The sequence below is a fragment of the Homo sapiens genome, chromosome X (assembly GCF_000001405.40).
Source record: "Homo sapiens chromosome X, GRCh38.p14 Primary Assembly".
Classification (NCBI taxonomy): domain Eukaryota; kingdom Metazoa; phylum Chordata; class Mammalia; order Primates; family Hominidae; genus Homo; species Homo sapiens.
In genome coordinates, this window is record NC_000023.11 from 28,471,051 (window position 1) to 28,543,139 (window position 72,089).

A 72,089-nucleotide genomic window follows, 5' to 3' on the forward strand; every position below is an offset into this window, starting at 1 on the left:
CTCTAGTTAGCATCCTCTCTTGACTTACCTGACCAGTATCCTGCGCCTTGTTAGAGGGCCTCATGACTTCTTTCATTTTAAGGTTTTGCTTGGTTTCTCTTTATTCACTGTGAATGGAAACACTGTCCCCACCCCCAAAATAAGGTCTCAGTACATCTAAAACCAAGATAAGGCAATAGGAGTTAAAACACCTTCTGCAAAAGAAATGGTCAAACTTAAAAACACAAGATTCCCTGACCTGGTTTCCTGTCTTAGTCTGTCTGTGCTGATATAATAAAATACCTTAGACAAGGTAATTTATAAAGAACACAAATTTATTTCTCACTGTTCTGGAGGCTGGGAAGTCTAAGATCAAGGCGCTGGCAGGTTCAGTGTCTGGTGAAAGGCTCTATCTCTCCTTTCACGACAGCATCTTGTTGCTGCATCCTCCAGAGAGGATGAGCACTGAATCCTCACATGGAAGAAGAATGGAAGAGCAAAAGGGACTTAAGCTAATTCCCTCCAGTCCTTCCAGAAGGCACTAATCCATTCATGAAGGTGGAGCCATCATGACTTAATCACTTCTCCAAAAGGTTTCACCTCTTAATACCACCACAATGCACAACAGGGATTAAGCTTCAAGAATGTTGGAGGGGACACCTTCATTCAAAGCATAGCATTTGATATGTACCTGAATCATGCTATGCTAATAGTTTTGTATGTATTAGCTCATTTATTCCTAACCAAAATAGTGTAAGGTTTCAGTTATCCTATTTTGTTGGTGAGAAAACTGAAATTCAGGTAGGTTTAGTAACAGGACAAAATCACATGGCTCTAAAGGGATAAAACCTGTATTTCTATTTGATTTCAGAGTCTGATTTTTTTTAACCTGTATCTTAGAATGTCTTTCTAATACTTAAGTAAATATTTATTTGGTAGTTGTAAGTAGAGATGGACATATTTTACATCCTACATGAAAACTATGCAAACTTCACTGATAGAATACCATGTTGATTCATAGGAATCTGAGATAATTTCCCAGATTCTATGTAGGAAGTTATTTAAGATATTGATTTTTGTTAAATGATGTGTTATTCCGTTTTCACACTGCTGATAAAGACATACCCGAGACTGGGCCTGAGGTTTATTGGACTCACAGTTCCACATGGCCAGGGACACCTCACAATTACGGCAGAAGGCAAAGAGGAGCAAGTCACTTAAGTGGATGGCAGCAGGCAAAGAGAGAGCTTGTGCAGAGAAACTCCCATTTTTAAAACCATCAGATCTCATGAGACCCATTCATTATCACGAGAACAGCATGGGAAAGACCCGCCCCCATGATTCAATCATCTCCCACCAGGTCACTCCCACAATATGTGGGAATTATGGGAGCTACAAGATGAGATTTGGGTGGAGACACAGAGCCAAACTATATCAAGCGAGGTTCAAACATTGGGTAAAAGGTTCAAGCTGTGGGGAGAATGTAAAGAGAATGATTTGCATTTGTTATACCTTGAGTTTGAGGTTCTGACTTGTCATATGCAGTTGAAGAAATCTACCAGTCAATAGCACACTTAGAGCCAGATCTCAGAGGTGAACTGTATGGGAGCTGTTGGCTTATATATCATGGTTGAAAATAAAATATGGATGAATATACTATGAGAATCTACCTGGCCTGAAAGACAAGGTGGTCCTCAGATAGATTACAAACAAGATCTTCCAAACTTAAAGGCTGGCCAGAGAAAAAGAAATCAGAAAAATGACGGCATTTTCTTTATTACAGCATAAAACAGAACCAGGATGTGGTGACATGGGAACAGAGAGAGCACATGTGTTCAAAAATGTACCGAGCTACTGTGCTAATCCTGCAGCATGTCCAAGTAAGGGATGGAGAGAGTTTATCTTTTGAGAAGTAGGTTGCAATGGAAATGTGGGATATTCAAATATTATAAGCACCCAAGAAAGTTATATCTGGGCTCCTTGCAATGTGTCTCCCCAGATTTGAGTTAAACTTCAAAATAATAGGAGCCATCTGTGAAAAACACAGAGCCAACATCACACTGAATAGACAAAAGCTGAAAGAATTCCTTTTGAACACTGGAACAAGACAAGGATGCCCTCTGTCACCATTCCTATTCAATACAGTACTGGAAGTCCTAGCCAGAGCAATTAGAGAAGTGAAAGAAAAGAAAGGCATCCAAATAGGAACAGAGGGAGTCAAACCATCTCTGTTTGCAGATGATATGATTCTATACCTATAAAATCCCATAGTTTCTGTCCTAAATCTCCTAGATCTGATAACAACTTCAGCAATGTTTCAGGATGCAAAATCAATGTACAAAAATCAGTAGCATTCCTATACACCAACAACATCTAAGCCAAGAGTCAAATCAAGAATGCAACACCATTCACAATAGCCACAAAAAGAATAAAATAGCTAGGAGTACAGCTAACCAGGGAGGTGAAAGATCTCTATAATGAGAATTACAAAACACTGCTCAAAGAAATCAGAGATGATAGAAACAAATGGAAATTCATTCTGTGCTCATGGATAGGAAGAATCAATATTGTTAAAATGACCATACTGCCTAAAGCAAATTACAGATTCAGTGCTATTCCTATGAAGGTACTAATGACATTCTTCACAGAATTAGGGGAAAAAACTATTTTAAAAATTATGTGGAACCTAAAAAGAGCCCAAATAGCCAAGGCAATCCTAAGCAAAAGAAGAATAAGAAGAAGAAGAAGAAGAAGAAGAAGCTGAGGACATCACATTACCCACCTTTAAACTACACTACAAGGCTACAGTAACCAAAACAGCATGGTAGTAGTACAAAAACAGACACATTGACCAATGGAACACAATAGAGAGCCCAGTAATAACGCTGCACACCTACACCCATCCCCATCTGATCTTTTACAAAGTAGACAATAACAAGCAATGGGGAAAGGACTCCCTATTTAATAAATGGTGCTGGGTTACTTGGCTAGCCATATACAGAAGATTGAAACTGGATCACTTCCTTATACCATATACAAAAATCAACTCAAGATGGATTAAAGGCTTAAATGTAAAATCCAAAACTATAAAAACCCTGGAAGACAACCTAGGTAATATCATTCTGGACATAGGCCCTGGCAAAGACTTCGTGACAGACTCCAAAAGCAATTGCAACAAAAACAAAAATTGACAAGTGGGACCAGATTAAACTAAATAGCTCCTGTACAGCAAGAGAAACTATCAACAGAGTAAACAGACAACCTACAGAACATGAGAACATATTTGTGAACTATGCATCTGACAAAATACTAATATCCAGAACCTATAAGGAACTTACATTAAGAAGCAAAAACCAAACAACCTCATTTTAAAAGTGAGCAAAGGACATGAACAGACAATTTTCGAAAGAAGACATATACGCAGCCAACAAGCATATGAACAAAATGCTCAAATCACTAATCATTGAAGAAATGGAAGTCAAAGCCACGAGATATCATCTCTTCAGACAAATCAGAATGGCTACTATTAAAAAGTCAAAAAATAACAGATGCTGGTGAGGTTGTGGAGAAAAGAAGAACGCTTATACACTGCTGGTGAAAATATAAATTAGTTCAGCCACTGTGGAAAGCAGCGTGGCAATTTTTCAAAGAATTTAAAACAGAAGTATCATTTGATCCAGCATCCCATTATTGAGTATATACCAAAAACAATATAAATCATTCTACCATAAAGACACATGCACACGTATGCTCATCATAGCACTATTCACAATAGTAAACACATGGAATCAACCTAAATGTTCATCAGCGGTAGACTGGATAAAGAAAATGTGGTACATATACACCATGGAATACTATACAGCCATAAAAAATTATGATATCATGTCCTTTGCAGCAACGTGGATGGAGCTGAAGGCCATTATCCTAAGAGAATTAATGCAGGAACAGAAAGCCAAATACCACATGTTCTCACATATAAGCAGGAGTTAAATATTGAGGACACATGGACACAAGGAAGGGAACAACAGACACCAGGGCCTACTTGAGGATGAAGGATGGGAGGAGAGAAAGGATCAAAAACTGCCTATCTGGTACTGTGCTTATTACCTGGGTGACAAAATAATCTGTACAACAAACCCCCGTGATATACAACCTACCTGTATAACAAACCTGCACATGTACGCCTGAACTTAAAAGTTAATAAATAAAAGAAAAAAATTTAGCTTATTAATGGCCATATTAAAGATCAGGAAACACAGAGAAGTGGAGGACTCGACGCACATTCACACATCTGGGACACAGCAAAATGTGGATATGAACTCACATCTGTTGATTCTAAGACACTTGCTCTTCTTTTGTAGGCACTTTTCATTGAGATAAAGTTCATATAACCTAAAATTCACCATTTTAACTATTTTATTTCTTTATTACTTTTAGTTGACAGATAAAAATTGCATGTATTTATTGTGTACAACATGATGCTTTGAAGTATGTAAACACTGCAGAATGACCCAGTCTAGCTAATTAAAATATGCATTACCTCACACAGTTATTATTTTTGTGGTGTGAACCCTTTACAGCCACTCTATTAACATTTTTCAAGAATACATATGTGTTGAAAAATATAGTTAGAATATAGTCTTGTTAACTATAGTCATCATGTTGTACAATAGATCTCATGAACTTATTCCTCCTATCTAACTGAAATTTGTATCCTTTGACCAATGTCTCCTCAACTCCCACCCTCCAATCACCCCAGCCCTTGGTAACAACCATTCTACTCTCCACTTCTATGAGATCAACATTTTTACATTTCACATGAGTGAAATCATGTGGTATTTGTTTTTCTGTGTCTGGCTTATTTCACTTAATATAATGACCTCCAGGTTCATCCATGTTGTCACAAATGACAGAACTTCCTTCTTTTTTAAGGATAAATATTCCATTGTGTATACATTTATGTATTATATTTTTATTCATTCATCTGTTAATGGATACTCAGATTGATTTCATATCTTGGTTATTATGAATAATGTTGCAACAAGAATGAAGATACAGATACCTCTGAGATACTGATTTCATTTTCTGTGGATATATACCCAGTTGTAGGATTGCTGGATCATAGAGTAGTACTATCCAGTAGTGTGATCCAGTTTTTTGAGGAACAACCATACAGTGGTCTATAATGGCTGTACTAATTTACATTCCCATCAGCAGTGTTTAAGGGTTCTCATTTCTCCACATCATCTCCAACCCTTGTTATAGTTTGTCTTTTTGACAATAGCTATTATAATTGAGGTTTGATGATATCTCATTGTGGGTTTGGTTTGTATTTCTCTGATGATTAGAAATGTTGACCATGTTTTCATTTACCTGTTGACTATATGTATGTATTTTTTGAGAAATATCTATTCAAGTCTTTTGCCCTTTGTTTTACTTTTATTTTTATTTATTTATTTTTGAGATGGAGTTTTGCTGCCACACCCAGGCTGGAGTGCAATGGCATTGATCTCGGCTCACTGCAACCTCCACCTCCCAGGTTCAAGTGATTCTCCTGCCCCAGCCTCCCGCGTAGCTGGGCCTACAGGTGCATGCCACCATGCCCAGCTGATTTTTGTATTTTTAGCAAAGACAGCGGGTTGACGGGGGGGAGGTTTCACCATATTGGCCAGGCTGGTCTTGAACTCCTGACCTCAAGTGATCTGCCCACCTCAGCCTCCCAAAGTGCTGGGATTACAGGCGTGAGCCACCGCGCCCGGCCTCCTTTGCCCTTTTTAATTAGATTATTTGTTTTCTTGCTATTGAATCATTTGAATTTTTTATATATTTTTCATATTAAGCCTTTATCAGAGATAAAGTTTGCAAATATTTTCTTCCATTCTGTAGATTGTTACTTCACTCTGTTATTTCCTTTGCTGTGAAGAAGCTTTTAAGTTGATAAAGTGCCATTTGTCTATTTTGCTTTTGTTGCCTGTGCTTTTGGGGTTATATCCAAAAAGTCATTTCCCAGGCCAATGTCAGGGAGATTTTCGCTTATTTTTCCTTCTAGTTGTTTCACAGTTTGAGGTCTTACATTTTAAGTCTTTAATTCATTTTGAGTTAATTTTTGTATGTGATGCGAGGTAATTGTCTAATTTCATTCTTTTGTATGTGAATATCCAGTTTTCTCAATAACGTTTATTAAAGAGACTGTCCTTTCCCCATTGTGTGTTCTTGACATCTTTGTCAAAGATCATTTAAATGTAAATGTGTGGTTTCATTTCTTTGTTCTCTATTCTGTTTCATTGGTCTATTTGTCTGTTTTTATGCCAATACCATGCTGTTGTGTAGTACATTTTGCTTTGTAGTATATTTTGAAGTCAAGAAATGTGATGCCTTTAACTTTGTTCTTTTTTTCTCCAAATTACTTTGGCTATTCTGAGTCTTTTGTAGTTCTAAATGAATTTTAGAATTTTTTTCTATTTTTGTGAAGAATATCATTGGTATTTTGATACAATTGCGTTGAATCTCCATGAACATGAGATACCTTTCCAATTACACGTGTCTTCTTCAGTTTGATTCCATTGATGTTTTATAGTCTTTATGTAAAGATTTTTACCCCTTTGAACAGATTTATTCCTAAGTATTCTTTTATAGCTGTTGTAATGAGATTGCTTCCTTGATTTCTTATTCAGATAGTTTACTGTTAGTGTATAGAAATACTCCTGATTTTTGTGTGTTGATTTGTGTCCTGCAACTTTATTGAATTCATTTGTTAGTTATTACAGTTTTTTGGTGGAGTCTTTAGAATTTTCTGTATGAAAGATTATCATCTGCAAACACAGACAATTTAACATATTCCTTTCCGTTTTGGATCTATTTTATTTTATTTTATTTTTCTTACAGAGCCTCACTCTGTCACTCAGGCTAGAGTGCAGTGGTGCAATCATGGCTCACTGTAACCTTGACGTTCTGGGCTCAAGCAACCCACCCACCTCAATCTCCCAAATAGCTGAGACCACAGGTGCACGCCACCACACCCAGCTATTTTTTCTGTTTTGTAGAAACGGTCTTTGCCATGTTGCCCAGGCTGGTCTCAAATTCCTGGGCTCAAGCAATCTGCCCACCTTGGCCTCCCAAAGTGCTGGGATTACAGGCATGAGCCACCATACTCAGCCTTTGATGTATTTTATTTCTTTCTCTTGCCTAATTGCTGTAGCTGTGTCTTCCAGTACTATGTTGAATGGAAGTGGCAAAAGTGAGCATCTGTCTTGTTCTGGATCTTAAAAGTAAAGTTTTCAACTATTCCCCATTTAGTATAATGTTAGCTGTGTTTATATGTGGCATTTATTATGTTGCGGTACATTTCTTCTATACGTAATTTGTTGAGAGTTTTTATCATGAAAGGATGTTGAATTTTATCAAATGTTCTTTCTACATCTATTGAAATGATCATATGGTTTCTGTCCTTCATTCTGTTAAGCTGATGTATTACACTTATTGATTTGCATATGTGAATCATCCTTGCATCCCTGGGCTGAATCTCACTTGATCATGGCCAATAATCTTTTTCATGTGCTGTTAAATTCAGTTTGCTGATATTTTTTGAGGATTTTTACACCTATGTTTATCATGGATATTGGCCTGTAGTTTTATTGCAATGTTCTTGCCTTACTTTGGTATCAGATTAATGCTGGTCTCATAAAATGGGTTTGGAAGTGTTCCTCCTCTTCAAATCTTTGGAGGAATTTGGGAAGCATTAATTTTAGTTCTTTTTAAAATGTTTGCTGGAATTTAGCAGTGAAGCCATCAGGTCCTGGGCTTTTCTTTGATAGGAGACTTTTTATTACTGAGTAGTCTTCCTAACTCATTATTGGTCGGTTGAGATTTTCTATTCATAATTCAATTTTAGTAGGTTGTGTGTGGCAAGAAATTTAACCATTTCTTCTAAGTTATCCAATTTGTTGGCATATAATTGTAACTAATAGTCTCTTCTGATATTTTGTTTTTCTGTTGTATCCCTTGTAATGTCTCTCTTTTCATTTTTGATTTTATCTATTTCACTCTTCTCTTTTTTCTTGGTCTAGCTAATGGTTTGTCAATATTTCTATCTTTCCAAAATAATAATTCAATTTTTTGATCTTTTCTATTGTTTTTCTAGTCTTTATTTCATTTATTTCTACTCTGATCTTTATGATTTCCTTCTTTCTGCTAACGTTAGGCTACTTTATTCTTGTTTTCCCAGTTTGTCGAGGTGCACCATTAAGTGGTTTATTGAGATATTTCTTCTTTTTTAATGTAGGCAATTATTCCTATAAACTTCCCCCTTGGAACTGCTTTTGCTGTGTCCCATAGGTTTTGGTGTGTTGTATTTCCATGCTTGTCCAAAACAATTCTTTTAATTTTTCCTTTAACTTCTTCATTGACCCATTGATTGTTCAGGAACATATTGTTTAATTTCCATGTATTTATACATTTTCTGAAGTTCTTTCTGTTATTGATTGTTTTATACCATCATGGTCAGAAAATACTTTATATTATTTCAATCTTCTTAAGTTTTTTAAGATTTGTTTTGTGGTTTAACATATGCTCTTTCCTGGAGGATGTTCAATGCACAGTTGAGAAGAGTGTGCAATTTTTTTCTTTTTTTTTTTTTTTTGAGATGGTGTCTTGCTCTGTTGCCCAGGCTGGAGTGCGGTGGCACCATGTCGGCTCACTGCAACCTCCTCCTCCTGGGTTCAAGAGATTCTCTTGCCTCAGACTCCTGAGTAGCCGGGACTACAGGTGCATACCACCATGCCCGGCTAATTTTTTGTATTTTTAGTAGAGACGGGGTTTCACCGTGTTAGCCAGGATGGTCTCGATCTCCTGACCTTGTGATCCGCCTGCCTCTGCCTCCCAAAGTGCTGGGATTACAGGCATGAACCACCGCGCCTGGCCAAGAATGTGCATTTTATCTATTTTACATTGTACAAGTTAGTGAGTTTTAGTATATTCACAATGTTGAGCAACAATCACCACTACCTAACTACAGAGTATTTTCATCACCTTAGAAAGAAACTTCCTATTCATTAAATAGGAGAGGTCAGGAGTTCAAGACCAGCCTGGCCAACATGGTAAAAACCCTGTCTCTACCAATAATACAAAAATTAGCCAGGTGTGGTGGTGGGTGCCTGTAATCCCAGCTACTCAGGAGGCTGAGGCAGGAGAATAGCTTGAACCTGGGAGGTTTAGGCTGTAGTGAGCCGAGACCTCACTACTGCCCTCCAGCCTGGGCAACAGAGCGAGACTCTGTCTCAAACAAAACAAAACAAACAAAAAATTGTCACTCTTTATTAACCATTCACCCCATTCCCTGGCAAACACTAATCTATTTTTCATTTCTGTGGGTTTGCCTATTCAGGATATTTCCTATAAATAGATTCATACAATATGTGTCATTTTATGTTTGGCTTCTTTCACTAAGCATAATGTTTTCAAGGTGTATCCTGGTTGTACCATGTATCAATACTTATGGCTGAGTCATGTTACATTGTAAGGGTATCTCATAGTTTTGTTTATCTAATCGTCTGCTGATGAACATTTGGGTTGTTTCCTTTTCTGACTATTGTGAATAATGTTGCTATGAACATTCCTGTACACAGTTTTGTGTGCACATTTGTTTATAATTCTCTTGGTTATATGCCTCAGTTGAATTCTTGGGTCATATGGTAGCTCTTTGTTTAACTTTTTGGGGAACTACCAGAATGTTTTCCAAAGCAGCTGCACCATTTTATAATCCCACCAGCAATATACAACAATTTCAATTTCTACACATCCTTGCCAAAACGTTTTATTTTCTGTTGTTTAAATTGTAGCCATCCTAGTGTGTATGAAGTGGTATCTCATTATGTTTTTGGTTTGCATTTCCTTGATGATTAATAATGTTGAGCATCTTTTCAGGTCCTTATTGGCCATTTGTATATCTGCTTTGGAGAAATATATGTTCAAATTCTATGTTCCTTTTGAAATGTCCCAGTGCTTTTTAAATCACGTTCTTGCTTTCCAGCCCAATGAGCTGATTCAGTTTCACCTTATGCCTCACCTGCTCCAGACTGAGAGTCCAGAACTTCTCCATGGAGTCTCAGTTCCTCTTAGTGAGGAAAGTTATTTAGAAACAACAAAGCATGCTCAGCATTCTTAGAATATGACGTTGCTTCTAAACCTTTTCAATGAGCAGTGCTCGGATTTTTAAAAAATCATGGTTCAGACTGATAACTCTTTTTTCAATGTAATGTTGCAGTGTTTTTCTCACTCTTCTCTACTTCATAGTTGTATCATTCTTCCTTTTCCCACATTGATAGGCCTGGTTCCCCTAACATCTATATAATTACTCACTTTCTCTATCTTACAACAAACACAAAAAAGTTGCCGATTTACTACACCAAAACCACTATTAACAATAAACATAGTAAGTTCAAGATATTTTGCCATTCTTCTTGTTCTTAGAATATATAGCACTGAGTTTGTACAGAGGCTTTCATCAAAAAATACTTAAATAATTGGCTGAGTGTGGTGGCTCACACCTGTAATCCCAACACTTTGGGAGGGCGAGGCGGGCAGATCACCTGAGGTCAGGATTTCTAGACCAGCCTGGCCAACAGGCCGAGATGCCATCTCCACTAAAAAAAAGTACAAAAGTTAGCTGCGCTTGGTGGCACGTGCCTGTAATCCCAGCTACCTGGGAAACTGAGGCACAAGAATCACTTGAACCCAGGAGATGGAGGTTGCAGTGAGCTGAGATCCTGCCAATGCACTCCAGCCTGGGTGACAGAGTGAGACACTGTCTTAAAATAAATAATTGCTTTCTTTGGTTCCCAGGGTGGTTGTATTATCATTTTCACATAGGTAGATTTTTTTTTAAAGTTTGGATTCAAATTTAGTGTGTGCCTTTATTTAGCCTTTTTATTTAATGTCACTTTTTGTAGTTTTTTTTTATATTATTACACTTTAAGTTCTAGGGTACATGTGCACAACATGCAGGTTTGTTACATAGGTATACATGTGTCATGTTGGTTTGCTGCAACCATCACCTCGTCATTTACATTAGGTATTTCTCCTAATGCTATCCCTCCTCCAGCCCCCACCCCCACAACAGGCCCTGGTGTGTGATGTTCCCCGCCCTGTGTCCAAGTGTTCTCATTGTTCAGTTCCCACCTATGAGTGAGAACATGCGGTGTTTAGTTTTCTGTCCTTGTGATAGTTTGCTGAGAATGATGGTTTCCAGCTTCATCCATGTCCCTGCAAAGGACATGAACTCATCCTTTTTTATGGCTGCATAGTATTCCATGGTGTATATGTGCCACATTTTCTTAATCCAGTCTATCATTGATGGACATTTGGGTTGGTTCCAAGTCTTTGCTATTGTGAATAGTGCCGCAATAAACATATGTGTGCATGTGACTTTATAGTAGTATGATTTATAATCCTTTGGGTACATACCCAGTAATGTGATCACTGGGTCAAATGGTATTTCTAATTCTAGATCCTTGAGGAATCACCACACTGACTTCCACAATGGTTGAACTAATTTACAGTCCTACCAACAGTGTAAAAGTGTTCCTATTTCTCCACATCCTCTCCAGCATCTGTTGTTTCCTGACTTTATGTAGTGTTTTTAATTCAAAAATGGGCTTTCAAAAATGTTGACAATGGGCCGGGTGTGGTGGCTCACGCCTGTAATCCCAGCACTTTGGGAGGCCGAGGCGGGCGGATCACAAGTTCAAGAGATCGCAACCATCCTGGCCAACATGGTGAAATCCCGTCTCTGCTAAAAATACAAAAAATTAGCTGGGTGTGGTGGCGGGCGCCTGTAGTCCCAGCTACTCGGGAGGCTGAGGCAGGAGAATCACTTGAACCCTGGAGGCGGAGGTTGCAGTGAGACAAGATCACGCCACTGCATTCCAGCCTGAGGACAGAGTGAGACTCCGCCTCAAAAAAAAAAAAAAAGTTGACAATGACCAAAATAAGGTATCAAAAATGATGAAATCATCTATGCAGCTTAGATTGACTAACATAATAGCTGTCATGTACCATGTGGGAAACCTAAAATGCTATGTTCAGTTGGTGGGTTGGTACATCCTACTTGGAATTTCAGAAACCTTGAATGCAAACCTACCAGTAGGTAAATTTTAAGATTTAATTATTTTTTGCTCCAGATATAATGATGGGCAAATGGGAATAAAATAAAGTGATGATTCTCAACTTTGAGTTAACCATTAAACTCACCTGGGCTGTCCAAGTATGGTGGCTCATGCCTGTAATCCCAACATTTTGGGAGGCTAAGGTGGGAGGATCTCTTGAGCCCAGGAGTTTGAGACCAGCCTGGGCAATATAGGGAGGCCCCATGTTGACAAAAAAAAAAAAAAAAAAAAAAAAAAAAAATTAGCCAGGGCCGGGCGCAGTGGCTCACGCCTGTAATCCCAGCACTTTGGGAGGCTGAGGCAGGCAGATCACGAAGTCAGGAGATTGAGACCATCCTGGCTAACACGGTGAAACCCCGTCTCTACTAAAAATACAAAAAATTAGCCAGGCGTGGTGGCGGACGCCTGTAGTCCCAGCTACTCCAGAGGCTGAGGCAGGAGAATGGCGTGAACCCGGGAGGCGGAGCTTGCAGTGAGCCGTGATGGTGCCACTGCACTCCAGCCTGGGCAACAGAGCGAGACTCCGTCTCAAAAAAAAAAAAAAAAAAAAAAAGTAGCCAGGCATGGTGGTGCACACCTGTAGTCCCAGGTACTCTGGAGGCTGTGGTGGAGCAATCACTTGAGCCTGGGAGGTCAAGGCTGCAGTGTGCTATGATCATGCTACTGCACTCCAGCCTGGGTGACAAGGCAGAAGCCTGTTTCAAAAATTTTTTAATTAAAGAATTTTTGTTTTAATTTAAGTAGAACTACCTGAGATGATTCAATGCCAGGGGCCCACCCAGACTAATCAAATAAGAATATCTGGATGGTGGATAGTGCTACTCAAGTATCAGAAAGTTTTAAACCCTCCAAGGTTATTCCAGTGGTCAGCCCAGGTTGAGAACTCCTGGCTAGGAGAAATCCTTTCTTCCTCCATTGGTACTTGCCTTCTTTTATCTTCAACAATAGACCTTAATAGCTTATTAGACCCACAGCACGATCAACTCATTGTGGAGTGGGAGCAAGGCAGCATGGGGTAGGTTTTTGTCCTCAATACCATCTTAGAAACCATGGGAACTGGGAAAGGATCTGGATGTCTTCTTTTTGGAAAGAAAGTGAAGGAAACAAAATAAATAATCACATCAAAACAATTAGACTATTCATATTGTGACATATTTAATTATGAAAACTGGGTTCTTTTACTGGCTCTGCCACTGTTGCCTTGGCCTTAGCAGAGTCATTTAACCTCTCTGCACTTCAGTTTCCACATCTGTAATATGAGAGGTTTGGGCTTGTCTATCTACAGTTGGTTTTACAGATAAAACCTTTAACTGGCAGGGCGTGGTGGCTCACACCTGTAATCCCAGCACTTTGGAAGGCCGAGGCGGGCGGATCACGAGGTCAGGAGATCGAGACCGTCCTGGCTAACATGGTGAAACCCCGTCTCTACTAAAAATACAAAAAAATTAGCCGGGCATGGTGGCGGGCGCCTGTAGTCCCAGCTACTCGGGAGGCTGAGGCAGGAGAATGACGTGAACCCGGGAGGCGGAGCTTGCAGTGAGCCCAGATCGCTCCATTCCACTCCAGCCTGGGCGACAGAGCGAGACTCCGTCTTAAAAATAAATAGATAAATAAATAAATAAATAAATAAATAAATAAATAAATAAGTAAATAAAACCTTTAACTGATTTGGTGGAAACAGAAAGGAGACTAACATTTAAGGCCCTCCAGTGATGTGCTAAGTGACTCCTGATAGATGCTTTAAGCACACTACCTCATTTAGTCCTCCCAGAAACCATTAAGAGAAGCATAAACTTTTACAGATAAGGATTATGAAGCAGAGAACTGTTAAGGAATTTGTCTAAATTCTTCACGTAGCCAGGAAATAGCAGGGAAACCTTTCTCTCTCCTTTAAGTCTACAGGAGTGAATATACATTGTATAGATGATTGATCTTTAATAATGCTTTGGTTTGGAAATCACTACTTAAATCATTTCTGTAATACAGACATCAGTAGTTTGTGCAATGGTCTAGAGGAAGTTTATCAAGGGACTTTACATAAAACATACATAGCTTAGATTAATTAACAGGAGATGGGGGCTAAACTGGAGTTGGTACATGTCAGGCAAGTGCTTTAAGAACACCTTTTTTGGGCACTCACTTGGGTTTTCTCCATTCTCATTCCATCTACCAGTGGCAATGGGGCTCCTCCCATCAAATTAGCAGTTTCCTTTGAAAATTCAAATTCGACAAATTTCTCCCTTAGAAAATTGTGTCTCTCTCTTCTCTAATTCCTGCTCTTTGGAAATGGAAATGAAGAGGGAACTGAAACTACAGAGTAAAACCCATTAGCTCTGTTGCAATTTTTTGCCTCGGGAAGAAAATAACAGCATTAGTCAGCTCGACATACATAGTTTTCAAAAGTATGTATATATTTTTAACATTTTAAAATATTACTATTTTAAATGTTAATATTAAAATTTTAAAATATATTTAAAAATCTTTCTTAAATCTTTATAAAAATTCATTTTAATTAAATAAATTCACCTAATAAAAATGAAATATGGCAAAAAGACTCAAATCTCATTTGACTACTCTATTGTTATTACTTTAGTATGTGCACTTCTTGATATTTTGTACACATTCAAAAACATGCTGATGCAATATCAGAGGAAGATCCAGAGTCACAATCGTTTGAAAAAGGAAAGAAAAAGTTTATGTGCAACGAGTGCAAGGAAGTCATAGTTCAGAAAGGCTGTCATGGCAAACACAAGTATCTAAAGAAAAAATGACAGAATTGCCAAGGTTACCCAGTTTACATGAACCTGAGAATGATGGAATATACCAAAGTTTTCACAAGATGGTGATATTAACAAAGGTCACACAACATATCTTCAGATATCAGCATAGCAAAACATTAATTTTGTTAGGAATTCAAGTTTATAGAAAATATTCAAGATTTTGTTCCACTCTCCAGGATAATAGTATCTTGGGGGAAATTTTAGGTAAGGGTGACCCTCTTATTATCCTTATTATCATTTATTATGGTAATGAATTGCTTAGTGATGTTGGAAGCAAAGCAAAATGTCAATTTTTGCTTCTACAATATCCATAAAATATGTAAGTATTTTTACATTAATGTCATGTTCTAGATACAATTTTTTCATCTTTTCTTCACTGAACGATACAGTCCTTGTAGAGTTTTGCATGCCAGGCCATTAGGATCCACTTTCTTTTTTTAACTGTCTCATAGTATTCCATAACATGAATATGTCATTATTAGTCGTCCTCTGTTGGTAGGAACTTAAGTTGTTGCCATATTTTTACTTATAAATTGGTTGTCCTTTTAGACGCAGCCAGTTAGATGCAGCCATGTACTCATGTGCAAAGGTTTCTCTAGGGAAGACACCAAAAAATAGAATTGCACATGAAATTTTGTTCTTTCCTGACAAATCACCCTCCATAAAGGCTATATCATTTTATATTCCCACCCCTCTGCCTTGGGTTTCTATAATAAGTAATATGCCCAAGGTTGGCATCTTAAACTTTGAAGTAAATCCCCCTCTGGTATATTTGTGGAATAATGGACCTGTTAGTTCCACCCAGGAACCGTTCAGTTGCCATCTGCTGTTCCACACCTATGATCTTCCTTGCCATTGCCAGGTATATAAGTTTCTTATTGCTGCTGTAACAAACTAACACAAGCTTAATGTTTTAACACAACACAACTGTATTATCTTATAGATTTGGAGGTCGCAAGTGCAAAATGCATTTTATGAGGCTAGAAAGTGTCAGCAGCATGATATTCCTTATGAAAGTTCTACAGAGGATAGATACCCTTGCCTTTTCCAGCTTCTAGAAGTCACCTGCTTTCCTTGGTTCAGAGCCCCTTCATCCATCTTCAAAGCCAGCAGTATAGCATCTTCAAATCTCTCTCTGATTTTGGCTTTCTTGCCTCCCTCTTATAATAACCCTTGTGAATACATTTAGGGCCAACCTAGATAATCCAGGATAATCTCCCCACCTCAATATTCTTAATCACATCTGCAAAGTTCTTTTTGCCATATAACATAAAATAGTCACAGGTTTAGGTGATTAAGACATGGACATCTCTGAGGATCCATTATTCTGGCCTCACACACCAGGATGCTACATAGAAATTCAGCATGATTGTCTTCCTCAATTCTATACTGCTGTTTTCACCCTGGTCTCACCAAAGAATAGTGTGGTGATGGTGACACTCTTTTTGATGCCTGCTATATTGTTAAGTCTAGGGGGTAACATCAGAGTAAAACAAGTCAAAACTCTTCTTGAACTATGCCATTCACACAGCAAGGGAAAAGAAAAATGACAAAATGTAATTATTTAAGGAAATGCCCCATTAGAACAGACCTTATTTTGCAAACTAACTGCCCTGTGTCCCGTGCCACCTATCCCTCCATTCCTTCAAGAGAGGCTCCCCCATGCTATTCCTCACCCTTTTAAGACAACACACTCCTTGAATAAGCGTTAGTCTTTCCCAAACTGAGCAATCCAAGATAAGTTCAGCTTCAAATTCTCAGTATGAAATAAAACCATGCCTTCTCATTCTCCCCAGGTACCCAGTCAGCAACCACACACACACACACCCCACAAAGACAGTTTCCAGAATTAATGCAGTCCAAAAACACACTGAGGCAGAGAAACATTTTTCTAAATTTGATAATATCAGACTCATTATGATGCATCAAGTCAGATCCCCAGTTGTTCATTATCTTGCTCCTAGGCCTCCTCAACTCTGGTAAACAACCTCGTCATGCACATTTGATCACCACTTTCTGTATATGAAAATACATGACCAAACTTTCAAAATGACTGTATCCTTTACACCGATCACATGTAAAGGATACAATCACTTACATTAGGCCAGATATCACTCATGTTCATCTGCATAAGCAAAAGGGAAACAAGATGAAGCTTTGGTAACTTTTATTGTAAGGCCAGGGATTTTGAGAGGTTCTCTGTCAGCCGCATACTTAAGTGACATTAGGCAGACAGGCTAATAGCATTGTAAAATTTAGGAATACGGAAAATAGAAAAAATTCTCATACTTGGAACAATTCTTATTAGCAAAAACTACATGGAACGCTTTCTGATTCAAGTGGAAATAGAAGACATGTAACAGGAATAAATTAGGTGGATAGCAATTTTTATGTTAATAACAATATGACTTAAAAAGAGTGTTCCCTGGATGCAGATAATTATTCTTAAATAATGAGCCTATTATAACAACCTGCATTAGGAACATATATTTTAGCTATAGAATTTTTTTTGCTTTCACAAATTTTTCTGTTTTAATGAATTTACTCTATTACTTCTGACCTATTTTATATTATGAAACTGAGAGCTCTATTGAGAATATAATTGCAAATGGCTTTGTATGTCTCCATTTCATTCAAAATTTTTATCTATGTACATAGAGCACTCGAATGGAATTTAAAAAGCTACTAAATTAACTCAAAAGCAAAGGAGACTTTCAGCATCTACAAAATATAATATGACATTTGATGTCAACTTTAATTTTATAAATAATTCCATGATATTTTTATATTCCATAGGCCAATGCTTCATTAATGAGCAAACAAACAAATGATAGTGCTAAGAAAAACTTTATTCATATAGGCATGTAGCTCTGTGGTAAATCAAAAATGGCTACAAAATCTCTGGTCGTCTCCCATTGAGAGGTGGGGTCTATATCACCTTTCCTTGAATCTGGGTAAGCTCTTAACTGCTTTGAACAATAGAAAATTGCAAAAGTGGCCGGGCGCGGTGGCTCACACCTATAATCCCAGCACTTTGGGAGGCTGAGGCAGTCGGATCACGAGGTCAGGAGATCGAGACCATCCTGGCTAACACAGTGAAACCCCGTCTCTACTAAAAATACAAAAAATTAGCCGGGCGTGGTGGTGGGCGCCTGTAGTCCCAGCTACTCGAGAGGCTGAGGCAGGAGAATGGTGTGAACCTGGGAGGCGCAGTTTGCAGTGAGCCGAGATGGTGCCACTGCACTCCAGCCTGGGTGACAGATCAAGACTCTGTCTCAAAAAAAAAAAAAAAAAAAAATTGCAAAAGTGACACTGTGTCAGGGTCTGGGCCCATGCTTAAAAGACTGACAATATCTACTTCCTGCCTCTTGGAACCTCACTCTGGGGCAAGCCAGCTCCCTTGTAAGGAGTCCAACTACCTTGAGACCACCAAGCCATCAGGAACCACAAACCAACCTGGAAAGGCTATGGAAAATGAGATTCATGTGAAGAGAGGGACAGGCAAGGAGTCTCAAGGCGCTAAGTATGTGAATGACTAACCTATCCTGTGACAAACCTTCCTAGCTGAAACCATGTGATCAGAGAAATTCCACTAGTCAAGCCCTTTCTGAATTCCTGACCCACAAAAGAGTGAGCAAAGAAATGGTTGTTTTAAGACACTAAATTTGAGAGCAGTTTGTTAAAGAGAAATAAACATAACAAGCTCATCTGCTTTCTGATTGTCTAATAGAGATGTAATTAAGAGCATAGTTAAATTGGGGTTAACAAGGAAATGTTACCATTTCCACCTTAAGAGGCAGTGGAACACCTTACCTTTCAGACTCAGTACCTTTGCAGGTATCTGTGAGACTGAAATGTAAATAGATTATTGTGAGTGGGATTAGCTTTTTGGCCTCTACAATTCTTTGGGTGATCTCTTCTGTTTGCCTTGATCCCAGATGCCTTTAAAAATCCAGTTTCCAATATTGTGTCTGTGGCCCACATTCATCCTTATGGTGATAGTATATCCCAACTATTTGTCCAAGTTCCATTCTTTGATAGAAATAATGGTTAATACCAATAATGATGCATATTTATGGAGTGCTTCTAAGTGCCAGGCAGTATGCTAAACACTTTGTATGTATCATCTTATTCAAAAATCCCAAATATCCCCCATGAAATGTTCTATTTTTATTCCCATTACGTGGATGAGAAAACTAAAACTCAATGAAAGATAGAGGCTTGACAAAGTTAATAAGCTATTAAGTGGTAGAAGTGGGATTTAAACCCAGATAGGCCAACTCTAGGGCAGACAGCACATTATGCTACTACCAAATGTGTTCAGATAGCTGCTATTCATTTATTAGTTAGTTCGATGTTCTGTAAGAAAGGGAAATTCCTAACACATGCCCTCCCAATATTAGGTTTAGATGAGTGAGAGTGAAAAGATATAGGTAAATGTACAATGCTAGACCTTTACCTAAGATATAACAATTTTCTTTTCTTCTACTTCAGATTAAATAACGTTTAGTCCTAACTTTGTGATTTATCAAGAGATCATTAACTGCGTTTGATTGCACAATACTCCCCTCTCAACATGGACATTAGTAGCTTGCTGTGTGATTGTTAATTCCAATCAGTTTACATTAGGTCAAGCTGCCAAGTTCACTAGTAAAAAGTAATGTATCTCCAAAATAAATGCTGCTTTAGGGAAGCTTTTCTGTCAATCACTATATTCTTCACAGAATTTTTAATGAGCCGACACAACCCACAGAAAATTGCCCAGTCAGATACATCAAGTAGATCTTTCCACATTGATAAGCTAGTCAATTAATTCCAAACATTATTAGCCTAGTCAAGAATTACAGTTAGAAATAGTGATCATTCCAAGTTAATATGGAAGAGCCAAGCAGGTTGAGTTCACAAACAATTGTCCAAAAGCGAGTCTTTAAGTATTAGTAATAAGAATATGATTGGAACAAGAAGAATGATAGTTGACTTGAACTAAGATGTATTTTAAAAAGCCTAGCACCAGGCTTCAGATTTCCTATTTCTTATAAATGCTACTGGAGGCTCAACAAGAAGAAAATATGGTTTACCTACGTAAGGTTCCTAAAGACGATTTTGTTATTAACTTCTGTATTTTCATGTATTGGTGCTACATCTGAATAAATGAAACATATTATGCGAAAAAGACCATCTTAGATTACAAATACTTATATATGTCTCTTCCTCCACTGAGTGTAAGTTCTCAAAGGTAAAGAATTGCTTTTTTAATTCATTTCTGTATCTGCCAAAGCACACCCAACACAGTGCCTGGCACAGTTGTTCAAGAAGATATGGCTTGAGTGGAATTCAATTTAAATGTCTCTTTTTGTTCTAAATAACTATTTTTATATTTGCACAAAAGGCATTCAGGTATTCAAATTCATCTAACCTAGTCTATTACATTAATATCATATTCACTTTTATGTTAGCAGCTTTACTGAGACAAGATTTACATGCCATAAAGTTTACCCATTAAAGTGTACATTTCAATGGCTTTTAGTATATTTACAGTGTTGTGCAACCATACTGTAATCAATTTCAGGGCATTTTTATTACCCCATAAAAAAACCCTGTACCCATTAGCAGTCACTCTCCCCACCTCCAGCCCCTGGAAACCATGAATCAGCTTTCTGTCTCTATAAATTTGCTTATTCTGGACATTTTATATAAATGGAATTATACAATGTGTGGCTTTTTGTGTTCAGCTTCTATAATTTATCATAATGTTATTGAGATTCATTGTAGCATATATTAGTACTCAGTCCTTTTTATGGCTAAATAGTATTCTGTTATAGGAATATACACATTTCGTTTATTCATTGATCTATTGATGGACATTTGGGTTGTTTCCACTTTTTGGCCACTACAAATAATGCTGCTATGAACATTTATGTACAAGTATTTGTGTGAACATAAGTTGTCATATCTCTTGGGCATATACCTAGGAGTGTAATTGCAGACTCATATAGTAACCCTATGCTCAACTTTTTGGATAATTGGCAGGCTGTTTTCTAAAGCAGCTGCACCACTTTACATTCCCACCAGCAACGTAAGGGGAGTCCAGTTTTTCCACATCGTCACTAACACTTGTAATTTTTCTTTCTTTTTTTATTTCAGCCGTCTTAATGGGTGTGAAATGGTATGTCATCGTGGGTTTGATTTGCATTTTCCTAATGACTAATGATATTGAGAAACTTTTCTTGTGCTTAGTAAACGTTCTTGAAGTCCAACTTCTTGATATTTTTCTTTTGTTGCTTAGGCTTTCGGTATCATATCTAAGAATCCATTACCTAATCCAAGGTCTACTTTGATGCCAATATCACACAATTTTGATTATGTAACTTTTTCATAAATCTCGAGTTGTACATTTTTTGTATTTTCCTCTCATATGGCTTAGCAATGTTCCACATTTTGATATGTTTTGTTTTTATTTTCACTGAGTTTTATGTATTTTTTACATTTTCTTTGAGTGTTCCTCCATGACTTACGTAAGATTTAAAAGCATGTTCTTTAATATTCAAGTGCATGGATATTTTCCTGATGTCTTTGTTATTTATTTCTAGTTAGACTCTATTATGGTCAAAGAACAAATTTCACACACTTTCTAGTCTTAATTTGTTGAGATATGTTAATGGCCCGATATATGGTATATCTTAGTGACTGTTTCATGGGTTCTTGAAAAAAAAATAGTGTATTTTACTATTTTGGGGTGGATTGTGGTATATATGTCAATTAGACCTTTTTGGCTGGTTGTATTGTTCAGTTCTTTTATATCCTTGCTGATTTTCTGTCCAGTAGTTTTATCAGTTTCTGAGAGTGGAATGTTAAAGTCCTCAACTATAGCTGTGGATTTATCTATTTCTCCTTTCAGCTCTATCAGTTTTTACCTCAAGTATTTTGAGGCCTGTTTTTTGGTGCACATGCATTCAGTATCATTATATATTTTTGGTGAATTGATTCTTTTATCATTATGTAATGTCTATCGTTGTCAGTAATTTTCTTTTCTGTGAAATCTACTTTATCTGATATTGATATATTCTCTTCCTTTTTAACAATTAATGTTTGCATAGTGTATCTTTTTTCATCCATTTATTTTCAGTCTACCTATGTAATTGTATTTGAAGTCAGTTTCCTATAGGAAAGATATTGTTGGATCATATTTTTAACCCACTTTGCCAATCTCTCTCTCTTAATTGGTGTATTTAGACCATTTACATTTAAAGTAATTATTTATATGTTAAGGCTTAAGTCTGCCATGTTATTGTTTGTTTTCTATTTGTTTTCTCTGTTTCTTGTTCCTCCGTTTGTCTTTTTCTTAACTTCCTATGAGTTGCTTGTACATTTTTTAGGATATAATCTTGATTATTTATATATCTGTATTAGTCCATTTTCATGCTGCTGATAAAGACTTACCTGAGACTGGGCAATTTACAAAAGAAAGAGGTTTAATTGGACTTACAGTTCCACGTGGCTGGGGAAGCCTCACAATCATGGCAGAAGGCAAGGAGGAGCAAGTTACATCTTACATGGATGCCGGCAGGCAAAGAGAGAGTGAGAAGCCAGGTGAAACGGGTTTCTCCTTATAAAACCATCAGATCTTGAGACTTATTCACTACCACAAGAACAGTATGGGGGAAACCGCTGCCATGATTCAATTATCTCCCACCAGGTCCCTCCCACAAAAATGGGAATTATGACAGATACAATTCAAGATGAGATTTGGGCGGGGACAAAGCTAAATTATATCAGTATCTTTTGAACATATCATCTTATATTGTTTTCTTAGTGGTTGCTCTAGGTGTTACAATGCATGTAAGTAAGCTATCACTTCTATTAATGGTTTATCACTTTGAGTGAAGTGTAGAAATCTTACTACCATTTAGGTCCTTTTACCTTTCCTAAATTTTAAATATAATGATCTTAATTATTTACTCTAGATACATTGAGCATCACATCTAATGATGTCATAATTTTTGCTTCAAACATCAAATATAGTGTATGAAACTCATGAGAAGACTAGTCTTCAATATATTACCCCATTCTTACTCATTCTGATGCTTTTCTTTCCTTTTTGAAGTTCCAAGCCTTCATTTGTTATCATTTCCTTTCTGTTTAGAGAACTTCCTTTAGCCTTTCATTAAGGGTGCTTTTACTTGCAACAAAGTATCATAAGTTTCCTTCTTGTAGGTTTCCTTCACCTGAGAATGTCTTTATTTCCCGTTTATTCCTGAAGAATATTTTTGCTGGATGCAGAATTCTGGGTTGATATTTACTTCCTTTCAGTACTTGAAAAATCTTGCACCACGCCTTCTAAATTGCATAGTTTTAGGGTGGGAAATTTACTGCAATTCAAGGTGGTATTCCTCTATATGCAATATGTTGTTTCTGTCTGTCTGCTTTTAATTCTTTTCTTTTTGTTTAGTTCTCACAAGTTTAATTTTGTTGTGTCTTTGCATACATTTTTTTAGGTTTATCCTACTTGGAGTTTCCTCAGCTTTTTGAATCTATAGGATATGGCTTTCACTAAATTTGGAGAGTTTTCAACCATTATTTCTTTAAATGTTTTTGTTCTTCTCAGACTCTGATGATACAAATGTTAGATCTTTGTTATTGTCCTAAAAGTTCCCTGATACTTTGTTTATTTTCTGCCCGGTCTCTTCTCTCCCCTGAGTTGTTATTGTCCTAAAGTTCCCTGATACTTTGTTCATTTTCTGCCAGGTCTCTTTTCTCCCCTGAGTTGAGATAAATTTCAAACTGAGTGCATTCCAATAATCTGTACTTAAGTTCACTGATTCTATCTTCTTGTGATCTCCAATGTACTCTTGAGCCCACCTATTGAATTTATTTTAATTACTACACTTTTCAGTTCTATGATTTCCATTTTGTTCTTTTTTATAATTTCTATTTCTTTGCTGAGGTTTTCTATTTTTTTCCTTTGTTTCAAGAGTATATGTAATTGCTTGTTGACACATTTTGATGATGGCTGCTTTAAAAACCTTATCAGATAATGCGAAGATCTGATTCACCTTGCTTTCAACCACCTTGGTGTTTTATCAGTTCGTTGGTTCTTTTTATTCATGCTGTGATTTTTCTGATTGTTCGTATAGCAAGTGATTTTTCCATTATAGTCTAGACATTTTAGATATTACATTATGAGACTATGGATCCTATTTCATCTCCTCTTTTTAGCAGACAATTGCCTGTTCAAGTGTAGCATGAAGGCAGTTTGCCATGCATATTCTGTTTCCAACTGAACCCCACCAACACTATCATGACAAAAGTGGGGCAGTGACTCACATTGCCTCACTACAGATAAGTGGGGTAGAGGTTTAGCCACACCTTTGGCCCTGTTAACACCATCTTGATGAAAGTAGGACACTGAGTCACATTGCTTCATTGCCTCTGAGTAGGAGTATAAGCTCGACTTCCCACTGGACACTCTGACACCAGCAAGGGGTAAGGAGAGGACTGATGCATACCTCTTTGTTACTACAGATGGGGGCAGAAGCTCACTGTCTGCTAAACCCCATTAATACCAGGGAAGCACAGGGTTTGAGAAAGCAGAGTGTCAACCAGCTCTACATCCTACCACCTCATTCAGCTTCATTTATGCAGGTGGAAATAGAGGGTCAGTTCCCTACTGAGCCCTACTGACATCAAGGCCCAGTGGGGAGCTGAGGTTCAACTCCCACCTGGCATCAATGCCTGGCATCAATGAAATGCTTGGTGACCCAAATTTGTACTGCCTTCCTAAGTCTCACTAATCCTGGGTACAGAGGAGGCTCAGCTGCCTGCTGGACCCCACGGCCACTACACTGGCTGGGGAATCAGAATACTGCCTGAGACAGCCAGGGAGAGGCAAAAAGACCAGGTCCCTGCTCAGTCCTGCTAACACTATCTTGGCAGAGGAATTGGAGCACTTCCTGGTTCTGCTGAATGGAAGCAGAATTTCAACTGCCCCATTAACTTGCTGACAAAAGTGCTGTCTGCTTCCACCAGGCAGCAGTGGGAAGATTAGCTCCACATTTAGAAAATTAGGTCCGTGCTCAGCCCCACCCTAGGAAAAGGAAGGAAGAAATTCGAGTCCCACCACCTGCTTTCATAGAGTAGGGTAGTGGTGTGAAAATCAACTCCCCACTAAGTTTCACTGAAATCCCAAAAGCAGGGGCATTTTTTTCTATTGATGTTTGGCTGAGGGTGTATGTATTGCCAAAAAGGTTTTTTTTATTGTTGGGACACCCCATTTCTGGTCAATTAGCTAGGGAAGAAAGTACTTTTTTTGGAGTTTTCTTTTATCCATGGCTATTGGCAGTTCCGGGTTAGATGCTTCTGAAGAGCCCTGTCTGGGATATATGGGCTATATTAAGGAAACGCAGATAACACATCACCGTTTTATTCTTCAAGTCCCAAGGTCCCTAGGTAGTCCACCCCTTTCAGCATTTTCCTATGCTTAGTGCTATATCCAAAGATCTAGGAAAATATGTATCATATGAAATTCAAGTGATATGTCAACTTGCAACATTTGAATTAATTTATATTCTAGACAACCTTTTTAGGTCCTCTTAAAATTTAAGTTGACAGTGAAGTGCCCATTCGAGTGGGTAAATTTTGATATAAAAGGTCAGTGCTACTCATATTTTCCCTGGAAAATCCCCTAAGAATATCAAAGTATTTCTTGTTTTCCCCCATATCTTCCAAACATTTTAATGCTTCTAAGAGCTGATTATGGTAGAATTTTTTTAAGTATACAATCGTCTAAAAATAGCTCTGATTCTATGAATTAGGAAAGAAAAAGGAAAGAGAACCATTAACAGTCCAATCAGATAGTTAAATAAATAAATTTTTGCTAGAAAGAACTGAGAAAGTGGCATCATGTAACTAACTTCAAAATAATACATGGATAAAAATATATATTACTAAAACTATAAATGTTTACAAAAACGTCCGTTAAAAATAAAAACAAGGCCAGCGCGGTGGCTCACGCCTGTAATCCCAACACTTTGGGAGCCCAAGGCGGGCGAATCACTAGGTCGGGAGTTCGAGACCAGCCTGGCCAACATGGTGAAAACCCGCCTCTACTAAAAATACGAAAAATTAGCTGGGCATGGTGGCACATGCCTGTAATCCCAGCTACTCGGGAGGCTGAGGCAGGAGAATCGCTTGAACCCGGGAGGCAGAGGTTGCAGTGAGCCGAGATCACACCACTGCACTCCAGCCCCGGCGACAGAGTGAGACTATGTCTCAAAAATAAATAAATAAATATAAATTAATTAATTAACTAATTAATTAAATAAAATCAAAACAGACAATCCCGGCCAGGCGCAGTGGCTCATGCCTGTAACCTCAGCACTCTGGGAGGCCGTGGTGGGCAGATCACTTGAGATCAGAAGTTCAAGACCAGCCTGGGCAACAAGGTGAAACCCCATCTCAACTAAAAATACAAAAATTAGCAGGGCATGGTGGCGGGTGCCTGTCATACCAGCTACTTGGGAGGCTGAGGCAGGAGAATTGCTTGAACCCAGGAGGCAGAGGTTGCAGTTGAGCCCAGATCATGCCACTGCACTCCAGCCTGGGCTACAGAGTGAGACTCCGTCTTAAAAAAAAAAAAAAAAAAAAAAGACAATCACTACACATTACAGTTGGAAGTTTCAAAACCATTCCCACAGATAAATGGAAGCATCTTGTAAATCCACAGAAATAATAGAGCATGGAACCAGTGGTTGGTTTCTCTACCTACCATAATTCCCCTTATTGGCTTTAGGGCCAAGACAGCAGCAGAAATATTGGTCCTGGTGCAATTCCTAAACGATGCAGCCCATCTGATGCTTCTTGTTCATAAAATGGAATATACAATGATCTTAAATGTCTAGAGAAAAAGTTAAGTTGCCTTCCCTACTTTTTTCCTTGGTGATTGTTATGGAAAGAGTCTACCAAGAAATACAATCAAGCCAAAATTGACACCAGGATTGTTTTGGTTTCCATACTTAGGTAACAATTTTCAGCCCAAGTGAGTTGTAGAGGAAGCAGTTTCTCACATAAGAATTTGTGGGTCTCTGAGGCTTTCTTACTTCTTAATGGATTCAATGTAGTCTTTATAAAAGTAGACAGTACTTAAGAACAATATTAATTAGTTGTAAGTGTTTATGTATCTAATTTTTTGCATTTCTACAAGCAGTCTGCACTGCAGATGTAGTTAGACATAATTCCAAAGTTCTAATAAATCCAATAGTATAAGTAAGGAATAGATAGGTAGATAGATATATATATATATAGACAGATAGATAGTTAGATTCCAGGGTTAAAGCAGAACTTTTAATCTGGTCAGAGTATAACCTCTAAACTTTAATTATTTTCATCCTCTTCTTCAGCCAAGACCTGAACTCCTCTTCCATCTAGGTCTAGGGCAAATGTGTCATTTCCCAAAATCTATTTGTGTTCGTGACCCAGGTCAGGAAAAAGGAAGAAGGGAGCAGAGAATGCAAGATGTAATTGCTCTGAAGAAACATCGTGTCTCTTGCTGAGTGAAGTCTTACCAATACAGTTTATTAGCAAGTTTAATACCTTTCGATAAACAATGAGGAAAAAGTTTTGAAATAAAAGTAAGTAAAGTTTCTGTTCGCTTTAATAATTATCAAAATTAAAAGGGTAAGCAGCAACTTACAGCTTGTTACAGGAAGGTTTTATGGAAACTGTGATTCTAAAAGGATACCTCTGACTCATTAGAATCATTCCAGGCATATAGAGCAAGATGAGGAGGGAAGGAAAAAAAAAAAAAAAACTACCCAGAAAAGAGATTAAGAAAAGAATTCTGTTTAGTCATAGCGAAAGGAGGGAGGAAAGTATCAGAGGCCCAAAGGAAGCAAGGGAAGCAATATAAATGGGACAAAGGGATTAAAGGGCTGGGAGGTGAGGGCAGGTCTGGATTTGTTTGAAAGGCAAGGAGACGAGGTTAAGTGATTTACTAAAGGTCCCCTACTGAGTCACTGGCAGCACCGCTTCCATCCCTCCTATTTTGGGTTTCCTCTTTAGTTCCTTGTCTCTACACAGAAATAGACATTCTATGTGATTTTCTCTCATTGCAAATCTTTTATACTTTAACTCAGAAAGCCGTGTTTAGAGGGCTGTGTAGGTGGTTGTTTTTAATGTTGAATTTTTTCCCCTTCTTTGGGAAAACTGCTGGTATAGAAAGCTTCCTTGACTCAGTATTGAGACAAATAAAAGACAAATGTGTTATTCTACTGAGACTGTTGAAATGAAAGTTTGCTTTGAAGTCGGGTACTAGAATACATATGAGAAAATACTGTTCTTGTCATAAAAACTGGCAGCTGAGCATTCTTTTTCCTGTCAGAGAGAATGACAGTCTAACGGGGCCAAAGTCAGACTGAGGGAATAGATTTTTTTTTCTTTAATTACTAACTCAACCTATGGCCAGAAAAGGACAAATGTTAGACGTAAAGAGTAGATTAAAAATCTGGAGAAAATGACCAATAATCATATAATTAATAGAAATGAATTTCAAGAATTCAAATTGTTATCTATTGATAGGAATATTATAAACATTAACAACTATTCCTAAGTATTTTTGAACAAGTCATTGACTTTATCCTGTAATTTTGACATAAGACAATTTGATTTAACAGGAATCTTCCTATCTTTAAAATGCTGCAGCTTAAATCCATCCATCTGGAGTCTGATGTTTGAAACAGTTATTTCTGGAAGCCTCTGCTGATAGAAATCAAAACAATATAATACAAAACCTTAAAAAATGACAACAAATATATTGTTGGATTTTTCTCATACAATTAATTTCACCTTTACTTTCATATCTTACTGACCTGGATTTAACACCATAGCTATTGTTTTAAGTGTGAATCAGTCCAATATATGATGCTGAAAATATTAAATTTAAAATGAAGAGAAATCGAAACAGATATTCTCTTAGTCAATACATATCCCTACAGTTATATTTCTCTTAGTCATTAAAAAAATAAATTTAAGTGAAAACCTGTATTTATTAAAAGGCTATTAGAAGAAAAATCACTGACAAAATATCCAGTAGTTAAATAAGCTAGGGAAAAGCATGCAGGTCACTGGTTGCCAAGCCAACTCAAAACACTTGTCCTTCATGCCAGAGATGCTAGAGAACAGAATATCACAGAGGCACTGCTTTTGGTGGGCCCAACTCCCACGAACATGTAGAGCCAAAGGATGTGTTTAACAATCAATTTTTAAAAATCACTACTTCAGTGCATTAAATATGAAATACTAAAACTAATGGCTTGATGTCGACATCAAGACGCATCCAATGAAGTCAGCCTATGTTACCCCCGCAGACCTGAACTACATTAGCCTTGGACTGTCAGTGCTTGTCTAGACTCTTTTTAAAAACTCTTAGCTTTCTAGAGTTTATGGTTGCTCTGAGATTTCCTTTAGCCTTTTCAGATTATGGCCTCAGTTTCCTTTCTGCTCTCTGTTGACAACTCTCAGCATGTATTTTAGTTGAAACCATATGTTTTCTTTTTTTTTTTAACTGGATACAGAAAAATTGTACATATTTTAGAGTATATGTGATATTTTGATACATGCATACGGTGTGTCATGATCAAATCAGGGTAACTGGGATATCCATTGCCTCAAACGTTTATCATTTCTTTGTGTTCAGAATATTCCAATTCTTCTCTTCTAGCTATTTTGAAATAAACGATAAATTATTGTTAACTACAGTCACCCTGCTGTACTATCAAACACTAGAACTTATACCCTCTGTCTAACTGCATTCTCCTACCAGGAACCATACATTTTCTGAGTGAAAAGATTCAAAACAAGAGTTCTGTGTTATTGCTGTTGACTGGCCATGCTCTACAATCCATAACATTTAGATACTTCAGGGATTAATGATGTCTGAGCCTGGGAGTCCAAATATCTTGGTTCTAATCCTGACTCCAGCATTAATGTATACCATATCTTGGACACATCAGTTATATTCTTACTGACTCTTTCCTCACGTCGATTCACGCATGTCCATCTCTCTTTAGTGAATCACGAAATGTGGTAGAGAAGGAAAAATTATAATATCCTAAATACTTTGAATTTTTCAGTGGAGAGTGATGCATAAGATTATTGCTCTTACTATATTCATTAACAATATATAAAGACATCCGGCCGGGCATGGTGGCTCATGCCTGTAATCCCAGCACTTTGGGAGGCCAAGGCAGGTGGATCATGAGGTCAGGAGATCAAGATCATCCTGGTTAACACGGTGAAACTCCATCTCTACTAAAAATACACAAAATTAGCTGGGCATGGTGGCACTCGCCTGTAGTCCCAGCTACTCAGGAGGCTGAGGCAGGAGAATCGCTTGAACCTGGGAGGTGGAGGTTGCAGTGAGCTGAGATTGTGCCATTGCTGTCCAGCCTGGGTGACAAAGTAAGACTCTGTCTCAAAAAAAAAAAATACATCCTCTAGAAAGTGATGAGACATTTCCACACCTTGAAGGGAGTACCAGCTGTATAATTTTCAGTGCCCAGTGCAAAATGAAGATGTAGGACCCCTTTTAAAACTTATTAAGAATTTGAAGAGAGTGAGAGCAGAGCATTATGCAAGTGTGGGACACTTCTGAAAACACGGCCCTATGCAACTGTACAAGTTGCACATGCATGGAGCACATCTTGCCTAAAGCATTGCTCTTGGTAGGAAAAAATATAACAATTCCAAAAGCTTGTATTCTGGGATTTGACTCTTATTTTGTGCCTCAAATGAGGTGCAAAGATAAATCATTTAAAAAAAAAACGAAACTCTTGTTTCTCCCTTTACTCTCTCTTGTGTCTCTGGTAGGATGAGCCTTCCTACCCTTGCCATCATTTCAGTCACAGTCCAGAAAACATAAAAATCCACTGTAAAGAAGAGAAATGAAGAACAAATACAATATTCACTGTTTTGATACAATATTTATTTAGTTTGCTGTCACTTTACACAACAAGTATGCAGTACAAAAGAAGGCAACATTCTGAAAACATGCTCTCCTGGCTCATTTCGGTTTGCTACACTCCCTTTGCAGCTCTCAGGCTTCTTCTCCACCTCTTTCCTGTTCTGTTCCCAGGCAGGCTAATTCCCACAGAATATCGCTGGGCCCTTTTGTTGGCTAGCTTCCCATTGACAGAGGATTGGAGGTTGAGAGGCAAGAAAATTGTAGGTATTTCTTTTCAACTTATCCAACTCAGTGTTGATCTCTGGCAGCAGCAACAGCCCTCCCATCAGACAGCCCCACCTCCATGATTCCAGTCTTCAGAGGCCTCCCCCTATCCCTTTGATGGGGGCCTAAAAGTGGTAACCATTTCCTGCTGCTACTACTCTTTGGATGCCTCAATGTCTTCTTTTAGTTTTGTCACTCCTGTTAAAGTATCTTCATTTAAACCTTGGGAGTGAAATCTGTTTCTTGTGGGAACGCTGTATGATGCATGTGATTAAATGTAATATTCTACTTAAATCAACTTAAACAGATTCTACCCTTCTGAAAGGACTGCTCAAAATCCCAACCTATTCTTTAAACCCACCTGAATACTTCGGTCCATATTGCTGTCACTCTTTTCTAGGGACTCGGGCCTGTGTGAAGAGACCACCAAACAGGATTTGTGTGAGCAATAAAGCTTTTTAATCACCTGGGTGCAGGCGGGCTGAATCCGAAAAGAGAGTCAGTGAAGGGAGATAGGGGTGGGGCTGTTTTATAGGATTTGGGTGGGTAGTGGAAAATTACAGTCAAAGGGGGTTGTTCTCTTGCGGGCAGGGGCGGGGATCACAAGGTGCTCAGTGGGGGAGGTTCTGAGGCAGGAGAAGGAATTTCACAAGGTTAATCCCTCAGTTAAGGTGGGGCAGAAACAAATCACAACAGTGGAATGTCATCAGTTAAGGCAGGAACCGGCCATTTTCACTTCTTTTGTGATTCTTCACTTGCTTCAGGCCATCTGAATGTATACGTGCAGGTCACAGGGGATATGATGGCTTAGCTTGGGCTCAGAGGCCTGACATTACTGTCTTCTTATATTGATAAGAAAAATAACATAAAATAGTGTTGAAGTGTTGGGGCAGTGAAAATTTTTAGGGGGTGGTGTGGAGAGATAATGGGCGATGTTTCTCAGGGCTGCTTCGAGCGGGATTAGGGGTGGTGTGGGAACCCAGAGTGGGAGAGATTAAGCTGAAGGAAGATTTGGTGGTAAGGGTGATATTGTGGGGTTGTTAGAAGGAGCATTTGTCATATAGAATGACTGGTGATGGCCTGGATACGGTTTTGGATGAATTGAGAAACTAAACAGAAGACACAAGGTCCGAATAAGAGAAGGAGAAAAACAGATATTAAAGGACTAAGAATTGGGAGGACCCAGGACATCCAATTAGAGAGTGCCCAAGGGGGTTCAGCATAATTACTTGCTTGGTTGGCGAGTTTTTGGCCTCTATCCTTGAGTTTTTTTATGTTGTCATACACCAGGCCAGATTGATTTAGGTAAAAACACTCTTCATTTAAAAATATACAGAGTCCTCTTTTTCAAGTTGGAGGCTGAGCTTGGTGAGGTGTGTTTTTAAAAGACCATTAGTCCGTTCTACCTTTCCTGAAGATTGAGGACGGTAAGGGGTATGAAGGTTTTACTAAATACCAAGAGCCTGAGAAACTGCTTGGGTGATTTGACTAATAAAGGCCAGTCTGTTATTGGACTATATAGAGGTGGGGAGGCCAAACCAAGGAATTATGTCTTACAGAAGGGAAGAAATGACCGTGGTGGCCTTTTCAGACCCTGTGGGAAAGGCCTCTACCCATCCAGTGAAAGTGTCTACCTAGACCAAGAGGTATTTTAGTTTCCTGACTTGGGGCATGTGAGTAAAGTCAATTTGCCAGTCCTGGGCAGGGGCAAATCCCTAAGCTTGAAGTGTAGGGAAGGGAGGGGGCTGACACTGCTCTAATACTTTTAGAGGCCCTCAAAATCACAAACTATGCTCAACTCACTCTCTACAGCTCTCATAACTTCCAAGATCTATTTTCTTCCTCACACCTGATGCATATACTTTCTGCTCCCTGGCTCCTTCAGCTATACTCACTCTTTGTTGAGTCTCCCACAATTACCATTGTTCCTGGCCCAGACTTCAATCTGGCCTCCCACGTTATTCGGGATACCACACCTGACCCCCATGACTGTATCTCTCTGATCCACATGACATTCACCCCATTTCCCCATATTTCCTTCTTTCCTGTTCCTCACCCTGAACACACTTGGTTTATTGATGGCAGTTCCACCAGGCCTAATTGCCACTCACCAGCAAAGGCAGGCTGTGCCATAGTATCTTCCACATCTATCATTGAGGGACAGAAGTTGGAATGCTAGTTGCTTGTCTAACCACCTTATCAGCATAAGCGTTGTCTAGAGCAATGGGATCTGATGCCACACGGAGACATGATGGCCAGCCTAAAACAGTAAGGTCAAGTTGTTTGGACAGAAAGGCTACAGGGCACGGTCCCAGTCCTTGTGTAAGAATTCCGACTGCACAGCCCTGCACTTCAGCTGTGTGTAATGAAAAGGGTTGGGATGAGTCAGGGAGAGCTAGTGTGGAAGCAGTATCTAAAGCTGTCTTCAAGGAATGGAAAGAGGAGTGGGGAAAGGATTTAGGATCTATGGGGTCAGCTAGGTTTCCTTTTTTGAGTTTATATAATGGTTTTGTTAGGATGGCAAAACCAGGTATCCAAAGGTGAAAGTATCCAACCATGCCAAGGAAGAAAAGGAGTTGTTGTTTTGTAGAAGGGGTTGGGGTTTGAGAGATCAGTCGGACACGATTGGCAGGGAGAGCACTTGTGTTTTCGTGACGAATTATGCCGAGGTGGGTAATGGATGGAGAAGAAATTTGAGCTTTGGAGGGGGATACCCGATATCCTTTGAAGAATAAATGCTGAAGGACCAGGAGGGTGTGTTGTTGAGAAGATTCAAAGGAGGGGCTACAAAGTAGAAGGCCATCAATATATTGAATAAGGTGAGAAGCGGAGGGGTGGAAAGAAAGTAAATCATTAGAAAGAGCTTGGCTGAAGTAATGAGGGCTGTCCCTGAAGTCTTGTGGCAGTACAGCCCAGGTAAGCTGCTGGGACTGATGGGTGTCAAGGTCAGTCCAGGTAAAAGCAAAGAGAGGCTGGGATGAGGAGTGCAGGGGAATAGTGAAAAAAGCATCTTTAAGATCAAGAACGGAATAGTGAGTTGTCGAGGAAGGTATTGAAGACAAAAGAGTGTACAGGTTGGGCATTACAGGGTGGATAGGCAAAACAGTTTGGTTGATAAGGCGCAGATCCTGAACTAACCTGTAAGACTTGTCCGGTTTTTGGACAGGTAAAATGGGGAAGCAGATAATTTGATTTAAAAGTCTCGGCCTAATAAGGGAACTGGGCAGGTGGGGATAACTAAAAAAGAGTGCATAAAACAATGTTGTCCAAGTTGGCACCAGAGTGGGGGAGTTTTAAGGGGTTTTAAGCTTGGTCATCAGTACCCACAACAGTTATGGGGGCAAGGGAAACAGGCCCTTGAAAAGAAGATAATGTGGAGTGGGTAGCCCCCATATCGATTAAACAGGGGATGGACTTACCCTCCATCGTGAGAGTTACCCGAAGCTCGGCATCAGTGAGGGTCCAGGGGCTTCCAATGCGATTCGGCAGCATCAGTCATCAGCCACTAAGCCAAGCATATCTGGGAAGGAGTCAATCAGAGAGCCTCGGGCCAGAGCTTTAGGGGCTCTAGGAGTGGCTTCTGGGCTAGCTGGGCAGTCTGATTTCCAGTGGGTCCCTGCACAGATGGGACATGGCTTGGGAGGAATGCTGGGCTGCAGGCATTCCTTGGCCCAGTGGCCAGATTTCCGGCACTTGAAGCAAGATCCTGATAGAGAAGGTCCTGAAGGAACTTCTGACCGCTGTGGCTTAGACGTTTTGAAGTTCTTGTGTGCTGGAGATGTGGCTGGGGTTTCTCTCACAGCAGAGGCAAGTAATTGCAACTCTTCCCTATTATTGCACCCCTTGAAGGCGAGGTTAATTAAGTCCTGTTGTGGGGTTTGAGGGCTGGAATTTAATTTTGGAGCTTTATTTAATGTCGGGAGTGGATTGGGTAATAAAACGTATATTGGGACTAAGACAGCCTTCTGACCCTTCAGGGTCAGGGCTGTAAAGCATCTCAGGGTTGCTGCCAAATGGGCCATGAACTGGGCTGGGTTTTTCATATTTGATGAAAAAGAGCCTAAACACTAACTGATTTGGGAGAGGTAGGATAAAGAAAAAGGAGCATTAACCTTGACTGTGCCTTTAGCTCCAGCCACCTCTTTATGAGGAAATTGTTGGGCAGGTGGGGGAAGGCTAGTCACGGAACGAAACTGTAAGCCAGACTGGGTGTGAGGAGGGGAGGTGATAGAATGATTATAGGGTGGAGGAGCGGAGGCTGCCAAAGAATTTGGACCTGGCTCAGCCTGGCGAGGAGCAGCCTGGGGAGGAGGGGAGAGGTCAGATGGGTCCATAGAAAAGGAAGATTGGAAAGACTCAGCAACGCTTAGGGTTGGGACTGAGGGGATAGGCGGGAGGGAAAGAAGGAAGATTTGGGACGAGTTGCATTGGGAACAGAGACTAGGGAGGGACCAATGTGTAAAAGAATGCCTGGACGTCAGGCACCTCAGACCATTTGCCTATTTTACAAGAATTATCTAGGTCTTGTAGGATGGAAAAATCGAAAGTGCCGTTTTCTGGCTATTTGGAACCATTGTCAAGTTTGTGTCGGGGTTAAGCGGCATTGCAGAAGAAAATAAGGCATTTAGGTTTTAGGTCAGTTATGAGTTGAAGAGGTTTTAAGTTCTTGAGAACACAGGCTAAGGGAGAAGAAGGAGGAATGGAGGGTGGAAGGTTGCCTATAGTGAAGGAAGCAAGCCCAGAGAAAAGAGAGGGTAGAGACACGGAGAGAAGGGTTGGAGGCTGCTTGTCCCCCAGGAAAGTGGTGCTTGCCACTAAGGATGAAGGATCAAGGAAGGCGTCCCCGCGGTGATCAGACACCTCTGAAATGTGGGTGAATAATCAAGCAGGCGTCCCCGCAGTGATTAAACACCAAGGGAAGACTGTCTTCCCGAGTCTGTGCCTGGCGCTGGAGTTTTGGGTTCACGGATAACATACATCTCCTCTGTCTCTACCAGAAAAGGAAAGGAAAGGAACTGAAATTAAGAGAAGGGAGCGATTGAAAGATGGTGCCAAGATTGAAAGGAGAAAGAGGTTGAGGGATAGTGAGAGAGGTTGGAGAAGAGAGTAAACAGAGGCCGCTTACCGGATTTAAAATTGGTGAGATGTTCCTTGGGCTGGTTGGTCTGAGGACCCAAGTTCATAGGTGGATCTTTCTCACAGAGCAAAGGGCAGGAGGACAGTGGATTGATCTCCCAAGGGAGTTTCCCCCCATCCGAGTCACGGCACCAAATTTCATGTGCGTCCGTGTGAAGAGACCACCAAACAAGCTTTGTGTGAGCAACAAGGCTGTTTATTTCACCTGGGTGCAGGCGGGCTGAGTCTGAAAAGAGAGTCAGCGAAGAGATATGGGGTGGGGCCGTTTTATAGGATTTGGATGGGTAGTGGAAAATTACAATCAAATGGGGTTGTTCTCTTGCAGGCAGGGGCGGGGGTCACAAGGTGCTCAGTGGGGGAGGTTCTGAGGCAGGAGAAGGAATTTCACAAGGTTAATCGCTCAGTTAAGGTGGGGCAGAAACAAATCACAATGGTGGAATGTCATTAGTTAAGGCAGGAATCGGCCATTTTCACTTCTTTTGTGATTCTTCCCTTGCTTCAGGCCATCTGGATGTATAGTGCAGGTCACAGGGGATATGATGGCTTAGCTTAGGCTAAGAGGCCTGACAAGTACCTTAGTTATCATTACAAAGGAATCTGTGGCCCATAAAGTAGTTAAAATCTCTGCTCTGTAAGTACTTTGTCTGCTGGATATACCTTGGTACATGAGTCAGTTCTCTCTAGTATTATTTCTACTTGTTTTGTGAGTTCTATCCAGTCTGTAAAATAAGACTATAATATGTTTGAAGAGAGAAACTGTTTTATATGACTCTGTTATATTTCCCCAGCTCTTCTAATCCCAGTAGCAAGAACAGTATTAAAAAAAAATAACGGGTATCTAACAATCAATTTTTTTGTGCAGGTATGAGATTTTTAAAATAAGATTTAAAGTAGATCCCATGGATTCAAACTTTTCAAAGAAATTCGCATTTAGTTTAAAAATCCTTCATAAAGTTAAATTGGATTTGACAGAAAGCCAGCCTACTTATTACAGTCCCCTATATCCATGAATTCCACATCTGTGGATTTAACCACTGGCAGATAGAAAATATCTAGGGAAAAAAAAATGGATGGCTGTGTCTGTACTGAACAGGTACAGGCTTTTTTTTCTTATCATTATTCCCCAAAGAATACACATAACAATAATTTCCATAGCATTTACATTGTATTAGGTATTATGAGTAATCTAGAGATGATTTAAAGTATATGAGAGTATGTTCCATAGATTATATACAAATATTACACTGTTTTATATAAGGAGCTTGAGCATCTATGGATTTTTGGTATCCTCATGAGTTGAAGGGGAGGTCCTGGAGACAATTCCCCACGCATACTGAGAAACAACTGTACCTTAGTTATGTAGCCTGTTCTGTAAGAAATGCAGGCCTCCAAAACTGAGATAATCCTCATGGATGTATTATATAGCAAGAATCTTATGGATCAGAAAATACTTAACATACATGGGATGTAGGGCAGGGAAGACAGCAAAGAGTATAAATATATTTAGGGAGCAGATCAAGACAGAAAGGAAAAATGGGAGAAATAAACCTTTTAAAAGTGGAAAGAATCTAGTTAAGAGAATTAGACTTCAAAGACTGTACAGCATAAAAATAGAAATAAGTTAAAATAGATACCACACTTTCTTTCTTTCTTTTTTTTTTTCAAGACAGAGTCTCACTCTGTTGCCCATGCTGGAGTGCAGTGGCGTGATCTCGGCTCACCGCAAGCTCCGCCTCCCAGGTTCACGCCATTCTCTTGCCTCAGCCTCCTGAGTAGCTGGGATTACAGGCGCCTGCCACCACGCCTGGCTAATTTTGGTTTTGTGTTTTTAGTAGAGACGGGGTTTCACCGTGTTAGCCAGGATGGTCTCGATCTCCTGACCTCGTGATCCGCCCCTTCAGCCTCCCAAAGTGCTGTGATTACAGACATGAGCCACCGCGCCCGGCCTGATACCAAACTTTCAAATTGGAAAATTTTGTACTGTATATCATCAGTTACTTCTGTATTAATCCATAAACACAATGTGACCTTAATTAAAATAACAACAGAATTTGTGGAAGTAGTTTACACAATTCCATTATTTATTCAACAAATGTAATTGAATATTTAGTTCAGGTACTGAGCTACTCTAGAAAAAACAATGGAATTAAAGTATGATTAAATGACAACTCAATTGTGCAAAAAGGACTGATTTTCCAATAAATGGTATTGGAAGAACTAACTAATCTTTTGAGGAAAAAAAGTGCTGTATCCCCCATGCAACCCTTCAAAATAAATTTTAGATACATCAAAATATAAAAAGTAAAAACATTTCAAAATATTTGAAAAACATAAATGTTTTATGTTTCTATTATGTATGTATACTTATAAATAATTATAAGATATCAGTATAGTGAAAATTTTTGCCATTATGGCACCAGCCCTGGAAGCTGTAATTGTGAAAATTGACAATTTACTAAATAAATGTTTGCCGTATCTCCACGACACAAAATAGCATTAAAAACAAAGCAAAGAGAAGCAAACAAAAAAATGCAAAAATATAGCAACATACAGTATAAACTTCCTTAATGTAAGTTAAATCAATAAGAAAAGAGAACTCGTATAGAAAAACAAGCAAAATAAATTGTCAGGCAATTAACAGGAAAAGAAATATAAATTGCTTGCCTAGAAAGAAATGAAGAGAAACTTAACTTTTCTAAGTTTTTAAAAATGCAAGTCATAACCGTAATTATTTTAAAGTAATAAGATGAGAAAACTGTAAAAACTTTGATAATAACCATAGGGAAATCATAAATTTGGTAGAATCACAAATATACAAATCTTAAGTATCAAAAAAATTTAAATATATGCTGACTTTTTGTAGAACGATTTGTAACTATTACAAATTTAAATACACTTATCTTTTTATCCAAAAATGTCTAGCTAAAACTTTTATTCATGTTTTCATGTATTTCTTATGCTACTGACATTGATGTCTTCTTATACATATACTTGCATGTTATATGTATAAGGATTCCTTTCAGATGCCTATAATATGAAATAAAATAAAACAAACACAGTGGGCTACGTCAGATAGAAGTTCGTTTCTCCATCATGTGAAAATAGTTTCAAGGTGGGCAGCTGAGAATTTTTACGGTGGTCTCCTGGTCATCAGAGACCCAGGCTTTTTATACCTTTCTATTTTATTATAACTAACATATAGTTTCCATTTTCAAAGTCACTTCATGGACCAAAATATCTGCTGTGATTTAGCAATATCACATTTGCTCTTACTTGCAGAAAGAAGAAAGGGGAAAAGAACACACAAAAAAATGTTTATCCAGGTAAGACAGCTACCTTAAATCAAAATCAGGATGCTTCTTGATGCACTTAATAAAATATTTAACCAAAAATTGCTAAAACAATAGGTGTGGTTTTCTTACATAGGAAGAAGACCAGAGATAGTTGAACCTAGAGTTTTTCAGTAGCTCAGTGATGTCATCAAGGTCCCTGGGCTCTTTCCATTGTTCCCAAGACACCATTCCTCAGAATTCCCTCCATGTTTCTCCATCATGATTGCAAGATGGCTATTGTAGCTCCAAGCCTCCTGTCCTCACAAGTTAGCATCCAAAGCAGGGAGGAAACAAAAAAAGGGGAATTATTCATCACATGCCGTTCTCTTATTAGTGAGAACTGCCTTTTGCAAAAGCCTTGGCAGTCTTTTCCTCAGCCTTTCCCTGTATTACATGAAAGGCTGGTAGATAGGGTATCCTAACACTTTGAGCCTTTACCGCAGAGAAATGGTAAAACTAGCCAAAAAGAAAGAGGGAAATGAAGGTTGTTGGTAGGCAGCCACTAATGTCTGTCACACATGCTGTGAGAAGAAAGAGCTAATAGAAAGATTAAATAGGTATTGGAGAAAAGGCAATTATAGATCAATATCTCAAAGGAGAGGCCCTGGGATTCTCTCTAGATTCTAGGGCACTGTTGAAGGAACAACTCAAGACAAGGAAGAAAGAAAGAAATGAAGATGTATGAGTTATTAATAGTCAGGGTAGGAAATTGAGTATGTTTTCACCTGAGATGATCAAATAGGAAAACAGAGATAGGGAAATTAATTCTCTTTTGGGAAAGTACTGTGCAGCAACACTTTGAATGCAGCGCCAAACAAGCTCTATTCAAGATAGAATTTTCTCTAGAATTCAGTCCCTCTAAGCAAGTCTTTTCCCACCCTGAGGACACTGCCAGGCATCCTTCCTTGTTCCACTTCCAAACAGGGCACCATTTTAAGAAATACAGTGTCAATAACTGAGTTTCATGCTGGGTATTTCTATGATCCAAAGCTATACCTAGGACAAGAACCTGAATATGTTACCACTCATTTCAGAAAACTCCCTTTTCATCTGCTATATTTAAATGACAAAAAAGTAATATATAACTTTGATATTGTAATATAAACTGTAGGAGGTGAAAAAAATGGGAATATTACAAGTAATTAATTCAGTTAAAATCCTCTGAATTTTTCATCGACCATTTCTATATTTTTTTTCTTTTACCCAGGAAATTTCTGATACATTTCTCCTTTCATTTGATTGGTTGGGACAAGTAAATATTTGAAAAAGTAAATATTAGTCTATGTATACAACAATCGCAGTATAAAACTGCAACAATAACCTCTTATGGATGAAAATATAGCAAACCAATCCTATATTGCTAATATTTGTGAAAATGTCATGTTTAATATTACCTTACCCTTTTAAAAATAGAATTTGTCAACAGAAAAAAATTTTTACCTTTATATAGTGATGTTGAATTATAAATGCTTTGGACATAAAAAACAAATACTTTGAAATCATTCCTTGATATTTCACATTTTTTCATAATTATATCATAATCACAGGCTGATATTAACTATAATATGCTTTCAAAATGGGGGATTATTCTTCATTCAAATGATGGTTTTCTTCTTAAGACAAAAATGATGCAGCTAGAGGGTTAAAGTGATCTAACTTAGAATGTTGCTTAAATTATAAAAACCCCATGGGACAAAAAAATTCCAAGGGCCCATTTATTCTAGAGTTTGGGATAATGGGCCTGTTACTCTTTCAGTGCTCGTTTCGGGAATTAAACATAGTAATGTAGGAGTAAAGCTTCTTAGTTAATTTGTAGTCTGACTAATTGTTTCATGGTATTATGAGTTCAATGCTTTGATGAATAGGAACACAGCCAAATGGTTTTCAGAAACTACTTGCTTACAGCATTTAGTGCATTTATTGTAGACGGGTCCTTGTGAACTAGTGAACAGAATAGAATTTGTGACATTCATCGATTTAAAGATGGTCAGTGCAAATTGACCACATCGATCCTCATCCTATTAGTGATAGTTAAAGCCTCATTTCTACTGAAAAATTTGCAGAGATATCAATGACTTTATAAGGAGGATGTGATAGAATATTTAATATTTACAGCTGTATTTACAGTTGAGATAATAACCATTCTGCTTTAGATAATTTAATTTGCATTCATTGATAAGAAAGAGTAATAGGCAACTTAACTATTTGGTCTGTTTCATAGACAAACAAATAAGAAAAGAAGGAATTTGTGTTTTTCTGAGAAAACTAGTGACACAGATTTCTCTGATTTTCGAATTCAGTGGCAACTCATCATTCCCAAAAGTTGTCATTCTCAGGTAGAAAGACTTTATTGAGAATTATTATCTTCATGGTTACATGAAGATACAGGTGATGCACTAATAAGAAAACAAATTATAGAATTATATATTTGAAGGTTTTTCCCTTTTCCAAAAATGGCAACACATTTCTATGGAGCCATCCTTAAAGTCTTGATTTATTACAACTAAAGTGTGATTCGTGGAGTTAGTGATATTATCAGTCACTACAAAACAGAGTGTTTCTCTACCTGGAAATAATTAGAAGCTTTGAGCCTGACTGTCGTGTCTGTTGAACTTTTTTTACATCGTTGCAAGAACGAAGATATACTCATGTATTTATGTACAGGGTGGAATGGGGAGGGTTGGTCAATGGGTAAAAGTTTACAATTAGATAGGAGGAATAAGTTCTGGTGATCTATTGCACAGTAGAGTGACTATAGTTAACAATAATGTATTGTATATTTCACAATAGCTAGAGGAAAGGATTTTGATTGTTGTCACCACAAATAAATGATGAATGTGTGAGGTGATGAATTTGCTAATTACCTTGATTTAATCATTATGTAATATATATATATATGCATCAAAACATCACACTTTACCCCATAAGTCTGTACAATTATTATGGGTCAATTAAAAATGAAATAAAATTTTAACAAAAAGAATGTACAGGGAAGATGGTAAAATTAGATGCCATCTCAGAGCCAGGCCTGAAGGGAACTGAAGCCTTCTTTACGACCATCATTTAGCATACAAGGAAAATCCAGAGGCTGGGACAGTTTTTGGCAGGTTTTTGTTTTTGTTTTTGTTTTTTTTGAGACAGAGTCTCGCTCCGTCACCCAGGCTGGAGTGCTGGAGTGTAGTGGCATGATCTCGGATCACTGCAACTTCCGCCTCCCAAGTTCAAGCAATTCTCCTGCCTCAGCCTCCCGAGTAGCTGGGATTACAGGCGCATGCCGCCACACCTGGCTAATTTCTTTTGTATTTTAGTAGAGACAGGGTTTCACCATGTTGCCCAGGCTGGTCTCGAACTCCTGAGCTCAGGCAATCCGCCTGCCTCAGCCTCCCAAAGTACTAGGATTACAGGCATAAGCCAGCGCACCTGGCCACCTTTTGGCAGTTCTATGGCAGGTCTGCAATCCTCCTTACTCAGGTGATCTGCCATGATGGTGATCCAACTACTGCTTATGCTACTTCTGCTCTTTCCATTCCCAATTACCCTCTTCCACTCTTCTTTCTATGTCATGGCATCTTGTGTTTCAGGCATTTTTACATTTTCTTCCCACTGCCAACTCCCATGTCTTCATGTCACGCAAATTCTAAGAGTGATGATTTCATGTTTATAGACAGTCACTCTCCCTTATAAAATATTCATGCTGTACAAAGTACTTTTTCTGGCTTTCTCACTCATGATCCTGATCTTTTTTCAATAAATTATGGAGTAGATAGATGATCAGCTTTCTCAAAGAGAATCTGGTTAGCATGAATGCTCATGGTTGATAGAGTCCTCTCCAAAAATATACTTTGGTAAATCACATTTAATCTGGTTTAATATAATAACTGAGTTAAAAATTGAGTTTCAGTGACACAGTATAATCTCAAAACAAAGTCATTTATCTACCATCTCCTATATCTATGGGAAATGTATTCTTCTTCGAAGCTTTCATGCTTCATTAAAACCTAGGTATTCCAGGAACATCCGCTGTCTAAAAACAAAATACTATTGAAGCACTTCTGCTTTTATTCAGGTATACACAGATTAGATCAGCAAAACACCAAAAATATTTAAAATCAATGAAAACATCCATCAGTATTTCATCATCTTCTAGCCAAAGACAGCAATTATTCTTTCAATGTATGCAAACACATTTCTTCCTTTCCACCTTAGTAAGTTTGCTTTATAAGACTAATTGATGGGCCGGGTGCGGTGGCTCACGCCCGTAATCCCAACACTTTCAGAAGCCAAGGCAGGCAGATCACCTGAGGTTAGAACTTTGAGACCAGCTTGGCCAACATGGTGAAACTCCATCTCTACCAAAAACACAAAAAATTAGTCAGGCTTGGTGGCACGCGCCTGTAGTCCCAGTTACTCAGGAGGCTGAGGCAGGATAATTGCTTGAACCTGGGAGGTGGAGGTTGCAGTGAGCCAAGATTGTGTCACTGCATTCCAGCCTGGGCAATAGAGCGAGACTCTGTCTCAGAAAAAAAAAAGACTGAATGATGCCTCAGTGGATGGCCAGATTAAAGATGAAAGCATGAATCTCAAACCACCAATAACCATGTCAGCTGAACAGTTCAAAATATGACTGAGGCATGGACTTCAGCACTGTTCTTTTAAAGTTATTTCTTATTTTGTGTGCATCTTTTGGATTGGTTTTCAGGAGGTAGAGGTAAACAGATTCTTTTAATGTACCTTTTAAACTTGATCATACATGTACGTTATACAACATTTAAATGGTACAAAAGGCTATACATAAGTAAGTCTACAGTTGTATTAATCAGCTATTGCTGCAGTATTGCCATGTAACAAACCATGCCAGAACTTAGTGACTCACAGCAGCAATCATTTACTTCTCTCACTCACAAGTCTAAAAATTGCCATGGGCACCTCTGCTTCAGACTGTGGGCTGTGTGGGTTTGGATCTAGGCTTTGAGTAAAGCTTGGGGATAATCCACTTATGTCATTCTGGGGGCCAGGCTGAAGGGGCTATGGCTCCTGGGAGCATATTGTTCCCATGGCAATCACAGAGGTGCATGGCCAAGTCAGAACTGCTAACGCACATTTATGATCCTTACTTGTGTGGTATCTGCTATATCCTATTGCCAAAATAAGTCACATGGCCAAGATCTAGTCACCAGGGCAGGAAATTATATTCTACCTTTGAGGGGAGAGGGCATGGGAATGAATATTTGCTGAATAATAATCTAATCCACTTTGTTTCCCAGTCATAGAGTTCACCTCTGAATATAAGAACTGTCACTCATTTCTTGTTATTCATCCAGAAAAGTTATATGCAAATATAAGTATACTCACAGATAAATATTTTAATACCCAACGGTATTATACTGTATACCTTGACCCTACCTCCCACTTAATGATATATCTCAGTGAGTATGTAACTGATATAGCCAGTTTGCTAGCTTACTCTAAAAGTAGCTCCTTCCTCCCTTCGTTCCTTGCTGCATATGTATCTAATTACCTGTTTGCTTGAGAATTCCAAAAGCTAATTTTGAAACGATCCAGAAATAAAGCAGAGGTGGTTGTTGCAATTTTCTCCCTTGGTGCACAGTTAATCCATAACTCGACCCCCACTGAAATGATGCCAACCAGGCCTCTGGATGGTCCATTAGTCAAGACAGCCATTGGAAAATGACAAGCAGACCTGCACCCTACGCCACTCCTATGCATAGTTTCCATGACACCTTTCCTCTTAAAACCCCTTTAGATAGCTTGAGGATTTGCAATGGCTTTTTGAGACTAGTCTGGCCAGCTCCCAAGCTGCTGGCACTTGAATAAACCTGCTTTGCTTCCACCCAACCTCACTTCTCATGTGTCTGACTTTTTGAACACAAGCAGCCAAATCTGAGTTCAGTTACAAAAGTATTCCTTTTCAGTAGATATAGATTTCCTTCATTTCATTTAATACAGCTGTTGAGTATTACATAAAATAAACAGATGATGATTTATTTAACAAATTCTCTACTGGTGGGCATTTAGTTTGTTTCCAGTCTTTTACCATTTTAGCCAATACTGCAATGACTATCATTTGATATATTTTTGCGTGTATCTGTAGAATATATTCCTAGAAGGGATATTGCTAGTTCCCAGGATTCTTGCATTTTTCACTTTGATAGATTTTTGAAATTTTCATGCACAAAAATTAGACAATTGAAACTATCACAAAAATGTGAAGGAGTACCTGATTATCTACACCCTTAGCAACACAAATCAAATCATTTTATCTTTGCCAAACTGATAAATTAGAAAACAACTATTGTAATTTGAATTTGTATTTCACTTCTTATGTGTGAAATTGACACATTTTCATATGACAAAGAGCCATACCTTCTATATATGGCAGATCTCCCTCGCCTATTGGGTCTTTTTCCAGAAACTCCCCTACCCCATCCCATAGACTTGCTCAACAGTTGGTGTTAGATAACCATACTTTCATCGTACTACATCATGTCCCAGGGTGTGAGGTCCTGAGGCAAAATCGTGTAAGGGCACAGAAGTAAGAGAAAACCTCTGACCTGCATTTTACATGCCTACATTAAATCATAGGACACTCAAGACCAGACATTTTATAAGCTTTGACAATTATTTAAAGTGCTCTGTATAATGTTCTAGAGATGAAAAATAATAACTCTTGGCTCTTGGAGGCAGCAGTAGCTACCACAGCTGATGAAGACAACAAGCAAGCAGCCCTTTTTGATCAAAAGTCCAGAGCAACCTACAAATGCCATGAACAACAAATGACGAACTCCAGTAATCAGTCCTACCCACAGGGTTCATACGGTCAGATCCATAACCTCAAGAACAAGAGAAGCATAGCAGGATTCAGCCGCCAAAAAACTTTGTGTTCCTGAGAGAAGGATTCTTCATAATTAATAGTACTAAAATTAACTATGTACTGACTACGCATATTTAGTTAATTGTACTGTGACCCTCTCGGGTAATATTTCTTCTTTGAGAAAATTTTATAGACACATTAACATTTTTATTCATAATAACCTGAAATTATCCATTGAAACACTAAATAAGAGCTGAAGATCATGAACTCAAAAGGCTCTGTTATAGCTAAAGTTATAACAGAAGCTACTGTAATGGATAAGAAAGTTAGACTGTAACCAATTATGTTTAACCTTTAATGAAACAACTGTAAAACTTACTATGACTCACTAGTGGCTGATTAAGAGGTTTGGTTGTCAGCACCAGATAAAAAGTGTCTAATCTCTCCCAATATTAGAGCTACAATATTCTAACCGCTTTACAAATAGCTTCTGCAATTCACTGAACACTCGTTATTGAATCTTCCAAAACCTTCCTAGAATTTTCTCTTTAGAGGTTTATTCTAAATATTCTCTTTAATGTCATACGTCTTTACAGAGAAATAGTCTTTAAATGGTAGTCTTTGGTGACTATGGCAATTCAACCAATCTGATGCGGATAGAAGCCAAAAAAGACCTACTCATACTAAACTCTTTTCTCTGAAAAATACAGTACTGTGTGATTCTAATGCGTTCAGAGTGTTTCTCTTTTGTGCTGATTCCAGGCAAGAGTTGACAGCATCAAAACTGTGAAATCTCTAGCAGCCCTCCCTCAGAGACTTGGGGTCCTGCTTCTGAAATTTAAGGCCACTACAGCTAAGTGTCACCCTTTCCTCAAGTAGTAAAGACCTAGAAGACCTAATACAACCTCCAGTGCCTTTGCTTTTTTCCTTTTCTAAACAATTAAAACTTAAAAAAAAAATTATGTCTTCTTATCACGGATACCTTTGATAAATATACCAACTTAAATAAGAACTTAATGAATGGGAAACACCAGAAAATGCTGAAGTGTTTTTTCTTGTGCTGTCTTTATGGTAAATTGTTACCTGTTTTGATTTAGATCAATCTTCCCCTCATCTCTGCAATTATTAAAGATTCTTCTTGCTCCAACTGTTGTGATCCCCTGCTGGCCTAGCTGTTTCAGGGCAAAGCATCAGAGTGTGGATCCAGCGAGGTGTCAAGTGTCCAAATAAATTAGCAACTGTTATGCTATGTCTCCACTTGAGACAGTTTATATCCAATATATCGTGCACAATTGAATCCAAATGAAAATCACCTACCCTCTAAGGCAAGAAAATGTATTTATCCAAAGCTTTCTCTCACACCCTCATCATCATTGAAATTTCTCATGACTAATCTGTTCAACCAAAAGAGTAGGAACTCGAAAACATACTGTGTCACTCAATATCACCCACCAATCCATACAGCAACTGAAGTTCCTTGAATTATCCACTTCTATATGGTCTGCTCCTGGAAGCATCCTTTTCCAAGATTTAAGTATTATAATTCAATCTATGGGTAAGGATATTCTCTGACTCCTTTGTTTTTGTTGAAGCTATCAGATAACTGGCTCCTCTTTCCCTCAACTGGCTTTGTAATTTCTGAAACTGGCCTTTCCAACTCAGCTCATTTAAACATCATCACCTTTTTTATTCACTCTAACATAGTAAACAAGGTCTTAAAAAAGCACACATTAGTTTCTTCTCATGCTAATGAATTAAATGAATTTCATGCTATTTATAGAAAAATTGATATTAATTTTCTGATCTTGTTTCACAAATTCATTATCAAAAGTAAATAAGATGCCGGAAAGAAATCAATAGTTCTCATTTTGCGATATTTACATATTTACAAACCTAGAAGCTTTTTAATGAACTTGCTTAGTGCTATCAATTCACAGATATATTGTAACTCAGGCATCAATGATACTGTTAAGTATCCTAGCATAACCATTGTTGACAACTATAAATAATAACTATATATAGATTAGCCCTTACTCCTTCAATTCTGAAGATAATACACAGGTACTAGTATAATATGGTTTGGCTGTGTCCCCACCCAAATCTCATCTTGAACTGTAGTTCCCCAAATCCCCACGTGTTGTGGGAGGGACCCAGTGGGAGGTAATTGAATCATAGAGGCGGTTACCTCCATGCTGTTCTCATGATAGTGATTGAGTTCTCATGAGATCTGATGGTTTTATAAGGGGCTTTTCCCCCCTTCACTCTGCACTTCTCGTTGATGCCACCATGTGAAGAAGGACATGTTTGCTTCCCCTTCTGCCATGATTGTAAGTTTCCTGAGGCCTCCCCAGCCATGCTGAACTGTGAGTCAATTAAATCTCTTTCCTTTATAAATTACCCAGTCTTGGGTATGCCTTTATTAGCAGTGTGAGAACAGACTAATACGTAGTATATCCATGAAATTTATGGAGAATGTGGACTGAGCACAAACTATGAAAGAAGAACATACAGTTATTTTATAGGCAGTAATATAAGCTTAATTTGTCCTTCTGAATTTATGGGGCATTAGTTCCAGGACGCTCTATAAATACCAAAATCCTCAGACGCTTAAGTCCCTGATGTAACGTGGTGTAGTATTTGCATCTAACCTGAACACATCCTCTTGTATATACCTGAAATCGTCTCTAATTTACTAATATAATGTATATGCCACATAAATAGTTGTTATGCTGCATTGTTTAGGAAGTAATGACAAGGAAAGAAACGTCTGTATATATTCAGTACAAATGCAACTATCCTTTTTCTTTTCAAATATTTTCGATCCATGCTTATTTGAATCCATGGATGTGGAACTCATGGATATGGAGGGCTGGCTGTACATGTTAAGAATTTAAAATATAATCATTAATCTTTACAAGAACCTTATGATATAAAGGTATCTGTGTTTTACTGATAAAGAAAATGAAGCTCAGTGAGGTAAGTGACTTGCCTAATGTCACATAACTAGAAAGTGAGTGGGCTAGATTCTGTAGTAATGGTCCCCCAAAGAAGCACATCTCCTTATATTAAGGATACCAAGTTTTTTCTATTTTTTTCTTATGTTGCTTATGCTTTTGATGTCATATCTAAGAAATCATTGCCCAATCCAAAGTCACAAAGATTTATATCTATTTTTAATTCTAAGAGTTTAAAGTTTCAGCTCTTCCATTTAGGTCTATGATCCATATTGAGTTAATTTTTGTATATGGCATGTTTAATGTTTCAACTTCATTCCTTTGCATATGGATATCCCGTGTCAGCTTTCGATGCATGATGAAAACTTAGTGGCTTAAAACAATAAGCATGTATTTTTTTCCTCACAAGTCTGTGAGGCTTCTGGGCAGTTCTGATCCTAGCTGTCTTGCCAGATCTCTGCAATTAGCTGGAGGCTTTGTTGAAGCTGAATGTCCTAGGATGGCCTCACACATGTGTCTGGTGGTTGTCAGGCTAGTTCATCTAGTGCACCTCAGCTGCGATGGCTCATCTCTGCAACAGACTTTTCCATGTGGTGATTCATCTTTCAATATACTAGCCTAGACTTCTTCACATGGTAGACTCAGGTTCCAAGAACAGCAGAAGGCAAGCTCAAATAAAAATACACCTTTCAAACCTCTGCTTGTGTTCTGTTTGTTAATATCCCATTGAATAGGCAAGTCATATGGCCAAGCCCAGAGTCAATGTATGCTAGTACACTTTTGCTACAATACTGACGCCTCAATCCTGGGTATTACATAGTCATACCAAAAATTCTGGTGTTGCCAGTGTATATCTCCACAACTACCATAGTTATTCTTTAGCATCCAATGCAAAAGAATGTATTAGAGTGTAATTCCTCATGTCAGTGCCACCTGCTAGTGCTAGTCTAGTTCTCAGTTGTATCCCTAGCACTTAGACTAGTGCTTGGCACATAGTAGGCGCCAAATGGATAACTAAGTGAATGGCTTTACAGAAAAATTGAAGGAGAACAAAAGGGGGTCTAGTTTCATCTATTAAAGAATGATCTAGTTTAAGCCTATGCCCCATGCTTACGTCAAATGCACATTGTTCCTGTTTACTTCATGAGTTAAAGACTGAAAAGAAATCCTTGGTAATCCAGTATACCTGACACATTTTTGTACCCTTCCGTTTTGTGCTGGCAATATTTTCTTAGTTTTATTATAATTACCTTAATGATAAGATTTTAATTATTCACATTTTGGCTGCATTTTATCAAATAATACAATCTCATTTAGGAAACAATTCCCCAAAACCATACAGAGGCTTCTTTTCTCTGTTTTCATTACTTCAAAGGTTTATCTTAACATTCTGGTGACATTAAGCATCAATGTAAGGAAGTGAAATGTTAAAATCTTCATATTTCAGATTTTTTAAAATATGCGTGCTTGCTGCTAGAATTGGAGAATTATAAAGAAGTAGAAGCATTACTGCTCCTTAAAATCCATTATTCTGATTTCACCTAGTGCTCTCTTCTACCCAATCCGATAGGGTATGGGCCCAAGAGAAAAGTGTGAGCCATGACCCCAAATAGATAATTGCCTCCTTATTCCTGTTATTCTGAGATTTGGCACACATTGGATATTCAGGCACACTTTAAGAGTGTACTAAGAATCAGCCTCAATACAGTACAATGGTATATTCCTATAAATAAAAGGAAATCATTCTGAAGGGGCAAACTTTCCAGAATGCCACCGTTGTCAATGATAGGGTGGCTCCGTTGGATATCAATGAACACTATAACGGCAAGTTAAGTACAAATCTTAGGCGAAGTTTTTGAATGTTATAATTTATCATTAGAGCCATCCCCAATTTTTGTAGTACTACATAGTGATCAAAGCATTTTCATGTCCATCATCTCAAACTTGGTTTATAATAGCCACCTAATATGAAATTTATTTCTGTAGACTTTCTTTTCATGTGTTATATCATCTTTTCTCCTGAGGTTCTTTATAGACAGTTCCGTCCTTGTCATCCAATAGATATCTGGGTATCAAGGATTCTCAACAATATTTGGTATGATGTTTGCAGAATTTTTTTTTGAAAGTAAGTGCCTCAGACTATTCATCATTTCACAGCTATCTTAGATCCATACTGGCACATAACTTAGAAAGACATTCAGTTCTATTTCTCAATAATTATTGTTGTTTAATATCTCACTCACCATCGGCACCACCTTTGCCTTGTCCATATCAAGGGCACCCACAGATAAAAAATTTTAATGATAAAGAAATTACTTCTAAGTTCCTGTTCTATATATTCAAAAGAATATTTCTTATATTTCTAAAGTATTTTAAAACTTAAAAGTGTTTTTACATATATTACTCATCAGGCATATGTGCTCTGAGACATAAAATTGTAAATACATTGTGAATTGCATCACCTTCCTAGCCTCAGTGTCTCCCAACATAGACCTGACCTTCCTAAAATTGTTGATGATCTCATTTATATTATTTGTGTTACATAAGGTACTACACCACATTGTTAAGAAGATGATTTGATTTTTTTAAAAAAGCATATGATTATTCTTTTATAAAATGTTAGGTTCTGAATAGCTACTTGCGATATACTAGTATTTTTTTTTAAGTATGGATCATGGAACAGATATATCAGAACCCTATGAATAAGTGTTTTAAAACTTTAATATGTAACACATACCTGGGTTGATGATTGCAAAGCAGATTTCTGAACCTACCTCAAAACCTACTAAATCAGAATCTCCGGAAGTGGAGCCAAGACATCTGAACTTTTAGCCATCTGAGTGACTGCTGTTCATCTCAAAAGGCTAAGAACTATTGCCTTACAATGAACTTAATTTTTCTAGGGTTTCCACTGCAACTTAGAAGAAAGTTCTGTGCCTTTAGAAACTCCAAGAACTCGTTAAGGCAATTAGCATACCATTTAGCGAGTAATTCAAACTTAAGAAAAAAGAACAATGGGATTTAAATTATCATCAAAACATACTTCTGTGCAGTGCCCTGTACCTGGTGCTCTAAAAACTGCAGAAATTGATACAATTTCATAATAAATATTCAATCTGTAATGACGAGCTCTGTCAATCTTAGAAAAGATAAATGTAGAGTTTAATTAGAAAATAGATGTCTCTCTGAATGTGAGGTGAAAGCTGGATAAAATGCATTTCTGTCTGCCTCATAAGGTACTATTCAAGATATGTCATTGTTATAATTTGAAAAGTATTATTCAGGAAGAAGACAGATTTCAGTTCAGCAGATTTGACTGTCAGAAGACCAAGAAAGCTGAATGGAAAAAAGCTAAGTCACAGTGATCAAAACTTAAAAATTATCACGTATCTTGAAAATTAGCTAAAGAGTTATAGCCAAATCTCAATTTGCCTCTCAACAAAAAGTTAGACCAGGGAATCGTCACAATATGGGAGCCATTTTGATTAATGTAAACTTAAGTAAGGAAGTCTCTATTCCATGGTGCTTGGCTTGTATTGCTTCTTCATGAATTATGTTCTGATATTTTTAGATCACTGAAAGTGTCAAAATAATATTGAGTTAGATGCACTTTCTTCATGTCTTTCATGAGTTTAAAACATCCGGTTCTCCACAATGGCAATCAACTGACATCTATCTCACTCTGGAAAATAAAAATAAAAATTGTGTCCAGGATGTTCCTGGAAGGGTATTGCAAAAAAAATTATCTGTGAATCTAGCATGCAAGGTTAGGTCAGACCCTGTTAGCTGAGGGGAGTAAGGAGCAGGTGTTTGGACCAAGTCTGGGGAAGACTGGGCCAGACAAAGGGTAGAAGTTTAGATTTCTCAATTCATTGTACGTAACAGTTAACTCTTACCACAATAACACTTCATAACAACGCAAAACCTCAGTGGCCTACAACAATTAAGTGTTGATTGCTCACGTGTCTAGAGTTACCTGCTGATCTTGTCCCCGTTGGGGGAAAAAGTGCAAGAACCCATTTATCCTGACATTGTCAGAGGATCAGCTGTCTGTTGGTTGATATAAGCTGTCCTCAGCTTGGACGATTGGAGCAACTTGGCTTAGGTCTGTGTTTCTCATAATGCAGAAGGTTAATCCAGGCATATTCTTATAGTAATGGCTAAGGTACAAAAGAAAGCAAGTGGAAATATGCCAGGGCTCTTGAGGTCTAAGCTCAGGACTGGTACACAATCATTTTCACCATATACCGTAAGCCAAAAGCAAGTCATAAGACCAGTACCAATCGAAGGGGTGGGAAAATAAAGTATACCTCTTTAATAAGAGGAACTGCAAAGTCTTGTGGCAAAAAAATAATGAATATAAGAATTGAATTCATTAGTACAATTTCTCACTGTGTGAGATATTGAGTTCCTTTCCTCTATAGAGACCATGCTATGCAATATAGATAATAAGAGGCATAAGGTCTGATAGTGATTCTCAAACATGGATGGCTTATTAAAACTCAAATTGCCAAACCCTTCCCCTGGAGTTTCTGTTTCAAGAATTTCAGGGAAGAGCCTTAGAGTTTGCATTTCAGGTGAATTCCTAGATGATGTGGATACTGCTAGCCTAGGGAGCACATTCCGAGAGCCACTGTTCTGTGGATCTAGAGTTAGTAAGAACTTATTAGGATACTTTAGGCAACAAAGTATTTATAGGAAAGGCAATTTGAAGTGAAGTGAGAGAATTTGAGTGAAATCATTTCCTAGATATCCAAACAGCTTGTTAAGAATAAGCAGGCAGATCAGGGGCCATTGCTTCTTTCTTTGCACTATTCAATTTAACTATCTCAGGTAGCCAACAAACAACACAAGGGTTGGGAATGAATGAGTAATCAATTGTCTGTTGAAAGTTACACACAAAACTCTACATTGACAAACAAATTTTGGTGTCATTATTTTATTGGAAAAAAATAGTTAAAATAAGGTTTTGAGATGTCCATCACACTTAAAGTCAGTGAAAACACGCAACTTCTTCTAACATCAAATCACAATGAAACAATGAGTGAATGAGGCCTTAATTTTGGGGCAAGCAGAAAAATGCTATTAAATTATTTTGGGGGAATTGGTGAACTACAACCATTAAAGATAATGTGATTAAATGTAACATATGTTTTTTTTTTTTTTTTTGAGACAGGGTCTTCCTCTGTCGCCCAGGCTGGAGTGCAGTGGTGTGATCACAGCTCACTGCAGCCTCAACCTCCCAGGCTCGAGCAATCCTCCCACCCCAGCTTTCCGAGCAGCTTGGACTATAGGCACACGCCACCATGCCCAGCTAATTTTTGTATTTTTTTGTAGAGACAGGGTCTCGCTATGTTGCCCAGGCTGGTCTCAAACCCCAGGGCTCAACTGATCCTCCTGCCTTGGCCTCCCAAAGTGCTGAGATTACAGGCATGAGCCGCCATGCCTGACTAAAATATAAAATATTGAATATTGAGACCTACCCGAGGTTTAGCCTAGCCTGACACAATAGTTAAGTTCTAAGCAAAAATAAAGTTATTATTAGACGAGTGAAAAGCAGATTACATTTTACCAAAAATATGTTACTTTTAAAAGTGTGCAGGCAAATATCAAAATTGAATCAGTATTTTCAGACCACTACCTTTGAAAGTATCCCTAATCTTATACTAATTGGAACAAAAAAATGAGAACATGCAAAGAACATATGAATTCATTCAATATCAACATTATTAGTGTCTCTAAATGCTCATATAGAAATTGGAATTAATACAATAGAGAAGGCGCCAAAAGAGAAAAAGGCATCTTTTCAGGCATTTAAACCTTTTTTCATTGATACCCAGTCCTTAGAGTCAATCTATTATTTTTTTTTTTTTTTAGATGGAGTCTCGCACTGTCGCCCAGGCTGGAGAGCAGTGGCGAGATCTCGGCTCACTGCAAGCTCCACCTCTTGGGTTCACGCCATTCTCCTGCCTCAGCCTCACCAGTAGCTGGGACTACAGGCACCCACCACCACGCCCGGCTAATTTTTGTATTTTTAGTAGAGACAGGGTTTCACCATGTTAGCCAGGATGGTCTCGAACTCTTGACCTCGTGATCCGCCGGCCTCGGCCTCCCAAAGTGCTGGGATTACAGGTGTGAGTCACCGCGCCCGGCCAGATTCAATCTTAAATAGAAAAAAGTGTTTTATAACTGAACTAAAGTCTAAAAACAAACTCTTAGAATAAATATAAATCTGTTATGCAAATACAAATTTGAATGGAACACTTTACAAATTTATTTAATAAAGTATATTTGAGTATGAATTTAATAACATAGTTGTCATTAAATGGTATTCATCTGATAATAAATACCCATTCACATACTTTAATTCAAAGTATGTGGAACTAAAATCCTACAAGACAGTAGTTTTGCCCCCAGCTGGATTGATACAGTGATATCTCTCCCTTTATTATCCTTAATTCCCTAAACCACACAAATACATAGAAAATTTGAGTTCCAGTTTGACCGAAATGATAAGAAGGCTATTATAATTTCACACTAAGGTTATTTTTATCTTTTTGTCGACTTGAGTGTTCTCCCTATGAAGTTCTCCACTTCCACCTCCATCTACCCCTACATACAGTAAAAATGGACCCTAAAACCCAGGAGAATTGGTAATTATTTTCTTTATAGTGGTTATCATATAATAATGGTTTCTCATTTGCTTTCTCGTGTGAACCAAAAAGAAAAGCTGCATGAGAGCATCTCTAAGAACAGCAAGTGCCTTTTTAGTTATCTGTGAAGCCTTGTTTTAAGTATAAGTAGAGGGAAATCGTTGGAACTTAGTAAAAGGAAATGTGTATGGAAAAAAATCTTATCAGTTGAGAAATATATATACTTTCCTTCTCATCTATCAGAATAGGAAAATGAATTTAATCAGAGCTGGGGCTGGAGGTTGGAGGCAGAAATGCAAATAAAGGAAACAAAATTCAGCCAAGTTTCTTAAATACCTTTTCCCAGTGATTTGACAATATGGATCTTCAGATAAATACAGAATCTTACTTAAAGGATAAAGATAATGTTGGTTTTTTATTAGACTTTTCATAAAAGCTACTTTTCTAAGTTATTTTGACCTCAGCAATAAGAATTTCAGAAAGTGGTGGGATTAAGCTCCAGGGTTAAGCTGCTGATGTCTAGACAACTTGGAATTGAATTCAAATAGAAATCAGAACCCTCAGGTAAAAAAGTTAGCAAACTGGTTCCATTTTTTTTAAAAAAAAGAAAAGACTATTAGAGTCATAACTAAATGCACTTTTTCTTCAAAAGAAGATAATTATCTATTTGTAGCATATGAATTTCAGACTACAGTGTCTTGATTTAATGCACCCAGCACACTAGTGAGCCAAAATTCACCAAAATCCAACAGAAATCTAAATTAAGTGAGAATAATGTTTTCCTGAGTATTCATTTCAGAATTTATTTAAATCTAGCCCAAATGTGCCATACTTCTTTGGATGTATTAATTAGATTCTACTGGAAACCAGCTGACCCCAAGTTCTCCCCTAGGTATTTGGTTGTAATACAAAGTTATACCATTGTTGAAAACATCTGAGGTCCTATTCTCAGGTTCCTGTCAATGGTAGACCACAGTCTTTGGCATTGTAGAATCCCTCAGTGGCCACTTTCAATAGTAGACCTTGAGCCCACAGTAGATTCAACTGTGTTCTTCAAGTGATCATAGGCTGAACTGGCCTCTGCTGTTGACCTCTTCTTTATGTCAGAAGCCACTTCAGTGTGGGACCACTCTAAGAACACATTTTCATCTGAAATTAATTCCAGTTTCAACTTTCATTTCCCATTACTTAATTTTTTTTTTTTTTTTTTACTTTTTCATTTCCCACTACTTTTATGCAGCAGAAAAACAAAATAGTGCATTTTTTTGCAGGGATTGCTTTGAAGCTCATAAGCAGGGCAGATCAATTAAATCCCCAACTAAGCATAATTTGGGTGATTGACAATGGCCTTTCCCCAGTAAGAATGGTTGGCCCAGCACGGTGGCTCACGCCTGTAACCCCAGCACTTTGGGAGGTCACTTGAGGTCAGGAGTTTGAGACCAGCCTGGCCAACATAGTGAAACCCTGTCTCTACTAAAAATACAAAACTTAGTCAGACTTGGTGGCGGGTGCCTCTAGTCCCAGCTACTCAGGTGGCTGAGGCAGGAGAATCACTTGAACCCAGGAAGCAGAGGTTGCAGTGAGCCGAGATCTGAGATCGCACCACTGCACTCCAGCCTGGGTGACAGTGAGACTCTGTCTCAGAAAAAAAGAAAAAAAAAAAAAGAATGGTAGAGGTTTATTGTGAGTTTACTATACCCCAGGCACTGTGGTAAGCACTTTACTTGCATTATTTCCTTCAGTTCTCACAACTGGTTCATGACATGAGTGCTGTTACTATCTCCATTTGACAAAAGTTACTTAGGATCAGAGAAATTAAGTACATTTCTTAGTCATTCCTAGTAAGTAGTTGAACCCAAGAATGTGGGTGATTTTCCTTTTCAAAAATGTCTGTTCTGTTTTCCTTAAAGCTATCATTGAAATGGATAGAAGGGAGAAAATGAAAGAGGGAGGGAGGGAGGGAGAGAGAAAAAGAGAAAAAGGATTTGGCTATAGGTCAAGTTGCCTTGCCCTCTTTCCCTTCTCTTATACAATACTTGAGAAGAATCCTGATGCTCAACAATGAAAGCAAACAGGATTTTAAGGGCAAGAATCTTTTTTTGGTCACCACCATGCCCCTCAAAGCCCAGGTTATTAGGTTGCATAGTTATTTACTGAAAAAAAAAAATTAGGAAATGTTTTAAAACTCTAGAGACCCTCCTCTTTAGTGGTCTACTCTATGCAGGAGAAAATTGGCTCTATGGATAATCTAGATGTATTCCAAGGATGGTATGTTTATCAAATATTTAGGATTACTTCTCTATATACATCATATATATTATGTAATGAACCCTTATTCTTGCATTACTAAGGAATTTTATTATAAATAAACTGAAAATAGTTACGTAATAGTATTTTTATCTCTTGAATTCAGCTCCAAATTAGTACTGCTGGATTAGTTTGCACTTGATAGGAATGATAGGAATGAATTTGACCAAATGAACCATTTTTAACACTATCGTTTGATAGGTGAAAAAAAAAAGTGGTTTAATTTCTGAAATATTCAACTTTTCTCCCCCTGCAACTTCAAGGTTTTACCAGTGAAATGCTTAATGCTTTTCATCAGAAACATCTAACTTTCCAGTGCCTCAGGGAACATTAAAACACCAGAGCATTCCCACAATCATGCTGGGTGCGGTGGTTCACGCCTGTAATCCCAGCACTTTGGGAGGCCAAGGTGGGTGGATCACTTGAGGTCAGGAGTTCGAGATCAGCCTGGCCAACATGGTGAAACCCCGTCTCAACTAAAAATACAAAAAACAGCCGAGCGTGGTGGTACGTGCCTGTAATCCCAGCTACTCGGGAGGCTGAGGCAGGAGAATGGCTTGAACCTGGGAAGCGGAGGTTGCAGTGACCAGAGATCACACCATTGCACTCCAGCCTGGGCAATAGAGTGAGACTCCATCTAAAAAAAAATTTTTTTTTGCCTCTTCAATGAGCATGGAGACAACAAAGGCACTCATAATCTTTTCTTGCATGGGCACTCTTAAAATCTACATCCTCTAATTTGGAACATACACAGACCACTCCATTGGTCTCCAGAATTTGTCAAGTTGTACACTTTGCTGTATTGTAGAAAATAAGGTCTTGGAAAGTACTCTTATGGCATTTTTTTTTCTTATTCTAAATTTTTTCAATATGTGGAGATATCGCTTTTTCTCTTTTAATGTATGCCAACTCACAAGTCTCACCTTTCAGTTTGACTGCAAATATTGTGAGTGCAATTGGACAAGATGGTTTATACTGCAGTCCGTAAGGGGGAAAAAATCCTTCCTCCCACAATACTAACCTAGGAATCTATTGCTCCTGCTTTTAGTCCCAGCTCCAGCATTACTGCCATCACACAGTTTCTCTATGACTTCAGTTGCCTCATCTACAAAATGGAACAATTAGAGCTCCACAGTTTGTTTTAAAGAATTACTATGAAAATGACAAAGCCCTGTATCAATGAAAAAAATTCATTATAATTTTGTATTAGTTTATTCCCCTTCTTTCCTCAGTCCCCCAGCCATCCAGCCACCCCCACCCTACACCTTCTCATAATATTTCTTCCCCTATTGGCCTCAGTCTTGTGCTTTCTCTTTTTCCTTCTCTTTCTCTTTACCACTTTACCATTCTTTCTCAGTATGGTTTTTGTTCCTCTTTTGGACCCCTCCATAGGGTCATCAGAACAAACAGTCATACAGATCTCTTGCACTATACTGTTTCATCCCCCACCCCTCACCAACAGATTTGATTTGATTGGACATTCGAGAATTATAAGTTTATTAGGTTAAGAAGAAAGAGTTTAACTAAACCTAGTTATGCCTGTGGCACAATATCATGTTCATGTCAGTTATTTTTTTAAAAGGTAATTTCTGGTGATAATTAAGAATATACTGTAACATTAAAATATCCTGATTTTATTATATGGATTAATCATATATTTTATTTAAGCGGATTTTTAAACATTTCTTTTTTCTTTTCTTTTCTTTTTCTTTTTGTCTGACAGAGTTTCACTCTTGTCACCCAGGGTGGAGTGCAATGGCCCAATCTTGGCTCATTGCAACCTCTGCTTCCCAGGTTCAAGCGATTCTCCTGCCTCAGCCTCCCAAGTAGCTGGGATTATAGGCACCCGCCACCACACCCAGCTAATTTTTGTACTTTTAGTAGAGACGGGGTTTCACCATGTTGGCCAGGCTGGTCTTGAACTCCTGACCTCAGGTGATCTGCCTGCCTCGGCCTCCCAAAGTGCAGGGATTACAGGCATGAGCCACCACGACCGGCCCAACATTTCCTTTTTAAGTTGGATTTTGTAAGTTGTGCACAATTTAGCAGCCTATTTCAATGAGTACACGGGGGAAAACAGTTCATAGGTGTTGTGAGGTGTGGACTATTTTGCGCTCTATTAATAGAATTCATGAAAAAACAGAATGATTTTATTGCTACTACCAATTCTGTCAAATATGGAGACTTTATATACTTTAATTGAATACGTACATTGGTATGCTTTTTATATCTCCATGAAAACATCTATATTATGAGAGTTCTATCAGTATTTCTGATTTCATATATTGAACAATCCTATATAAATTCTGTGGGAGAGGGAAAATCAGTTTACCAATAAAATGTATAGAGCAGTTGGAGATTGCGCTTTTCCAGCAGTCTTCACACAAAACCAATTATTGCCAAATGTTATGACCTGCACAGTTAAAAATCATCTAAGTGCAAAACAATATACAAATTCTAAGATGTATTATCTTGGTGCAAAAATAATTGAGGTTTTTGCCATTGAAAGTAATGGCCAAAGCTGCAATTACTTTTGTACCAACCTAATATTTTATTTTAAAAGTGAAGTGTCTCTAGTGAGTTACAAGCAAGTAACAAAGAATAGTCAGCAAGTTAAAAATGACTTACTTGTAAAATATTTTCCTTGTGCCTGGACCAGTTCTGTATAATTCAAATATAACCAAAAAATGGAAGGTAAGCATATTTATGTACATTATACATTATATATTATATTTGAAAAAACCCAGGGTCTAGAGGCCTAAGTATCATGCTAAGGATGTCAGATGGGGTGGTTCTGGTTGTTGGAGAGGCATCTACAGTACCTCAAAGTCCATCCCATACAGATCTACTGCTGTTGTCATTTGTTATAGAGTTTCACCATTCTCTTGGTCATCTCAGGAAAGCACAGCCCTCTTCCCCTCAGAGCCTTCCAGTACAAATGAGAGAAGGGCTTCTCTGGATATTTTGGCCCCATGCTAAACTGTTCCTACAACACTAACAGGGAGGATGCCCTCCTGGGCCTGACCAATGCTTGGCTAGCTGCGGTAGGTGTGTGATCATGAGGAGAGGGATTAGATGAGCTACAACTGAGAGAACAGAAATTGGAGCACCTTAATGGAGATGCTCCTTTGAATGGAGACCTGCCTCTTGCCTATCCTAGCAGAGTGGAGCCGTCTCTTGGGGTAGGATAGAGAGTCTGCAAATGCCAGCTCTGCCCCCTGCTATGTGAGGGGACCTCTTATCTGGAACCCCACTAATATTCCCCTTAAAACATTTATATCCTCACCCTAACCTTTCCCCCACTTGGATCTCAGCCTTCCTTCTGAGGATAAAGTAGCCTAGCTCTTCATCTTTACTTTTATCCATGAGGCTAAAATAAATGTAGGTCCTTATTTATTTAGATTCTGGATCTAAAACAAAACAAAGCATATTAACAACAACAAAAACATCCTCTTTTTCTCTCTCAACCTCAGGTCTTGAAAATCATGAGTCTGTGACTTTAAAATTCCACATCTGTTAATGAGTTTTTAAATATCTGTTTAGAAATTCAATTGATTCTTTGATTGTTTGTAAGATCTCTATGCCCTAACTTCCCTAGGGTAAATAATTAAGTGCCTCCCTAAAGTCACTGGACTCAATGGGAGGGGAAGAAGGGTGGAAGGGAAGAGGGAAATTAATACTGGTTAATGACTCCAATTGTCATCCCACCACACACAATTATCTATTCAAATGGCCCTCTAGGCTGACTTGGGCTGATTGAACTAGAGATGAACATCTGACTCAGTAACAGTCATTTACAAATTAACCAATAGCAGAGGATGACAAGGCACAAAGGCTCGAAACAATATTTGTCCTTGCTATCACTGGTGAATAGTGGAGTTCATCTAAGTACCACTCTAAACTATAACCAGCATGGATCAGTGATGATAATGCATCATAAACCAATAATTGTGTTTAATCATTCTGTTCAACTGAGGTTGCCCAAAATTAATTAACTAACAAATGGATGATAAATTACATAAGTAAATGCAAACAAAAAAGGAATCAGGATACTAATCAATATTAGCTTAAGTGGAATTCAGGTCATAAGTTGAAAGGAGACAAAGAAAGACACTTTATAAAATTAAATGATAAAATTCATGAGGAAGATAAAATATTTATGAATATCTGTGCATCAGATAACATAGCATTGACATTCGTGAAGCCGACACTTCAAATCATTAAAGAAGAAAGAGAATAACAGTGGTGATGGGAGACATTAATTTACCTCTTGTGGTCCAAAATAGATCAAGTGGACCAAAACAATGTCTAAGGAAACAGCATATGAAAATGGGATTTTTTTTTTTTTTGAGACAGAGTCTCGCTCTATTGCCCAGGCTGGAGTGAAATGGCACAATTAAAATGGGATATTTTTTAAAGTATATAAAGTAAACCAATACTACATCACTAGAAAAAGAATACAAATGCTTTTCAAATACCCATTCTTTAAAATCTTTAAATGTTCTTTAAAAATCAACAATATGTTAGTCACAAAGTAAACTTCAGCAACATGCAAAATGTAGACATAGTATAAGTAATATAACATTCTCAGATAAGAATACATCTAAACATTAATAAGAAAACCAAGAAAGAAAAGGCCCTTACCTACCAAAAGTTTTTTAAATGATTGCATACACCAGTTGAGACAAAGAGGAAATACTAACCAAAATTGCAGAATATCTAAAAAATAATTATTTTAAAATTATGTATCATATCAAGACTTATGGGGTATAACTGGAAAGAATAAAAATAAATAATTGAAGTATTTAACTTATTTTACTTAAATATAGGAAAAGAATCATAAAAGGAAAGAAGAAAATAAAGATAAAAGCAGATATTGGTAGAATGAATAATAATTATTATCTCTTTATTAATAATGAAATGGATAATCTTTGAGTTAACCAAATGAAGAATAGGGGGAAAGCACAATAAGCAAAATAAGAAATAATCAAGGTAAGTAGGAGAATCGTAAGAGCCTGTTTTGCTAAGCTACACATAAATAAATTCAAAATCTGTGATGAAATACACAATTTTCCAGGACAATGTACCTTACCAAACAAAAAGAAAGAAAACATGTAAAATCTTTATTTCCGTAAAAGACTTAGCTTAATTTTTATTCTATGGCTATTTCCTCATGAAGCACAATTGAAGATATTTCTACAGGGTAAATTAACCTGAGTCCTCCAAGAAGAACATGTCAAGAGAGGATCTGAAGTGTATAAAATCTATTGGAGAATCACCTGTAAAGGACAGAGTGTGACTGAGCAGGGGAATGAGAGCCTTCAGACGACAGTGCAGGCCTGACACCTCCAAAAGTGGAGAGAGCAGGAAGAAAAATTGAGTAGGAAGGAGCTTCAGACTGGAGTGCAGTTCTGAGAGTGTCTCAGCCGGCTTAATTGGGAAATCAAGCAGAGGTTGCCTGTTAGAGGGGTCCCACAACTGCCAGAAATGACCCGTTTCTAGTATAACTCTCACCTACTGAAAAACATTTTTCTGAAATGTATCTTCAATGTAGCCTACATCACCACTTTTTCTCTCTTTACTAGATCATTCTGATCAGTATACAAACATACTGTAGTATCTCCCATTTTATGAAATATTTCCCTGCCCCCTCCCATAGTAGCTACTGCCCCATTTCTGTGCTTCCTTTGGAAGCAGAACTTCTGCAAAAAAAATTGCCTGTAATTATTGTATAACACTTACCTCTCCTCCCATTTTCTCTTAAAACTAATTCATTTGCTCTTATATCTCCACCACTTCACCAAAAACATATTTGTCAAGTTCCTCAGCGACCTCCATGTATCTAAAACCAGTGGTCAAATATCAGTTCTTAACTGACTTAACTACAGAGATTTCTTCCTCCTGTTTTCTCCTCCTTCCACTTCCTCCTCCTCTTCCTCTTCTTCTTATCAATTTTCAGAATAATTAGGTCATATTTAAGCAATCTCCAGAGAAGACCATTCTTTTTTTCTAAGAACTATTATTAACTTATGAATGTTAACATATTTTGGTGTATTTTAATGCATTATAGACATTGTTCCTTTTAATACCTAAATCATTCTTTCTTTATCAGTGGGAAACATTCAGAGTCAGCCCATGGGTCATTTTGATGTCTCTCCGCTTTGTACAAGAAATCTCAAGTTTATCATGCGAGATCTGTTTCTCAGATGTGGAATTGCCTTTCTCTAAGCAGCCCTAATTCTTTTCTGGGGAAATGAAATTCAGAGAATATAATTTGGATGCTAGGGATACTAGTGGCTACCGGGTTGTAATTAATTCTGTATTTTTTATTGGGCAGAGCTAGGAAAACACACGCTTTTAGAAAGAGACAAATGAATAGTGATTTGACTCTGAAATTTCCATTCAAATTGATTTATAGGATAGTTCTATAATATTAGGCCATAGTCTTGATTCTTAACGTTATCATCATTTTCTTAATTCTAATCTATCTATATTAGGCTGAACCATTTTAAATTCACATTTTTGTGTATATTAAAATGTTTTGTTTTAAAAAGTAAACCAAATACTGTATCACTGGAAAAACAATATGTTTTTCAAATACCCATTCTTAAAATCATAAAATGTTCTTAAAACATTTATTACAGAATATTAGTGATTTTATATTGTCCAACCATATGTGTGTATATGTATGTAGTGGTGTGTGTGCATAGTTTGTGTGTGTGTGTGTGTCTGCATGTGTAATTTCAAAATAAGAATATAACTTTTATTGCTAATAACGACTCTACGGAAAGAAATTTAAGATGACTTTGATGTTCTTTTTGTCTTTGGAATAAATCCCACTAGGGAGGTTCAGTCAAAATACTGTGTTTCAAAGTTACTTGAAATAATTCCTCTTTCTGTGGTTACGCCACCAACTTGATACACAGAGCACTTGTTTCCATTTCTTTTTTATTTCTGTAATTTATTTTTACTTTTTGATTTAATATTGTTTTAAAATTTACATGGTTTCTGAGTCCAAATGATAAAATGTTGTAGATTCAGATAGGTCTAGCTCCTATTCCTGTCTTTTCACCCACTTTATAATTCTCCTTTTTATGGTCATCAATTGTTTATCAAACAATTGCTTATTTAAAAAAAGTAAATATGTAAGTATTCATACTTCAATCAATTTCTTATAAAACATTATTTATATGGTGAAAATTCTCTAATTCTCTTTTTTCCTTCCTTCCTTCCTTCCCTTTTCTTTCATACAACAAATTTAATAAATCACTCCATAGAAATGCATAGCAATCAAACTTATTATTTCTCCCCTCACACACTTCATCTCCCCACCATGCTACAGAGCACGCCATTGTATAAATGTGCCATGTTTATTGAAACAGGGCACTTTTGGTGGGCTTTTGGGTGATCTTGGTCTTTTTCTATGACAAAGAGTACTACATTAAATACCTTTATGCTATGACAACTAATCCTCTCAGTTTGCCTGCGACTGATGGGTTTCCCAAGATGCAGGACTTTAAATGCTAATGCCAGCAAAATTCTGAACAAGCCAGGGAAAGTTGGCTACCCTACCATGTGCACACATCTTTTCAGAGGATTGATATTTTATGAATTTGGGTTTTTTACCCAGGTACATGATAGGCTTCTCTATTTGTTCATATACTTCTTTTTTGTCCTTCAAGTATGCCTCAAGGTATTTTTTCATATTGGTCTTGAACATTTTTCATTAAGTTTATTCCTAGGTCATTTTTCTTTTTTGACACTACTATAAATGAGATCATTTCTACCATTGCATTTTTAAATGTATTGTTTTCATACATTCTATAAAAGCCATAGATTTCGATATATTTATTTTTACTTTCCACCTCCAAGTGCTGAGCAAGCATCTGGGCATCTTCCCTTTGTAAAACTGATTTCCCCCAGGGCAACTTTGAAATCTCTTCTGAATCCCCTCTATCTGGTCCTCCAATTAACAGACAGAAAGAGAGTAGGTGGTCACCTCTTAATTTCTTCAGGTTACAAATGACATATTTCATTTCTGCTCACATTCCATTGTCTGCAATTCAGCTGATGCCCGTGCCTACCTGTAAGAATACAGGGAAATACAGCCTTCACTTGCGCCTAGGAAAGAGAGAACAATAGATGTCTACCTCAAGACTCTACTGGAATATAGGTACTACAAGTACAGGGATTTTGTACTTTTGGTTCTTTAAAGAATCTCAAATACTTTGAACATCTCCTAGTATACAGCAGGTGCTCAACAAAGAGGTGATGTTATACAATGGATATGTCTTTAACATGAAAATATTTATTTCTCTCAGCCTACCATGTTCATCAGTGAAGAGACACTAAAGGCATTCACATTAAATTCCAGATCAAGGTAAAGATGTTTGCTTTTACCTTTTGTATTTAACACTCTATGGAGATAGTCACCCATGCAAATAGTAAATATTTTAGGGATCATGGGCCACGTAGCCTCTGTTTAAACTCTACTCTAGACAATACATGAGCAAATGGGTGTGACTGTGTTCCAATTAAATGTTATTTGTAAAACCAGGTCCTGGGTGGATTTGGCCTAAGGTCATAGTTTAAGAATGATTACTGTAGACCACAGTTGTCGGCAAGACAAATAAAGGTTTAGGTAAAATTATTACCTTTTGCAGATGATACAATGTTATGTCTGGAATGTCTAAAAGAAACCATTTTAAAACTAGTGAAAATAATAAGAGAATTCAGTATGATTTTTGGGGTGGTGAGGGACAAGACAAATTTAATACAATATAAATTTTAAAAATCTAGAAAAAACTGAAAAATAAAAGCAATGTGGGGAAACTAGTTCTACTAGAGATATACCAAAAAGACTCGGTAATTTAAACTATGTATTACTGCCATAGGACTAGAAAGAATAAAATAGGAATATTAGAGATAGACACTATGCATACAGAACTTATGATATAAAAAGGGTGGCATTATAAACCAATGACGAGAAAAATAAACTATTCAAAGAATGGTGTTGGGAAAACTAGATAGCAACCGGGGGGAAACAAAAAGTTGCATTCGCAGTTTGTACTTCCCATAAAGTTGAATTGCAAACAGATTAAAATTTAGATATGCAACACACCACGACAGCATAAAATTACAGAAGGAAATATGGGATAACCCTTCATTGAATCCAAACACACAGAGAGATTTTGTAACTATAAGATAATATGCAGAAATGATGGACGTATTTCATGCTGTAGAAATCAAAACTTCTGCCTCGCAAAAACGAAATCAATTGATTAATTTAAAGGTAGAGAATACTTGCATCTTAGATCACAAAGTGTATTAGTTTGCCAGGGTTGTCGTAACAAAGTACCATAGACTGGGTAGCTTAAAACAACAGGAATTTAATTTTTATAGTTCTAGAGGATAGAAATGCAAGATGAAGTTATCGGCTGGTTTAGTGTCTTTCGAGGTCTCTCTCCTTGGCTCACAGATGTCTACCTTCTTGTTTCCTCATATGTTCAACTCTGTGTGTTGTCTATGTTCTAATCTCTTTTTCTTATAAGGACACCAGTCATATTGGATTGGGGCCCACCCATAGTACCTCATTTTACCTTAATTACTTCTTTTAGCCCATCTCCAAATACAGTCACCTTCTGACATACTGGGAGTTAGGACCTCAATATAGAAATTGTAGAAGGACAAAATTCAGCCCATAACACAAAGAAAGGATTAATCTTGGTTATATACAAAGAACCTCCCAGGAATTCACAGAGCATCCTCTTTTCCCTCCCCTTACATGGTCTGCAGTAATCATTGCCAACTATGACCTTCAGGCCAAATTCACCCGGGAACTGTTTTTGCAAATAACATTTAATTGGACACAGCCACACCCATTTGCTCATGTATTGTCTAGAGCAGAGTACTATAGTTTAAACAGAAGCTGTGCGGCCCGTGATACCCAAAATATTTACTATCTAGTCATTTACAGAAAAAATGACAACCTGCGGACTAGGGCACAGTCAGACTGGGGGTTAGGAAATGTGTAGGCAACATGGAGATAAAAGTTGAAGAGAGAGACCAGGTTGTATTAGGGATAAGCTGATAGATCCCAGTGTGCCTGGGATAGTGCCAGTTTACATTTATTATTCCAGCACACCTACTAGTTGATATTTACACTTTTAATCCTAAAAGTGCCCTCCATTGAACAATAAATGATATAGTCACTGTTATGGGTTGAATTTTGTTCCTCCAAAAGATATACTGAGTTCCATATCCCCAGCACCTGTGAATGTGACCTTAGCTAGAAGTAGGATCTTTGCAGATATAATCAAAATAAGACGAGGTCATTAAGGTAACCTGTAATCCAATATGACTGATGTCCTTAAAAGAAGAGGGAAAATTGGACACAGACACACACAGTGAAAAGAGTACTATGTGATGACACAGAGATGCAGACACAGAAGGAAGATGGCCATGTGATGACAGAAACAGAGACTGGAGTGATGCATCTACAAGAAAAGGAGCACCAAGGATTTCTGTAAACACCAAGGCTAGAAGAAATGAGAAAGGATTCTTCCCTAAAGCCTTCAGAAGAAGTATGGTTCTGCTGCTATCTTCATTTCAAACTTCTACTCCCATAACTGTGAAAGAATGCATTTTTGCTGTTTTAAATCAACCAGTCTGTAGTACAGTCATGCACTGCATAATGATATTTCGGTCAACCACAGACTGCATATACGATGGTGGCTTTATCAGATTATAATGGAGGCATATACAGAAACCTGGTATATGGCACTCCATATTGGCATTGTTGATCAAGTAGGGGAAATGAGTGATATTCAGTAACAGTGCTGGGACACTTAGTTTTCCGTAAGAAAAACACATATATGAATAAATAATAATATATGCCATCTAGCTTTGTATAAGTACACTCTATGATAGCACAACAACAAAATCACCTGACAACACATTTCTCAGAACATATTTTGTTGTTACATAAAGCATGGCTGCACTTTGTTACAGCAGCCCTGGGAAATTAAGACAGTCACCTCTATCAATGAGGACTTATCTGAGGAAAATAAGTTAGCATTCAGGGATTATCAGTTAGAATATTATGGATTAAAATGGAGAAGACCTAATATATAAGGAGCTCAAACAACTCTATAGAAAAACATCTAATAATCTAATTAAAACTGGTCAAAAGATTTGAATAGACAATTCTCAAAAGAAGACATACAAATGGCAAACGGGCATATGAAAAGATGCTCAACATCATTGATCATCAGAGAAACGCAAATCAAAACTACAATGAGATATTATCTCACCCCAGTTAAAATAGCTTATTTCCAAAAGGCAATAAAAAAATGCTGGTGAGGATGTGGAGAAAAGGGAACCCGGATACACTGTTGGTGGAAATGTAAATTAGTACAACCACTATGGAGAATAGTTTGGAGGTTCCTCAAAAAAACTAAAAATAGAGCTACCATGTGATCCAGGAATCCTACTGCTGGGTCTATACCAAAAGAAAGGACATCAGTACATTGAAGAGATATCTGCACTCCCATGTTCATTGCAGCACTGTTCACAATAGCCAAAATTGGATGTAACCTAAGTGTCCATCAACAGGTGAATGGATAAAAAAAATGTGGTATATATACACCATAGAGTACTATTCAGCTATAAAAAAGAATGAGATCCTGTCATTTGCAACAACAAATGAAGGCCATTACGCTAAGTGAAATAAGCTAGGCACAGAAAGACAACCATCACTTGTTCTCACTTATTTGTGGGATCTAAAAAATCAAAACAACTGAATTCATGGAGATAGAGAATAAAAAGATGATTACCAGAGGCTGGGATGAATAGTAGGGGAGGAGTGGTGGTGGAGGGGAGGTGGGGATGGTTAATAGTTACAAAAAAAAGTAGTTAGAAAGAATGTCCCAGTATTTGATAGCACAACAGGGTGACTATAGACAATAATAATTTAATTGTACATTTAAAAATAACTAGAAGTATAATTGAATAGTTTGTGACACAACAGATAAATGCTTGAGGGGATGGAAACCCCATTTTACATGATGTGCTTATTTCACATTGCATGCCTGTATCAAAATACCTTCTGCACCCCATAAATATATACACCTACTATGTACACAAAAATTAAAAACTTTTAAAAAAGAAAATAAAATGTAGAAAAGCTAGAGGTGAGGATACCACTTAAGAGACTACGAAAATTAGAATACACCACAGTCAATTAGGGCATTGTTACAAACGGACTTAAACCAATTTAGTGAGGTTTTTTTTAATTGTAGGTATTTTTACCAGAAATAGGTAGCCTCATATACTATCAGATTTTTTAAAAATTAGTGATTTCATGTTACTTTTATTTAGATTCTTGTTGTTATGTGTGGGGTTTTTTGGTAAAGTTTATATCAACCTGTTAATGATATTTGAAATCCAAAGTCTGTTAAAAATGGAAAGATTATGTTCATCCTTCCTCCTCCACATCCCATCTCCCAGGTGGTATATCACAATAAAATTTCTGAATGGGTTCAGAACATGCCTCCCCCAAAAATGTTGCTCTGGCATACTGATTATTTTGAGCTGAAGGCACTTGAAAAACAGCAGACGCAGGAAGGGCTCTCCGACCTCCCGCTTTCTACCTGAAAGCAGGTCATGAAATTTCCCATGAGAAAGGTATTCACCTTGTATCAAGAAGAGAACAGTCTTACCACCAGAGAATGGAAGTCCACGCTGAAATGGATCTGTGCAAACCAACCTACTAAAAATCTCTTATCTTCCATTAGTTCCCTCCATATTATTTTCTAGTCACTTATCCACAATTTACTGCTCCTACTCCAAACTCTTTGTCTTTTCACTTCTCCACAAATGTATCATTTTTTTTGTTTAAAAAGTATATAAGCTCCCAGTCTTAACTGCTTCTTTGGTTCTTCGTTTTTCTTGTGAAAACTCCTGTGTGCACGTAAAAATATCATAAAATTTTTATACTTTTCTCCCGTTAATTTATCTTCTGTGAGTTTAATTCTTAGGCCCAGCTACAGAATCTAAGAGGATAGAGGGAAGTTTTCCTTCCCTACATTTCTTTCTTTTTTTTTTTTTTCCGAGACAGAGTCTCACTCTATCACCCAGGCTGGAGTCCAGTGGCATGATCTCAGCTCACTGCAACCTCCGCCTCCTGGGTTCACACGATTCTCCTGCCTCAACCTCCCGAGTAGCTAGGACTACAGGCTTGTGCCACCACGCCCAGCGAATTTTTGTATTTTCAGTAGAGACGGGGTTTCACCATGTTGGCCAGACTGGTCTCAAACTCCTGACCTCAGGTGATCCGCCTGCCTTGGCCTCCCAAAGTCCTGGGATTACAGCCGTGAGCCACTGCACCTGGCCTTTCTGCCCTATGTTTAAAGCCCAATTCTGCCAAACATGCAAATATTTAGTAGCAAATAAACATAGCCCATACTTGTAAATTCATGAAGTTCTAGCTCTCTGCCTTTTTAGTCTCTCTGGCAAGAAAGATTCACTGCATGAAAGATTAACTTGATACGCATGAACTACATTTTAGTGCCAGGTTCAGCTAACCTTGGGAATGAGACCTCCAAATGTTTATTAAAGGCAGCACACTTGTCCAAACAAAGCGCTGGGAGAAGATGACCAGAGGGTTTCACCTGCTCATGCTGGGCCAGAGGTGCTTGTTTATTCCTTCCCACCAGTGTCTATGTATTAAATTACCA

General features: G+C 37.9%; 1 non-coding gene across 1 annotated transcript, besides 4 other annotated features; it reads right to left on the reverse strand.

Moving 5' to 3' along the window:
• Positions 1 to 24,504: 24,504 nt before the first annotated feature.
• Positions 24,505 to 24,613, reverse strand: MIR6134 (microRNA 6134). The gene has a single exon (NR_106750.1). It is a non-coding gene; the product is annotated as a microRNA 6134 (primary transcript).
• Positions 27,633 to 28,158: an enhancer, noted in NCBI's record as "OCT4-NANOG hESC enhancer chrX:28516800-28517325 (GRCh37/hg19 assembly coordinates)". NCBI's record gives its function as "activates a minimal SCP1, AML or CMV promoter by ChIP-STARR-seq in naive H9 embryonic stem cells {active_cell/tissue: H9 hESC(naive)}" and the evidence as "EXISTENCE:reporter gene assay evidence [ECO:0000049][PMID:30033119]".
• Positions 31,648 to 32,164: an enhancer, noted in NCBI's record as "NANOG-H3K27ac hESC enhancer chrX:28520815-28521331 (GRCh37/hg19 assembly coordinates)". NCBI's record gives its function as "activates a minimal SCP1, AML or CMV promoter by ChIP-STARR-seq in naive H9 embryonic stem cells {active_cell/tissue: H9 hESC(naive)}" and the evidence as "EXISTENCE:reporter gene assay evidence [ECO:0000049][PMID:30033119]".
• Positions 35,495 to 36,333: an enhancer, noted in NCBI's record as "NANOG-H3K27ac hESC enhancer chrX:28524662-28525500 (GRCh37/hg19 assembly coordinates)". NCBI's record gives its function as "activates a minimal SCP1, AML or CMV promoter by ChIP-STARR-seq in primed H9 embryonic stem cells {active_cell/tissue: H9 hESC(primed)}" and the evidence as "EXISTENCE:reporter gene assay evidence [ECO:0000049][PMID:30033119]".
• Positions 36,334 to 37,172: an enhancer, noted in NCBI's record as "OCT4-NANOG-H3K27ac hESC enhancer chrX:28525501-28526339 (GRCh37/hg19 assembly coordinates)". NCBI's record gives its function as "activates a minimal SCP1, AML or CMV promoter by ChIP-STARR-seq in naive H9 embryonic stem cells {active_cell/tissue: H9 hESC(naive)}" and the evidence as "EXISTENCE:reporter gene assay evidence [ECO:0000049][PMID:30033119]".